The sequence below is a fragment of the Ammodytes marinus genome (assembly GCF_949987685.1).
Source record: "Ammodytes marinus genome assembly, chromosome: 9".
Classification (NCBI taxonomy): Eukaryota; Metazoa; Chordata; class Actinopteri; order Uranoscopiformes; family Ammodytidae; genus Ammodytes; species Ammodytes marinus.
In genome coordinates, this window is record NC_137213.1 from 9,506,133 (window position 1) to 9,571,508 (window position 65,376).

The 65,376-nt window shown below is 41.5% G+C and overlaps 4 protein-coding genes across 4 annotated transcripts; all 4 read right to left on the reverse strand.

Annotated features, from left to right (window-relative positions):
• Positions 1-6,732: 6,732 nt before the first annotated feature.
• ankrd33bb (ankyrin repeat domain 33Bb) lies at positions 6,733-15,246 on the reverse strand (the record flags this gene model as incomplete). Its single annotated transcript, XM_080034011.1, has 5 exons — positions 6,733-7,395; positions 8,127-8,290; positions 8,564-8,704; positions 11,905-12,034; positions 14,752-15,246. 5 exons carry the CDS (start codon positions 15,244-15,246, stop codon positions 6,733-6,735), a joined length of 1,593 nt encoding a protein of 530 aa, XP_079890137.1.
• A 6,682-nt stretch (positions 15,247-21,928) lies between these two features.
• On the reverse strand, positions 21,929-44,236 carry LOC307255104 (E3 ubiquitin-protein ligase MARCHF6-like). Its single transcript, XM_080033722.1, has 26 exons — positions 44,023-44,236; positions 42,205-42,304; positions 41,665-41,738; positions 41,388-41,531; positions 40,879-40,951; positions 40,469-40,649; positions 39,654-39,873; positions 39,224-39,285; positions 38,853-38,885; positions 38,253-38,304; positions 38,009-38,067; positions 37,826-37,906; positions 37,542-37,610; positions 37,290-37,364; positions 36,887-37,021; positions 36,470-36,589; positions 36,002-36,102; positions 35,712-35,849; positions 35,112-35,307; positions 34,909-34,978; positions 31,583-31,764; positions 30,895-31,029; positions 30,396-30,485; positions 30,132-30,264; positions 27,964-28,099; positions 21,929-26,698 (listed from the first exon to the last, which is right to left on the reverse strand). Exons 1-26 carry the CDS (start codon positions 44,039-44,041, stop codon positions 26,614-26,616), a joined length of 2,763 nt encoding a protein of 920 aa, XP_079889848.1. The 5' UTR covers positions 44,042-44,236; the 3' UTR covers positions 21,929-26,613.
• Positions 44,237-44,310: 74 nt separating this feature from the next.
• Positions 44,311-47,215, reverse strand: atpsckmt (fATP synthase c subunit lysine N-methyltransferase). The gene is made up of 4 exons (XM_080034627.1): positions 46,684-47,215; positions 45,864-46,001; positions 45,656-45,706; positions 44,311-45,157 (listed from the first exon to the last, which is right to left on the reverse strand). The coding sequence occupies exons 1-4, from the start codon at positions 46,966-46,968 to the stop codon at positions 44,936-44,938; spliced, it is 696 nt and encodes a 231-aa protein (XP_079890753.1). The 5' UTR covers positions 46,969-47,215; the 3' UTR covers positions 44,311-44,935.
• A 1,134-nt stretch (positions 47,216-48,349) lies between these two features.
• On the reverse strand, positions 48,350-59,686 carry LOC307255222 (neuropilin and tolloid-like protein 1; the record flags this gene model as incomplete). The annotated part of the gene is made up of 10 exons (XM_080033872.1): positions 48,350-48,890; positions 49,523-49,667; positions 49,770-49,883; positions 50,954-51,182; positions 51,735-51,862; positions 52,694-52,735; positions 58,103-58,351; positions 58,444-58,578; positions 59,357-59,422; positions 59,659-59,686. 10 exons carry the CDS (start codon positions 59,684-59,686, stop codon positions 48,350-48,352), a joined length of 1,677 nt encoding a protein of 558 aa, XP_079889998.1.
• Between the last annotated feature and the right edge of the window lie 5,690 nt (positions 59,687-65,376).

Sequence of the window (65,376 nt, forward strand, 5' to 3'; positions counted from 1 at the left end):
TATGTCTCCGCCAGCTTTGCCCATCTAGAGACTGATATTTTTGCCCATTCTTCTTTGCAAAATAGCTCAAGCTTCAGATTCAGCATCAGATTGGATGGAGAGTGTCTGTCAACAGCAATTTTCAAGTCTTTCCAGATATTCTCAATTGAATTGAGGTCTGGACTTTGACTGGGCCATTTTAACACATGACTATGCTTTGATTTGAACCATTCCATAGTAGATCTGGCTGTATGTTTAGGGTATTTAACCTTCTGGAAGGTGAACCTCCACCCCAGTCTCAAGTCTTTTGCAGACTCTAACAGGTTTTCTGCCCTGTATTTGGCTCCATTCTTCTTCCCATCAACTCTGACCAGCTTCCCTATCCCTGCTGAAGAACAGGACCCCAACAGCATGATGCTGCCACCACCATGTTTCACAGTAGGGATGGTGTGTTCAGGGTGATGTGCAGTGTTAGTTTACCGCCACACATTGCACTTTGCGTCAAGGCCAGAAACTTATTTTTTGGTCTCATCTGACCAGAGCACCTTCCTCCAACCCTTGCCACAGCATATTCAGATGAGACCAAACTTGAAGTTTTTGGCCTGAATGCAAAATGCAATGTGTGGCGGAAACTAACAATGCACATCACCCTATACACACCATCCTCACCGTGAAACATGGTGCTGTGGAGATGCTTTTCTTCAGCAGGGAAGAGGGAAGCTGCTCAGAGTTGATGGGAAGATGGATGGAGCCGAATACAGGACCGAAAACCTGTTAGAGTCTGCAAAAGACTTGAGACTGGGGTGGAGGTTCACCTTCCAGAGGGACAACTAGCCTAAAAATACAGCCCGATCTACAATGGAATGGTTTAAATCAAAGCATAGTCATGTGTTAGAATGATCCAGTCAAAGTCCAGACCTCAATACAATTGAGAATCTCTGGAAAGACTGCTTCACAGACGCTCTCCATCCAATCTGATGCTAAACCTGAAGCTCAAGCTATTTTTTAAAGAAGAATGTGCAAAAATGTCAGTCTGTAGATGGGCAAAGCTGGTAGAGACATACCCCAAATAGATTTGCAGCTGTAATTGCAGCGATAGGTGGTTCTACAAAGCATTGACTCAGGGGGCTGAATACTTTTGCACGCCACACTTTTCAGTTTTTTATTTATAAAAAAAATGTAAAACAACGTTTAATTTTCATTCCACTTCTTAATTATGCACCACTTTGTGTTGGTCTATCACATAAAATCCCAATAAAATAAATGTACGTGTGTGGTTATAAAATGACTGAATGTTGAAAATTCCAAGGGGTATGAATACTTTTGCAAGGCAAGAATGGAAGGAGGCCTTAACAGTCTACAGTCCACTTTAAGTACACGGTGGTCCAGTCCAGTCCCAGAGACAAACAGGTAAAAAAGGAAAGAGTGTTACATGGTTTACTAGTACTGCACTAAAGGATTGCATATTAAAATGGCATTAAGTCAGATTTTTCCTGCCTCAAATCACAACATTTACATAAGAAAATGTGTGCTAAAAGGCATACACCGTCACTTGACTTATTTCCCCGTTTTCTGGCTTTGCTCTAATTACTAACTTCTTAAAGCTCCCATATTATACACTTTTCGGTTCTATTATACACCATATTATATGGTCTTAGTGGTCCCTAATACGTTTTTCTTTAACCTCTTAAGCCCTAGGCCTCTGGCTCAGGATTCCACTCGAAAATGACATGGCCATATTGAATAGAGTATATCTCTGCAACTACAAGGTCTATATGAATAATACTGGTATCATAATAAAGGTAACACTTGTTAGATTGCTGAGAAGGTGTAAGCATAAGTATAGATGTTACTGGGTCAGAGTAAATGAAGATGGAACACAGCATAAACAAAATATTTAATTTCCGCCTGACAGAACTGTACACTTTTGTGAGTGAATATCCCCTTTGAAACATGCAGTTGCAGCCCAAATCCTCCAGCAAATAATAGCAAACAATCTGAACATTACCTGTGCCAAGATTGGTGCTAATAAAGTAAAGCAGAGCAAAGTTAGAGAGGTTTTAGTAGAGAAATTTTTCAGGCGGAAATTAGCCACCCATCTAAATACTGTTCTAAAAACAGTTTTGGCTTTGTTTTGAAAAATAAACCAGACCTACATTTTCTCATTCAAAAAAACACCATACAAAGGAACTGAAGTTCATCTCCAACTGGAGCAGATTTAATAATATATAGCCTATAATTAGGTAATCTGATTACTGCTGCTGTCCGGATCCAGTTCTCGCTGCAGTAGGTCCTCCTCCTCCGACGGTGAGTTGACAGGACTAAGCCGGGCGCCGCTGTCAATATGTAGTAGGCTATGTCTAGTAGCTCCGAAACTGTGAACCATTTGGTTTTATTCCTGTCTGCCATTATTCCTTGTGGTGGTGTGCGGAAGAAAATGGCAAGACAACCGACAAAAATTGTCTATTATCTAAATAGTCAAAAAACGCTGTTTTGTTACGGAGCTGTCTATTTTCGCGGGGCTGTCAATCACCCGCAACGTCTTCATTCAATCCATTGGACAATGTAGATGATCGTCAGAGCCAATAGGATCGAGGTACAGTCCCCAGATACACGACAACAACACTTATCCGCCAATCACAAGGAGGCAACACTGTGTTCATATGACTGTTTGTATCGTTAGCATGAAGTAGCATAATCGCTAGCACCGATTTTTCGGACATAAGCCGTTAGCGTCTTTTTTTTCTACCAGCTCATTTAGTTGCTTGGTGTGAGACTTGTGTTTAGATTAGGTCAAAATAGATATCATGAGCTTTTAGCCGAGCTTCTTTCCGTTAAGTGGGTGTGCTTCATGATATGTTGCTACATGGTTAGCATGCCCTTATATGGTGTATGTTGCAAAAAGCGCAGCTGGCCCCGGTACCGGGGGCTCTCGGGCTGAAGAGGTTAATTGTTTGCTGAAAAAAACTTTCAGATAATTTATTGTACTATGCTGATGTTCAGCTAATCTCACAATGGCCTATTTTTTAAAAAGAGCTGCAGCTCCCCTCGTAAATATACAATCTTTGAGCTCCCCCCGCCCCCTGTCCGGAAGCGAAGCCAGATACGCCTCGCCCTCTGTCTGTCAGGGCCGTGGACCAATAAGAAATAGGGGTGTGGGCTGCACAGTGGAAGCTTCTGGCTTTCCAGTTTTTGAGGTCAGAAACGAGGAGAATTCTGACTGGAGTATATTGGGGGGAGGGGTGGGGGTTTCAGAAAGGGGGAGAGTGAGAAAAGGAGATATTGTTATTTTTTTAAATATTTTGGCAGTCTCTAGGCACACCCATGGATATGTTAGAACACATTTGAAAAGTGCATTTAGCATAATATGTGACCTTTAACAATGTTGTTGCAATTCCCAATGGTTACCACTAGAGGGTGTTAAAGGCAATACGACATTAAGTACAAGACCTATGATAGACCCATCTCGTCAGCTTGTATAGAGAGGTACAGACAGTACATGCTCAAAGACCCCATCTGATACTTTTCCCTCATTGTTTTGCAATATATTAAAACATTTAAATGTATATATATATATATATAAATATATATATATATATACACACACATAAATTGTATAAAAGTTTTTTTAAATGGTTTATCATTACTGCCATCCCAATGTAAAATTCAATTAACAATTAATAGTCGATAGCAGAGAGTATCAGTGGATCTCATGCATTTGTTTTAGAAGTTCACATGCCACAGTCTACCACTAAGCTGTTTATTTTTGGCTCTGCCTTTCAAATTCTACACAAAGCTGCCAACGCCTGTGTGAGCAGACTCCTCAGCTCAGCTGCTGATGGGCATGTCCAATTCTTCCATACACCTGTTGTGCTATGTATCAGTGTAAAACAGTCTTCTTGGCTTGTGCCTGTGTGCTAAGCAATCCTTTCCTTTGGCAAGTAACCAATCTTCTTTTGGCCGCATCAGGACTCTTTCCTCTATCCTGTGAAATCCCAAAAACCAGCAGTCACTTTCATGTCTTATCGAGTCCCATTTCACTTCCTTTCCAACTCAGTGTGACATCCTGTTGCCGTCTCTCTGTTTCTTCCTAATTATTATTATTTTTTCAATGGTGTGCACAGGGGAGGGTGCAGAGGGGGCAACCACCCCAGCCCTTTTTGCCCTACACTTGCCTTTAGGTGACATTACACAGGGGCACTTGCGCCACAGGAGAAAAAAATAAAGCTAGTAGCTCATGAGCCCCTACCCTTTTCTGAATCACAAGGTGGGCACCCCGATGAGGCACTTCCTTTCTGAATATTTGTCCTACAGTAACATCAGAGGGGCATTTGAGCAGCTGTGTGTGTGTGTGTGTGTGTGTGTGCGCGCGTGCATGCGTCCGTGTGTGTGTATGTGTGAGAGAGAGAAAGAGAGTGTGGCTCCTGACCCCACTTGGGCCACATGTTTGTTCACATGTACCCCTTTACCACCAAGGAAAACCTGGTTCTAGTTCTGGGCCGGTGCTAATGCAGATTCCCAGTTTGATTCCACTTGCAAAACCTGTTAGAGACCAGTTTGCTTTTCGACAGGTTAGAGAGAGAGCCACATCATTACTTCACTGTATCTGTCCCAGCTAATACGACAATAACAACAGTTACATAGTATTTTATTTCATTTCTTTCAGATATTGCTACTGGCTTTGCTTTGCCTATAGACATCCAAATACCGTTGTGTGCGATTGGTATGGACAGCAATAATGTCTTGATTTCATCTAGTAGCGCTCAATTCAGTGTTTGAGCTGGTCAGGTTGGTCAGGATTATCCGCCATCCGAACAGTTCTGGGTTCTAGACCCGTAAAGAGTTGGTGCACCTTTGGAACCAATTTTCCTGCAGATAGATGCTTCTGCTGTAGAAACGCAACGTACTGGTTCATGATAAGGCAGCGGCTCCAGACATCGGTGGAACAGGGGTATTAGTAATCTTTGCCCCCCCCCCCCCCCCCCCTTGTCCCTGTTTTCTCTTTTTATTTTACTTAATTTTTCCTAATTCTCTTTCCTTTTTTGTGATCTGTTACAGTGTTAATTTTGGCAGCACATTCTGATTTAGTCTTAGTCTTTTGAATATCACACCATTTAGTCTTAGTCCTATTCTAGTCATCTGAAATATTTTAGTCTTAGTCTAGTTTTAGTCTACTAAATATAAGCAGATTTTAGTTGACTAAATCTACAGCGGACTTCTTCGACTAAGTGTTTTTCTTCATTGAATGGTATTACGTTTTGAATATGCAATACAAACACAGATGTAATGGTTGTAATACAAAACATGTATTCTATTTCATTCGTAATAATCTCACATACAATCAGTGTACCTGACTGGATAGGGGGGAGGGGGGGCTTTAAGAGCCTGTGCCCAGGGGTCCATTATCTCATGATCCGTATATGAACCAACTGGATTTCACAATCTTTTTTCTTTTTGCGGGGAGCATGCACAAGCATTATTTATAAAAAATTGAAAATAAAAAAAATAAGTGGGGGGCCCCACACTAGGTCTTGAAACGGGCCCCGAGATCGTTAAGGCCGCCCCTGGGCAGCAGCAGCAGCACGCAGTTTACGTGCTGATAAAAGTGAGCAACAGCGCTTTCCTTTAAGCAACACTGCTGCCGCTGTGTGTTCGGACTTATTCTACATCAAAGCCTTTTTGATAATAAAATGAGAGGTTTTAATTGAACGCTGTCCATGCGTCGGAGTTGATTGTAACTTACTCGGGTGAAAACAGAAACTAACGGAGGGAGGCGGCAGTTTCACAGTGCATTTCCTATATAGTTGCGCAGTCAGTTTGGGGACATGGCTCTGTGTGTTCAAGCTCGAGACACAGCCTACTACAAACAGATCGCGGAACTTAGCCGTTCCCCTAGACAACGTTAACGGGCAGGATATCCCTGACTATCATTTTGTCCATCAAACCACAGAGTTTTTCTGCACAGCGGCTCACTCCACCCGCTCACACTGGCGCGGTCTCCCGTCGATTTTCACCGACACAGGGTTGCATTCGCTGCTTTGCACTGCTTCTTCCCAACTTGTCCCACAGTTCTGATTGGATCTGTTCTCCGTTCGTCCCGCCCTAACAGTTTCGTCTCGTTCCTATTCGTAGACTATAGTGTCAGTTATATTCGTCTCAGTTTTCGTCATCATATCTGCCTTTTTATTTCGTTTTTATTTAGTTTTCGTGCATGAAAAAGGTTTGTTGACGAATATTTTTCGTCATAGTCTTAGTCTACGAAATTAACACTGATCTGTTATCAAAAGTTCAGAGCAGGGAAAATCTGCCTTAGAAAATTTGACAGGAGCTTCTCTTGAAGCATACTGAAACCTTACACCTTGTCTTCTTTTGTTATTTTGCCACGTCTAATTAAACCATACATTTAAACTGCCAACATGAAAAAATATTCTGTCAGCATCCTACAGCAGGAACAGCAGAGCAGAGTATCCTGAGCCCCCATATCAAAATCCTCCCTAATTAGGCCTCACAAATTAAATGTATGCACTCAAGTAGAAACAAGGCAACAAATCCAACAATGTCAGCAATCTCAGCAAACAAAGATGAGGATTAGCACTTAAATTCACATTTACAGAGTCCTCTTCAGGTTAATTACCACTTCAACACTGCGTTGTACAAGCAATGTGAGGCTGTCCAACCAGACAAGCTGAAGTTGCAGCATGTCCTGCTTTCCCAGGTAATGTGAACATTCAGAAGTGTTCCCCTTTCCCCTCATCATCTCCTCTTTGTCATAAGAAATATCATCTTTTGCTTCTCCTCCTCTTCCCTCCTCTCTACTCTTTTCATCTTGTAGTTCCACTTGGGGGGCTGGAGCTGGTTGTAATTGCGGTTACGTCTGTGTTTATCCGGTATGAAGTTCGGAGCCGGGGCTTTGCAGAGCCTCACTTTGGGCACCACGATGCCTGGCCGCACGCTGCTTCTCCTCAGCATGTTCAGAGGCAGGAGACTTGCGCGTCTCATGGCCATGGAGGACGCCACGGCCATGTCACTCAGTATCTGAGGCTGGAGGCTGGACCTCCGATCCATTTTCTTGGGAATGAGGAGGACCCGCGAATTCTGGAAAAATCTCTTGTAATTGTTCAGTCTCTCCGGACCACCCATTTTCTTCAGGTCAGCCAACCGTTGCCTCCTAAGGATCTCCTGCACGGCATGACGACGCTTGCCAAGGCTAGGTGGGCTGCTGGGATTGACCGTGCGGCAAGCTGTGGCAATGATTGGACTGGAGAGACTGGTGGTGACACGGACCATGTGTTCAAAAACGCCATCGTCCACAGGGTCCACCTTGTTTGTGATGTAAAACCTGTAAGGGCAGCAGGAGAAGAGGCTGCTCAAACGACTCCAGCAGGACTTTGGCTGTTGGGACTCGGCCACCAGCTCCTGCACAATAAGATAAAAAGTCATAGTTTAAAACAAGTAACTTTTGGCATTTTTCCACTACATGGTCTCGGCTCTACCCTCCTCTACTCGCCTTTTTTGCTTTCCCGCTAAGAATAAGTACCTGGTCCCTGGTACTTTATTTTATGGTAGCTGCTCCTTGGAGGTTTCAAGCACCATTGACCAGGTACTAACCAATGACGTGAAATGTGTTGGATAGGATCGTCACTGGCTTCAAAGTGCGGCAACCTATCCTGCACAAAACTCAGCCAAATTGTAGCGGTCGCAGTTTTTGAGCTTGCTGTCTCTCCAGTTCTGGTTTTACTTTCTTTAAAGATGGCATTCTGACATCTTGGTCACTTGACAAAGCGACCGCGACAGTCGTTCCTCACGTCAGTGGCCGAAAAAGATCTAGAGCCTACCAGCAGCTATCCAACAAGCCACCGTTAAACATATGAATGTTGGTTAATGTTACATGTTGAAAAGAATAAAACAATGACAGATTGATTTGACACAGCATGTTTCTCTCAGTGGTAAAGGAACGTGTTACTTCATCCAAAAACATAATGTGAACTAATATAATCTTGTTATTGAAAACCACCCGATACCAAAGGCAATTAGAGCAATTAGCACCATTATATAAATTGAAAAATACATTTTCTGTCCTTGTTATGAATTTCTGAGGGACAATAAGCATCCATTAGGAGGACTGGAGTCATGATGATTCTTTTTACCTCCAGCATGGGCCACTCCAGGGAGAAGGAGTCACAGAACTGCTCGGCACAGGGCTTTGACATCAGCTGATCCATCAGGTTGGCCGTCTCATATCGGCCAGTGAAGAGAGCCCATTCCTTGGGTGTTAAGGAACGGCCATTGTCTTTTTTCTGAATATCGCCACCTGGAAACATTATGAGTGGCCGATCATGGATGATCTGTGAGTACCGCTGTACTATAGGCATATATGGATGGATGGATGGATAAATGGATTGGTGGGTGGGTGGGCGGATGGACGGACGGACAGATGGATGGATGGATAGATAGATGGATGGATAGATATGTCTTCCCTCTAATAGGCCCATATACAGCTCTCAGTTGTTGGTCAGAAGAAAACATTTTCATATAAGATGTAATTTTTCTACTAGACGTCAATTGACAAATGTATGTGTTTTACCCGCCAGCATGAGAGACCTGACACACGGACCCCGGCCCTGCATGGCAGCCTTCATCAAAGCTGTGAAACCGTGGCAGTTCCTCCCCTCAATGTCCAGCCCAGGGAAGTAGTTCAGTAGGTAGTTACAGATGAATAAATGACCTGCAGAGAATTGTTACACAGGTTTCTTCAGTTTAGCCCTGGCAAAGCTTCTTCGGCCTATCTCCCATATTGTCTTTGCTTTTCCACATGTCCTTTTGTCAATATTTGTCAGCATAACAATATGCTTTTTCAACCTTGTTTTGATTGAAAATATGTTGAATGTGGATTTAGGGCTTATGTGTAACTTTACAACCTCTTGGAGGCCCACAAAGAATACCACACCATGAAGACTTTTCTATGAAGAGGATTCCACAGAAGATATTTAACTATGCTAATCAGTTGATCGGTCCAATTTTAACAACTAGGCCTATTTCATGGTCGGCCACGGTAAGTGTTACCTGTTTAGTGCTAATTAGGAAGCTTATTAGCAAATAGCATGCTACGCTAGTTGTGTGACGGTGAGATGGTGAAGATTCTAACCAGTACCTGCTAAACATCAGAATGTTGATATTATTTTTGTGAGCAAGTCAGAGTGCTAGTATTTAGCTTAAAGCATTACCGTGGCCGTAGATTCTGACTTTTGGTCATTTATGCTCACCTATTTAGTAGTGATGGGTCGGGCAACACCGATGCGTCGGCGCATGTGTCGAGCTCATAGAGCGAAGCCCCGTGTCGGTGCGCGTATCGCTTTAAGAAAGTCATGTGACGATACAGTTGCAGTATCGCTTGTCGATGCGGCTCGTCGGGCGCGCCAAACTGTGTTTAAAAGGAAGCGCATCTGTGAACGGGATGCTTCTGTGCCAAAACAATCACGCATCATTTCAAACGAAAACCTTGTCTGCAAGCCATAATTGAGCCAGAGAGAAAAATAAAAGTTTCCGCCGTGCGGGACCATTCTGATCTTATATCCGCAAATAAGGTATTTGTTTTTATTTCCTTGTAATTTCATATGGTTCTTCCCAGTTCCCACTTGATCTATCAGAACTCAACACCCCAACTTTCACTACAATATCAAAGATATTCAAACTTTGATTAAGATATGAAATAATACAATATAAAATACAATAAGTTAAATTATATTATTGTATAGCCTATCATGGTCATTAAATCAGTTGAGTCTGTCGTTGGGTTGCCGTTAATGATTTTAAAGATCCAGCAGATGTCAGTATGGAGCAGCACAGTGACACAGTACCGACACAGTTTGGTAATGTTTCGAAACACTTCACGAGGCCTCATCGACCCATCACTACTATTTAGTAACTCGTACCTATCGGCACCTTATCGTCGTGGTTGCTCCAATCAGCCCCAAGACTGTTAGTGGTAGGCTAGCAGCTGTGTTAGACAGTTAATTAGACTAATTATTTCAAATTAATATTATCACATTTATTCCACCTCAAGAAACTTTTTGTAATACAGTTGTGATATGCTACATTTTATCATATTCACAGAAATACTCCTCAAGTTTAGATGTATTTTAAACGTCTTTCCAAATAGTCATCCAATCTTATATAGCACGACAATAAATGGTCAGACCATTACCGCGGTCTGAATGAACAAGTAACTTTACTGTTATTCATGGATGGATTTGAAGTCCATCTGCAGATTTCTAACATTCAACAAAGCTTCTAAACTTTCCTAATTTAGTAGGCCTAAATACAGTCTAAATCCAGGATAATGAACTGACTGGTCCTTCCCAATTATATTGATGAGCACAATACTGAGTTTCCATTAAGGAGATACACCGCCAGAAGCAGAAGCACGTTGATTGGATGGGTAAGGAGGATGGTTAATGATGGTGATTCAAATCTGCGGACCAGGGTTAAATTCCAAACACACATCTAGGCACTTTCTATCTTTAGTGAAGGGGAAACTTGTTCTACCCATATTTGACCACTCTGCTGCAGTACTGTCAAATCACAGTCCTGTGCACCTGTTCCCCAAAGTAGTTTCAAAGAGCTCTGTCATGAGAGGAGTTCGATACTAATTTTAACGAAGCAGAAAATGAAGATAATCTTGCTGCTATTCATCACAAGCAACAGTGAGCTCATTCATCATCGTTAGCAGATGAGTCGCCTGGACACAATGACTGATACATGTGGCTGCATCACTATGAATTTACCTTCCATACTGTCTAATGCCAGCAAATTGCCATCACCATTTAAAGCGATACTATACTTCTGCTTAAAAAACAGCCAGCAGTGACAATTATTATTGGTTCATGGCATGTTTAGTTCCCCTTGAACGTCAAGATTCGGTACATTAACATTAGACTCTCTAAGATTACCATCTAGTGTATTGTCTGTTTACTTCTTGTCTATCAAATAGAGAGTTACAACAATGGGGATTGAGCATATGACCCACTGATGAAAGGTCTTGTATTTGGTGCTTTGCCTTGTAATACTATCGGAGTAGCTATGTCGAATTTCCCGCGCTGCAGCTTTGCGTTCCATTGTACTCTGGACATGGGAGCTTTAATTTCGGGAGTTAGTTTTATCATCTAGTTTTTATCTTTTATATACATTCTATGATTTTTAGGTCAATTATGTTCAGTTTTGAACATAGATAGTAAATAATATGGATGTAGCATCTGGGCTGACCTCAGTTATTCACACGGCATCCAATAATCCTGGTTTGTGCGCGTCGCCATTTTGTGAGATTTTTACTCTGCCTCACGTCGGAGGGAGGGAGTTAGCTGACGTATACCTCCGAGGCAAAGTGAGGGACAACGGGCGGAGAGCTGTCACTCAAGAGATCGCGCCAATACATTTTAATCTCCGATAAAATAAAAACTAGCATGGTCCAAAAAAATTCACCCCCCTCAGTGTTGTCATGGCGATATGACCTAAACATACAGACTAAAATGGTTTTGTGGACCAGGCTGTAAATAGGTTTAATAAGAATTTGAAAACGGCCTGTCCAACAAGTGAGTCAAAGAAAAATTGCTCAGTCTTGTTACCACCCCCCAGTGGCACTTGCGGGTTACTAAAAATAAAATCGCAGAGGTTGGGGCTTGGTTTTGAAAGAAACTCTGGTCCATAAGCGCCTACAATTACATTTACGGCCAAAAGAAACAACAACATAACTCAAATGTTGCAGATTACAACTTTGAAGGAAAACTAGAAAGGGTTACTTTTTGTTTGTCATGGTGGTTAGAAGTTTTTTTTGTTTCGATTGTACACAATAATAATACCAATATGTATAAAAAGTATAAACCATATATTTAAAGGGGCCATTTATTCAAAGTCCATAGTTGTGTTCACCTGCTTGTGCTGCAAAGATAAGAGCAGTGTTGCCCTCGTTGTCCTGCCAGTTGACATCAAGATGCGGGCACTGAGAGAGGGCCATGACCACGTCCACGTAGCCATTGTAACAAGCCAACATCAGGCCCGACTGAAACACAAAAACAACAGCACTTGAGCTTGCAGGCAGTGAAAGTTAGTAATAGACTAAAGATACAGTAGTAATCTCTCTGTCTGTTCCAGGCTCAAAAGCATACAGTATCTCTTACCTAGTGCTTAGGTCAATCTCTTAGTTAGCCTTATTAATGCTGAGCCCTGCTGGCAAGCTGCTTCGTTATACTGCCACATTGCAGTTTACGCCCCCCATCTGTCTCTGGAGGCTTAACCGACTGCTCTGAACCCTTCTCCAGGATTTGACCTTGCATGGCTTGCTTGTGTTCAGAAGCTGCATAAGGCTCAGCTGGCCTCACTGCAAAATCTGACGTGAATGCTAGTGCAAAAGCAAGTTCACTCAGTACTTAACATTATCAATTACAGAATTATTTATATCATAAACACTGACAAGAAACTTACGGTGGCGCTGAGCATTCACCAAATAAAAAAAGTTTCAGTTAATGTAGCCGTAAGCCCACTCAGGATCTCGTACGAGATCCTGAGTGGGCTAACGGCTACATTAGCATTTGGTTAAATTATATGCAGTTTGCTAAGTATGAGCCACCAGAGCCACCGTACTGTGTTGTCTCATCCAATCAGAATGCCCGGTGGGCTAGTTTACTTTTACTTCCTGTTTGTTACTTTATCGGAGCGCAGTTTTATTGAATGCTTTGATTAAATGCAGTCGTTTAAACTCGGTGTGATCCTTGACTCATACAATCACATAAGAACTTCTACAAGGAGGGCATGACAATGAGTAGGCTATAGCCATGTCCACTTTGCATATATGCAGTCACTGGGACTGTTCAGGAGAAAAGCCCAGTCGGACCTCAGCAGCTGATCACGGGCGTAAAGCCGAAAGTCTGTCCCTCGGTATAGGCTACCCGATGCGATCGCTGATTAATGAATGAACAGTCAAAACATATTTAAAATAATTGTATTGATTATGGGGCCCATTGTAGTCCGGAAACCAAGGCAATTGCCTACATTTGCCTATGGCTAGGTTCACCTCGTCTGCACACAAACACACACACAGCCATCGTTATTGATGAATGGGTGGTAAGGATCTCGTAATTATGAGATCCTGAGTGTGCTAACGGCTACATTAGCTGTGAAACTTTTTTTATTTGGTGAATGCTCAGCGCCACCGTAGAAACTCTAGGTATAAAACATTTTTAGACTTGCTTATTGAACTCAAAATCACAAAAATATTGACCATTTGAGAATGCTACTTGTAAACTGTGGACATAACACTTAAAGCTCCCATATTATACACTTTTCGGTTCTATTATACACCATATTATATGGTCTTAGTGGTCCCTAATACGTTTTTCTTTAATTGTTTGCTGAAAAAAACTTTCAGATCATTTATTGTACTATGCTGATGTTCAGCTAATCTCACAATGGCCTATTTTTTAAAAAGAGCTGCAGCTCCCCTCGTAAATATACAATCTTTGAGCTCCCCCTGCCCCCTGTCCGGAAGCGAAGCCAGATACGCCTCGCCCTCTGTCTGTCAGGGCCGTGGACCAATAAGAAATAGGGGTGTGGGCTGCACAGTGGAAGCTTCTGGCTTTCCAGTTTTTGAGGTCAGAAACGAGGAGAATTCTGAACGGAGTATATTGGGGGGGAGGGGTGGGGGTTTCAGAAAGGGGGAGAGTGAGAAAATGAGATTGTTATTTTTCTTAATATTTTGGCAGTCTCTAGGCACACCGTGGACCCATGGATATGTTAGAACACATTTAAAAAGTGCATTTAGCATAATATGTGACCTTTAACAGCTTACAATGAAAATGTAAAAGCCTAAAATGGTGGGTGGTTTACACTATGATAAACTTTGCTGACAATTGTGCAGCTCTGATGCTGCACACACACATTAGCTACACAGGTGTAGATAAACACCATGGAAAATTAACTCTTACCACTGATGCTATCAAAATATATAACATGAAAAAAGTTCAAAGGACCATACCAAAGGCATTGCATGCTTTGCCTGTTGACCTCAAATTGTGGGTAGTTTGCATTTGTACTGACTATTTTGCAAACCAAGTCTGGTTGTTGCCTATCTTTAAATATATCTTTATTGTGGAATAAATATCCTGCCAATCGGTTGGTTTAAATTACCTTAATCAGTTTAAATTATGTTTTGTGATAAAGATCTGAGGACCTACACGTTAGTAAAGTGAAGACAAGAAATGCCCTTTTTTAGTTAAAATGTATGATCCAATGCACCTATCAATAAAACTGTCTGGTGTGCACAAAATTGTAGTAAATGTATTTGTCCTCCCTACGATCCTTAGAAAATACTATTGGTGGTCATTTATTTCCCCACAGCACAACAATCGACTTTGACTCAAAACCTGACTTATGTTATCCATCATATCTGCCTCAATCTAGGTTACCAAAATGAATGAAAACCAATGATTCCCTGTGAAAAAGTAAAATACATCTAAAAAGCTGAAACTCCCAACGCAATGATTGGTAAATATTCATCTAAAGTATACAGGACATGTATAATGACTAAGCGTACGTAAACTCTGGTGCAGTCCTTCAAGATTGATGGTGATAGAATATCATGTATTTCTACCTAAGCTAACCTTTGAAAGCAGTGGAATGACTTTGGAATTATTTTGCTTTTGTACACAAAAAGGTTTCTAGTTAGCACCGAAAACAAAATGATTTGTGCCTGAGAAAAAATACATTGAACCCGAAACCTACTCTTCGGTTCTTATCCGTCTCTGCCACTTCCTCTTCGGTCACTCCTCGTCTGATCATAATCTTGACGATGATGGCGTTGTTGTTGCTGCAGGCCCTAAAGAAGGAAATGGGTTCGGGGGTTTCAGGGCTTGGCACACGATACATTTTGGAGAAATCTGAGTTGTCGGGGGGATAGAAGGAATCATCTGAAAGAGTGCTCTGCGTGTCAGAGTGATCCGGCAGGGCCTCAAAGTCCAACTCCTCAAATTCCTGGTAAACATCATCGTCATCTTCCCAATAGTCTTGAGTGTAATCAACTTCAACCTCCTCCTCGTTATTGTTGCCTGACACCTCACATTCGTCCTCATTTTCATCATTATCTTCGATGTGCGTGACAAGTATATCCATAGACACTTTGTTGGTCCTAAACTCTGTCTTACCCAGACCCAGGCCTCCGGATACTCCATTCTGTCTAACCTTTGACCCGTCATCTTGTTCCTCTGTTATTAACACCATTTAAACCCTTCCCTGCCCTGCCTTCTTTCAATTATTGCGGGGTGCCAGGACTACTCTTGGAGTTCACACCCACCAGCCACTGCAGTGTCTCATCCTACCTGACAAAATATTGACTCCTGCCAGGCTATTGCCTTCTATAGGTTCTCTGGCTGGTTTTCCCAAGATATATGGGTCACCAGAGTTCACAGGAGCACAATGTGATCATTACACATGCTCCCAATCCTCCATCATTGTCAAATAAATCTTCTTAACATGCCATGGAGGTAAGGATGATCCAGAACAGTCTTCAAGAAAGGTTTGTTCATCTGCATGATCCAAGGTAGTCACTCTGGATTGGTGAAGTGTGCACATAAAAAATGCTGTCACAGGTTTTTCTTATCAATTAGTGTGTCAGCATCACACTACCAAATAAATGGAGATTGAAGAAACCCAAAAGTCTCCATGAGTTACAAATTGCTGAAAAGCCACTGTGCATATCCATGTGTCACTTTGCAAAGGCACCAAAATCCGAGTCCAAAACAGCGTTCCACCATGGCATCAGAACCCAGACGGGCCACTTTAATTCCTGAAGACTTGATGAAAAGTTAAAGTTGTCTGGCAATTGTCTTGGTGGTAACCGTAACAGTCACAGATAACCAACGGGAGCAACTAATTCCATGTTTCCCTGCGAAAAAAGCATTGGGCTTCCTTTCATGAAGGCCAGTAATGGAATGAGAGATCCTCTTGGAGTGACGCATGATAATCCTTTAGTGGCTCTCAGCCTGTCTTTAGCTCTGTCGATTCCCCTCCCCAGTGACGAGAGAGTTGAGAGAGAGGAGTTTAAACTGAAGGTGACAAGCTCATAGGGAATGTCTTAACTTTTTAAAATCTTCTCTCTGAATATCAGAAGATTTTTTTCACGTGGAAAACATTAGAAATTAGGCATTCTATAAGCATTGTTAAATATTAAAAGCCACAGAGAATATTTAAAACAAATGAAACATATTAGGAGAAAAACTGTTTACACCAACATTAATTTACTATCTTTGTTATGAAAGACATATCCTTATGAGAGAATCTCATCAATACTAGTGGTGAAGACCCCACCGTCCTTTCTGACCTCTACTGCACTAAACCCTGCCAGCTTAAATTGGATTTCTCAATCACATGGTTTTACTTGCGCATGCGGTAAAGTGGATGGGTCCTTCAAATAAGCACTATTAGTAATGAGAGTTGTAATTCTCGGATCTCTCTTGGAATCTTCTGCCACAGGCTAAAACCACAGGAAATGAGGATGGTAAAAATTTGCATACGGAAAGTATTCACAGCGCTTCACTTTTTCCACATTTCATTATGTTACAGCCTGGAATAACGCTGGATTAAATGTAATTATTTTCCTCAAAATTCTACACATAATACCCCAAAAATACCACTTAAAAAAAGTTTGTTTGAGATCTTTGCAAATTCATAGAACATTGAAAAACTAAGAAATCCCTTGTACATGAGTATTCACAGCCTTTGCGATCAAGCTCAAAATTGAGCTCATCCGTAAATGGAAGAAGTTTGGAACCACCAGGACTCTTCCTAGATCTGGCCGTCCCTTTAAAGCCAGGACACACCGGCCCGATAATCGCCGTCGTAGAGTCGGGAGGGGGCGGGGACACGAATCTGTTTGGTGTGTGCCGTGAAATCGGTCGTCGTAGATGTCGGCGGGCAGTCTTTCAGTTGGAGCAATTTGATTTGTGGAGGGCTAGCGAATCAGTGAAGCCCGGAAGTGAGGTGGGTAGCACAAACAGCTAACAACTGTTAGCCATCGTTTTAATGTGTTTGTTTGTTTCGTTCAGCGAGTACTCACATGCATCAACCCTTGTTGACTGCTCGACACCATGCTCGACACTCTCTGCTAAAAATGGTGCTCTTTATGGTCCATAAATATAAATATGTATTTCTATCTATGTTTATGGTCTAGAGAGCCGTCCCATCATTTCCGGCTTCCGTATTTTTTCGGGCCACAATACAGATTAGCGCCGCCTGTTGTTATGGAGACATTACGTCCCGCGCAAGCGCAGAGTGTACGGAAAGTCAGCAGTCGGTTTGGTGTGTTCTTTGCACTTTTTCGGCCGCGACGGGAAGACTGGAGCTCCATGAATCGGCATTCTCCATTTTCGGGTAGACGGACTGGTGTGTCCTGGCCTGAGTGATTGGGGGAGAAGGGCTTTAGTTAGGGAGGAGGCCTATAACCCGATGGTCACTCTGAAAGAGCTCCAGGGTTCCTTTGTGGAGAGAGGAGAACCTTCAAGAAGGACAACCATTGCTGCCCATATGGTAGAGTGGGCAGACGGAAGCCACAGCCCACTTGGAGTTTGCCAAAAGGTACCTGAAAGACTGTCAGGCCATGAGAAACAACATTTTCTGGTCTGATGAGTCAAAGATCGAACTCTTTGGTGTGAATGCCAAGCGTTATGTTTTGAGGAAACCAGGCACCGCTCATTGCTCTGGGCAATTCCATCCCAACAGTGAAGCATGGTGGTGCACAAGGTTTTAGTTGGTCTGATTGGTAAGGATAATCCCTCCCCCGGCCCCTGACGTAGGCGGTTCGCATTTCCAGACCAGCTCAAACCTGGTGTTGCTCTGCCACCAGTTTTTCAAACCCGAAGCCGGATCTCTGGCGGTGGGAAACCAGTCCGTGATGTAACTTCCGCCTCGGATTGTGGGCCAGAACAGACAAAATGCATGCGTCTTGCTTGCACAAATGTAGTAGGACATCTGACCTTTTTTGCATACTGCATTTGAAATGCATATAAGGACATACTTGATATTTTTTATGGCATGCTAAATTAGTATAGGAGTATAGGTATTGTATCACATGGTCAGTATACTTGGTAGGCTGGATTTTCTAAATTTAAATTATTTTTATTATTTTCAAAAATCCAATTTGAGCAATCCCATTTTTTTTAACCTTACTTGAATTTGTATCTACTACTAATTAAACTGAAACAACCTGGACAGTGAACCCTAAAAAGTATCTTTGCTTTCATCATCACCACTTTGCATTATCAACAAAATTTAAAAATGTAAACCACGTATACCCAGATAGATGGTTTCGAAAAGTAAAATACGGCAATGCTATGAATTCAGAGCTACTGGAGTTTGAGTTGATCTCACAACTATTTCATTGCTAACAACATTGAATTGAACGTATTCTTACATTTGCCTCCATGCATGCTACATTTTCATTGATACAAAACATAATTTGTTGCGGTAGTTCTGGATTCCAGTGACCCATCAGGCTGCGTTTTAAATCAGTCTGGTTCACATGGTCTGACCTGAGGATCTGTGTCAGACAGTTTGGGATTAATTCCAGGTGGACCGACTGCATCGGAGAAGGTAAGATTTGCAGGATGAGGACACAGTGCACCCTGAGCCAATATGTTTTCTGAGAACAGGAACACTAAGCTACGGAAGTGCAACCCTTACTTTTCCAAAACACATTGCATCATTCTGCTTAAGAAACTGGCCTTCACTCGCACTTTCATAGAGGTAAAATAATCATCTGCATATTTTCTTTTCACATTTTATGAAAAGCGTGAAAATATAAAAGTGTGACAATAAAGTGCAAATATGACACTTTTTTTCTTCCTTTCTTCCTAAAGTCTGATTTTCTAATAGAGAAGATAAAGACATCTAACTCCTTCTTACACAGCACTAATCTCTTAAGGGCTCATTAAGAAGGGACACATCACAGGCACTTAGTCCACGATTTAATCGCCATGAAAACGTTGATCCCATTGTGCATGTGAAAAGTGAAAAACAGGTTGGAAAAAATCACCTTTAGCTTTACAGTCAAAAATCTTGTTTCAGCTGCATGCTCCTCCAAGCTCTACTTGGCTTCTAAAACTGTCAAGAATGTGCATCAGCAGAATGTTAATTGGATTCAGCAGAAAACAATGCACACCTTCTGCCTTCTCCCGCAGTATACCAAACATCATCCCTTATCAGATCTGATTTATAAAGTGCTGAATTATGATGAAAGACAAATTAATTTTGACACATGTTGATATTTTTGATTAACAGGCCTGTTTAGCCTATGCTCAGAATGTTTCCCTCACAAGCCAGTGAGGTGCTTCTGCTTAAATAAAGGGGTTACCATGATCTTGTTCGCACAGAACAGTTGAGTATGCACATAGTATGCACCAAAGCTGCACTCAGTATCCAAGTGAAAACATGGGACACAAGTGAAGGCATCAGTATGGTTGAAAAGAAAAAAAAACATTAGTACAATGTTCTCACACCACGTCTGACGAGCGGCAAAGGTGTTAACTTGTGTTCTGAATAGCAAGACAGAGACGTCGTGATTTTAATGAGATTAGCGGTGTACACTTTCTCCTTGAAGTCATTCATAGCGCTAGCCTGGCATTCCCAGACCTGCCACTAGGCGCTGGCAAATTAAATTTGCTGCGCGTGTTGGTCTGGAGACGCTCCGTTGAAGCTTATCAAGACTACCAGAAATCTGGTATAACGTTTCAATTGGTTCTATCTAATATGGGCGCGCCAGAGCCCTTTATATGGTGCTCTGGGGAGGACGTAACCGGATGACGACAGTGACGTGCATGCGACGTCGAAGCTGTGATAGTAAACATCAAAGATGGCTGCGGATATGTTGTGTGAGTTTGAGACTGCTTTGGCCTCGACCCTTAACGAATTGGAAGACGGGACTCATAGCTTTCACTAGCAAGTAAGTGGAATGTTCTGTTTTGCCGACCGACAACGGCAAACGTTTAATTGAACAGTTTAACAGCTGTTCGCTAAACGAACGGGGCTTACGTCACTTGTGCATCGCTCTGATTGGTTGTAGTGCTATCCAACTGCGTGCAGTGGCATTTGAAATGCACGAGTAGGAGCCGCCCCTAGAGTTGGAAATTACTATTGATCGTCGCCAGACCCTCTATCGTTCAAGATATCAGGGTCAGGATTTCCAGGCTATCATAGCGCTGCACTCATTTGGAAACACCAACAGTGACTTAAATAGTTGTCTGAGGAGAGTTCAAACCCGGGATACTTCTCACCTGAATACAGTCGGCCAATCACAGCGTGAAGGGGGCGGGTCAGACGCAGCTCCATGTCAACTCTCTGACATCAGAGAGGTGCATGGGAGGGGGTTTCAGATGAAGATACAGCATCTGAGAAACACTTTTTTTTTTTAAACATACTGATCCCCTTTCTTAAACCAAATGGCCAAAGTATTTGCTCATCATAATAATGGATTATAATGATGAAATATATAGGGGAAGGTGGGGTGATTTGTGCAACTTTTTACTCAAAGTGATTTTAAAGTGAGTCATCTTTCTGGCCATCTGAACTCTCATCAGTGGTGTCGTTAAGTGGAATTGAGATGTCACTCTCTCCTGAGCTACTGTAGACTATCACTTTCTTTTGGTGACCAGCGTATACAGCCATGCCACTGGCACAACTCTCAGAAATGTACTTTGCACTAGTTGCTCCGTGCTTGTGGAACCAACTGCCACCTGACAAATGTGATTCCCCCTACATTTCTGCCTTTAAATCAAGGCTCAAAACCCATATGTACACCCTGGTGTTTCCTCCCCATTAACCTCTGCACTACTTACTTACCTCTGCACTACTATCTGTGTTTATGTGGATGTATGGGCTTTACGTCTTTTATTTTGGTTATTGTTATTTTACCTTCATTGTTTACCTACTGAATGCACTATGTACAGCACTTTGGACAGTGCAAACTGTCATAAATGTGCTTTTATAAATACATTTTACTTACTTACTTACTTATAACTCACCCAGGCCCTTGCGCACAAATCACCCCATCCCCAGAATTTTGGATAATAGGCATGATGCAGCAATTTAGGGTTGACATTGTGCTAACTATATAGACTCAAAGTGTAGCATACCAAAGCACTAAAACATGTGTCAAATGTTTTCAAACGTGTCTATAATTGTTCAGACACAATAATCAAAAAACCTTGATCATGGAAATTTTACTTTGAAAGGCAAAACACAGTTTTTTGAGCTTAAATGTGCTTATATCTTATTCCTTGTGTCTCCCTTCTTTACAGGATGAGTCAAATGGATGGCTCTTCTTAAATATGTGGTCACATTTCCAATTTCTTCCACGGTTTTCTAGAAACAAGGGGTTTTGCAACTTCCAAAATGCACAAATCACCCCACCTTCCCCTATATTTTTGAATAAAACTCCTGTTCTATGCTATAAAGATACTCTTTCCATATTAATTGTAATAGAAATTGAAGGTTCTAAGTGTTCATAAGCAAATGCCAGTCCCATTCATCCCAGGCCCGTGTGTGTGTGTGGTCATTGTTACAATATACGCTCTAACAAGACATAAACTGTGTAGAAAATAATACAAACTCACACATAAACACGTAACATTCCTCAATATTTTTGACAAAAGCCTGGCAATATAAGACATTGTCTAATGCAAAGACTACATTAGATACGCTCAGGTAGAAAGAGATGATAGAGGGAATTTGTAACCTCCCTAGGAGCTTCCCAACAGCATTACTGGGAACCACGGATCTAAACCAGAACAGACCGACATGAGTAACATCAGTAAGATTTGTTTGAGGATTCATGAAGAAACGGCAAACTTTGAAATTATAACTGTTTATTATTGTTTCATATTACTGAACCAACAATTCATAGACCTTAAAGTATAGAACGTTATCTTACAGTGCATGCCACTTCCTTTTTTTGCACATATAAAAATAGAAATCATTTGCTTCTAGAAATTGAAATTAACGACCAAAATGTTGCAGTGTCCAGCTCGGGTTAAAAGGTCACTAAAAAAAGGTCACTTTATAGCATCATCATACATATAATGTGAGCATTCCACACAGCAGCACTACAGCTGTTAATGTAATTCACAATCCATATCCATAGAAAAGCAGTTTATATTTACCAAACTCCGAGTGGAACACCTTTTCACAGAAATGCAAAACGTAAAATGACATCGTTTAAGTGAACACCCATTGTGCAGAGTCACCACACAGTGAAATGTGGACATCTGGTCAGTCTCGGTGAAACCCACTAACCCCGGTGTTACCATGGATTCTGAAATGATTGCAAACTGTGGTATAAAGTGCAACACATTAAATCATTTGCATACAAAAAGATTAATTTCTACTTCATCATTTTTCAACAAATAAAAAAGAACTATAAACATCTCAAATATCCAGTTTTCATTGGCAGCAAGACATTATTTTATAAACTTAAAGAACGACTAGGGCATGTTCCTATCATTGTGAATAATATATTAACATCAGTCTTGTTTTTGAGCAGTCGTAACATCCTCGTAATTCACCAGGTTTTTTTTCTGTAGTTGGTCTAGTAATATATGACTCCTAACTTAAAGTTGCTTAGAAAACAAAGAATGTGACATTTGGGTAGCGGAGCAGAGGAGAGAGAAAGACTTCAAAACCCATACAAAAAGTGACAATGGGAGTATACCTGGTTGTGGGAACTGAAATGTTTGGAACCTTAAAGGTCACATATTATGCTAAATGCACTTTTTAAATGTGTTCTAACATATCCATGGGTCCACGGTGTGCCTAGAGACTGCCAAAATATAAAAAAAATAACAATCTCTCCTTTTCTCATTCTCCCCCTTTCTGAAACCCCCACCCCTCCCCCCCAATATACTCCAGTCAGAATTCTCCTCGTTTCTGACCTCAAAAACCGGAAAGCCAGAAGCTTCCACTGTGCAGCCCACACCCCTATTTCTTATTGGTCCACGGCCCTGACAGACAGAGGGCGAGGCGTATCTGTCTTCGCTTCCGGACAGGGGGCGCTCAAAGATTGTATATTTACGAGGGGAGCTGCAGCTCTTTTTAAAAAATAGGCCATTGTGAGATTAGCTGAACATCAGCATAATACAATAAATTATCTGAAAGTTTTTTTCAGCAAACAATTAAAGAAAAACGTATTAGGGACCACTAAGACCATATAATATGGTGTATAATAGAACCGAAAAGTGTATAATATGGGAGCTTTAAATCAATAGTTTGACAATTTGTAAAATACACTTTTGTTACATATTGACAGAGCAAAGCAAGCGGCTCCCCTCGCCCCTTCCTTTCTAGTCGTGATGCTAAGCTAAACTAAGCTAAGCGAACCTCCTAGCTGTTAAGATTGAGCCTGTCAACTCTCAGATTGTACAATACGATTTACCCACCTCGTCCTACTACACATTCTTGTTTAGTATGATGTTAAATGATTATGATTATAATAATTGTATGATTTTAAAGCACGCCTGTAGTGAGTGTTGTGATTTGAATACAATCATGTAATTGAGATTGTTATACTCTGCTGACTATAGCTTCAGTTGACTGAAAACATAACACCCTGAACTTTAATTTTTCCTATCACCAGTGTGAAAGAGAGCCCTGTTTTAAAGCGAGGTTATATGATTCGTGCTCAACAGCGGCCACTGTGGAAAGAAGTGGTAATTACAGGTTAAACATTCAATTTCTACTTATTCTCTTCAGTCAGATGCTTCAAAGCCTGGGAATGAGAGCAACGGGCAAACAACAAAAGGCTTTGCTGTCTTAGTAATGTCAGTTGGACAGAGATAAAGTCTGCTAACATACATTATAATTAGCATTAAGCTATGTATACAAGACCACGTCAGGGCAGGCTGTTGCTGCTAAAACTAAGCTAGTTTTTTTTATTGCTTTCAAATTGAAGCTGTCATTTGTAAGGGTTACATTGTATATAGTCAGTCCATCTTTAGACTTACTATAGAGGAGACATCTAATCCGTTAAGTGAGATTGAGAGAGGGAAGTGAACAGCCAACACAAACAAACCACGTCATGCTATCAGCTTAGCAGAGCGAGCAGCGTAGCCGCCTAGACAGCAGCAGGTACCATAGTGTACCTAGCTCAACTGCCAAGGTGAATTAACATCCTACTTTGTTTGAGAAAGTCGAAAACAAAAGGCAAAACTGAACTTGACCATTATTGAAGAGATATGTAGATCAAAGTGAATGTGACTAGTTGTGTGTCAACGAACAAAAGAAAGACAGTTTAAGAATTAAAGTGTGCCATCCAACAAACATTACACTGGTGGACATTGCTTGTACATACTACACAGTGATACTGAATATTCTGAGAGGCTATGGTAACTGAAGAGATGAATTTTATTTTAGATTTTTAAAGAAAACTAAGCTGCTGTGACCAACGTGGGACAAGTTTCAGACATCAAGCTATGTCTATTATGTGAAGAAACACCAATGTATCTAAACGGCTGAAGGCAAGGATCCATGTCAGGATGAAGATATGTAAAGTCGATGTACATGCCAACTCGTGCCATTGAGGAAAAAAAAGTTTTACTACAACCTTGCTTGAAAAATGGACAAGGGCATTCTGCTAATTTTACAAGGGAAGCTCACAATTGTCTTATGTCTACTGCGGCTATGAAGGAGCTTCCTCAAGTCTAAAGAGGTCAGAGTGATGTCGTCGCTCTACATTACAAACTCGAGGTGTCCTCCAGCTGCATTATGGGACATGTAGGAAGCAGTATTTTTAAGGACCTTTCACCAATACTGTGTACAAGATATCTCAGCCTGTGCTGCTTGGATTTTGACCACTTTCTTTAGTACGGTACAATCCTAAATCACTGCAGTATCCCTTTAATATCCTTTATTTCTTGCAGGTTGGTAAATATCTGAGAAGTGTATTTAAGAGGAGGCGAAGCAAAGACCACCTCCACTGACATCAAAAGAATACAACTTTGATGAAATTGTATTTGAGTCTTTAGGGAAAAGACGCAGGACTGTGTTGTAACAGCTATTTGTGATTATTTTACTAAGTTTTTTTGTAAAAAATAAAGAAGCTAGTTTCAACCCTGTACTGAAAAAGGTCGCACCATTGAAATGGAAGGAATGTTTTGCAATTCAAAATAAGTGGGACGCATCCAATTAAGCTAATCCAACCAATGCTACATAAATAATCATTCAGTTGTTATTTGGAAGTGTATTGTGTTATTTTTGTTAAATTGTACTTTTCTACATCTAGGTAGGCAACTGTGACACTTTAAATAGAATGTAAAATCTTATTTGAAGATTAAATGTGTCATGATCTGTGAGCTTCAGCTCAGCAGGTGGCTTCGATCTGGTGAATAAATCTCAATACATAAATAAAGAGGGAAAAAAAAGTTTTTTGTAAATGAAATGAACAAAACAAAAACAAGGCAGCTTTCCACCTGTGCAAACCAATTGACTTCATTTATCACACAGTTTGTAATCTGTTATATTGCCTCGAGTGAGATGAGATACTTCTAGTTTTCCAGACTGGTCCGGTATCAAGTAGTCAAGTTTTTTTACTCGTTTCGCACTGCAAGCAACTAATGGCCAGCTACAGTAGCTCATGTTGCTCTGTTTATTCCAACGAGAGTATTTCTATAAAAACAGTGTCAGTGTCAGGATGTGACACAGGCGCATTCTGTAAGGTTATGACGTGGTTTTTCCAGTTATTATTATTAGTTAAACTTCACTTTTTTTGTGCACTGGGTGAAGTTGTTTCATGCTAATAACTTCCCCTTTCCTGAAGGCTCATTTTTCAGGAAGGTAATACACAACCCAAACCTTCTACTAAAATTGACAAGCGAATGTCTTAAGAAATTTAGATAGGCTAAAATTATATTTTCTTTTTTTTTCTCTTGACATCTTTACTTGAAAGGAATCCTCACAGGCGATCTAACGCTCACTTCAGAAATGAAACAATAAAGAAATTAGGAAAACACATCTAAAATAAGGAAGATTTAAAAAAAATTAAAACAATCAAATTGCTACATCATGTATGTCCCTCCTTATCACTGACACCCTTAGAATGATAAGGGGTGTCATTTGAGACGAGTCAACAACTGGAACAGTTCTCGTCTTTCACAGCTCTGAAATGTAAAAAATGTGCCATTAACAGACACTCAGGGTGACCTTAACAATATTTCACAACAGAAAACTCAAAGGGAAACCCAGTCTGAGGTAATGTCTCTGCTCAACTGACCCAACTACAACTCAAACATGTTTTAATTCCATGAAATTACAACTTAACATGTCAGAAAACGGACACATTTAACACGATGCTGACTTTTTTCAGTGAAGAGTTTTTTGAGGCTATTTAGTCTTCAACTTTTCAACGTCTATATGTCTGACGGGCAGTAGTAGTTGTGGTTTGGTGAATCAAAGGGGCAAACTCAAAAAGTGTACAGGCTGTGTTCTGAAGTTGGCATTTGACAGCAAAGCACTGAGGAAACAAAAAGCTTTCACCACAGGAGCAGATGTTATAGCTCTCTCTCTATAGCGCTGGGGCAGAGTGAGTCAGCTCACAGCAGAGTCAGGGCTTTATGAAGAGGGGCTGTGTGTGGTGGTGGACGTGCTCCGGCCCGTCTTACGTTCATAGTTCACCAGTCGCTGTCCGACCAGGTATCTGCAAGAGAAGCAGAGGCAAAATGTTACATTTCTTAATGAATAAATTCACACATACATACAACTCTTTGCTGGCTGAAGGTTGACATTTTTGTTAAGAGTGTCTATTTATCACGCTCAAGTATTATTTTTAAAACATACAGGGCTGTTAGCGTTATTGCATTAATTGCGATTCATTAAAGTCAGAGCACAACGCTTTTTCTCTAGTCAATGTGTGTGCTTCCACCGTAGAATGTGTATAAAAGTATATTATATACTTTTATACACATTCTATGGTACAGATCTACTTCATCTCTACTCCGGAGCCGATACACAAGGCTTCTATTTTTGCCGGATGCCGGAGCATCAATTTAACAAAGAACACAACCAGCGAGACAGGAAGTCAGACATCGAAAACCACATTCAAACATCTGGTTAATTTTCAAAATAAAACACTGTGTGTTGACGCCAGATCTTATTTCACATAACAACATCAACAAAGTGTCATACTGTGTGGTATCAGGCCTGGAGTCAACCAGTGCAATACAACTCATTGCTCAATGAACTCCTTTGGATTTAAATCAAGCTCGTTAAATAACTTTCTTCTTTCTTTCAAAATCCCATAAAGAAGTGAGGTAGGTCTCTCTCCTTATATTGCTTGGCCAACGATGTCCAACGATCCTTATCTCTTCCCTGTATCATGAAACCGGCCCACTATAGCTGGGCTACAGAAACAATATAAACACTTCCAAAGTTTAAAAGAAACATTTCCTCAGTAAGAAAACGGGAAAGTGATGCTGTTCATATGATACATTTTTATGGCAAATTCTCATCACAGAAACAAAGCGATTTCTATCTGAGACGGAAGATACTTCAAGTCTAGATGATCATCCGTACATTCACCGTCTAATAAAAAGCACCAAAACTGAAAACTCAGAATTTCCCAAATCCAGCGATTTGACCCATTCCCTGCTTTGACTGTATTTTTACCGTCTACTTTTTCAAACATTTTACCCTGCAGCCAACCAATCAATGAATTATTTAAAAATGGAAAAAACACTGTTCAGACTGATACCTTTATTAATCCTGATCCTAGGTTATTCTTCAACTTTAGACTCTACTACTAGGCGATTTTGACAGAAAATACTGACTACCCTTATAATGCAATATATTGGGGTCAGAATACAATTATTTGCCTTATGTCAGAGCCTGCTGCTGACCACTGACTGAAATGTCTCTGAAATAGCACAGAGCATAATTGCACAGTGTGTGAGTGGCTGTACTGACTTGTCGTTCTTGATGTGTTCGTAAAGGCGTTTGAACTGTCGGATCTGGAAGGACAGGATGGCTAACAGCGAGACCACCATCAGCAGGAAGGGATAGATCCTCCGGTCCACCAGCGTCTGCATCTCCGGCTGCACACCTGGGAAAAAAAGACAGAAGAAGAAAGAGAGAGTACACATTAGAACATAATCTCCTCTTAACAGGTGCAGTGTGTAATAACGGAATATTTAGTGACATCAAGTGGTGAAAGTTTTAGATTGCGTCACCACCTTTGTAACCCCTCCCGTTCGCATTATAACAGAAGCTTCGGTGGTCTTCAAGGACACAAAGCTATTAACTAAAGATGGCATCGTGCACAACTGCCTCAAGTCTTTCCACGATATCAAGTGATGAAGTGAAGATGTATTTTTTTTTTTTTTATTCTATAGTGTTTCTTCTTTGTCTTCACACCCATTATATATAAAAACACATATGGCTGTTAAGTTTGCCCATGCTGTGCTACTGTAGAAACACGGCGGTGCAGCATGGCTGCATCCATGTAGATATATAAAAGTCTAATTCTAAGAAAAAAAAAAATAATTATTTTCAAGCGATTACACACTAATTAACCCATTGATGACTATGGCAATCTAGGATGCATGTCCTTAAAGGCCTACTTCACCGGTGGGAATATGAAGGTGTATTGAATTCTGAGATCCCATGTAGTATAAATGTGCAAAAGAAAATAAAATTGGTTCATCCTAGCCTGAGAAAAGGCAGAAAGAGTGTTTTTTTTAACCCTATATTAATCTTACTGTGACATCACAGTAAGATAAATATAGGGTTAAAAAAAAATTACTTTGTAAATATTACTGTGATGTCACAGTAGGAGAAATCACAGTAATATTTACAAAGTAAGGTTTTTTTTTAACCCTATATTTATCTTACTGTGATGTCACAGTAAGATTAATATAGGGTTAAAAAAACACTCTTTCTGCCTTTTCTCAGGCTAGGATGAACCAATTTCAATTTTTTTTGCACATTTATACTACATAGGATCTCAGAATTCAATACACCTTCATATTCAAACCGGTGAAGTAGGCCTTTAATGCCTGAGGGGTTTCTGAAAAAATAGTACGAATTGTCAAGTCTACCAAAACCTTAATATCTAAGCCTGTGTAGCACATAGAAACATGAAATAAAATACATTTAAAAGTTAAGGTGCACAGGTTGTATTTAAACATACTCCCTTAGCGCTTATTTTTTTTCTAAAAATCGTCAAAATTAGATGGGGGAGAAACGCCACTAACTGTTCTGTAATACACTCTCGCCGACACAGCCGGCGTATTTAATTTTTTTATTAATTTTTTTATTGACGTGATTTTCGGCAAACCACACAATTTTTAGGTGGTCACGTGGTCTTAAAAAAATCAACAAAATCCACCTCATGTGTATTTGAACCAATGACAGTGCATTCTATGCTGCGCACGCCATGAAAATTAGGTAAAGTAACAATGCTGCGCTACGCAGCATCAGGCAGGAGATACAATGTAGCGTCGCGCAGCAGCGTCATCAATGGGTTAAAATAGTATATTCCATTTCTATCAAGAGTGCAGAGCAGATCAATTGCACTTGGTTTGCACAGTAGCTAATATCCTGATTCCCACAAGGGCTGGGAGTTCTTAATTACTTGTTGTTTTCTTACAAGCGTCTGAGTCAACATCAAAAATACAGACTTTGCGTAAAAAGCAGTTCTCAAATGAGCCCTGTGTCCAATTCAGTAAGGATGTGCTTGTGCTGTGGCCTGATTATGTATGAGCTTGTCTGTGCCTGAACTTTCTCATTTAGTCAGTAACCAAGACAACACTAAAATGAAGCATGCATTGAGTTGTGCTTTCTGACACATCCGTGTGCAGGGTTTTTCCAGTTTATTAACGTTGTTCAAAAGTGAAGCAAAATCCTGTTGCTTATTCCAACTTATTATTCATTATTGAAAATCAATTATTAAATCACATAATTATGGAAGTTAAATGAGATCCACCTTTCTGAAAACCTGTGTTTCAAAAACCCCAGTAGATTTCTCTCCCCCTTATGACTTCATAAAGGGAATTCTCCTCCACCACATTGAGACTATTGCTTGTTAGGTTACCTCATGATCAACCTTATACACATAATCAAAGACAGAGACTCACCCAGCAGTGGGGTAATGCCTTTAGAGATAGTGTAGGGCACGCTGAGAGACAGCAGCAGGACACAGGTGACGGGGGCAGCCAACCCTCGCACGATGAAAAGCAGGTCAATGTTTCGGATACCGTTAGCATACACCTACATGACAGAGAGAGAGACAAAACAGGACAACATGTATTTTAGATATAAAAGACCTTTAAAGATGGACATGTATGTTCGCTAATCTTTAATATTTGACTTGAATGAAGCTAGAAGCATGTGGGACTGACCTGCTCGATGACTGTTTTCAGCCACCACTGAGGTCCCATGAGTGTGATGGCAGCGATGATTTTAGCATGGAGCACACCCAGGGCCCAGTCCTGACACACACACACACACACACACACACACACACACACACACACACACACACACACACACACACACACACACACACACACACACACACACACACACACACACACACACACACACACACACACACACACACACACACACACACACACACACACACACACACAAAAAGAACAATACTTTTACACAAATGAACTAAAGTAGGTATCGACGGTTGATACCCTACTGACAACATATGTGCACACCTGAACAGTCTCATTCCTTAATAAATAACCTTTGATATCTCAGATGGAAACAATGAAATTGTGTGACTTATTTCATTATTCATATTCACACACACACACACACACACACACACACACACACACACACACACACACACACACACACACAGTACAAAGTGCATGTTCCTACCTGCCAGGGGTAGAAGAGAGGCGTCTGGTCCAGTGGGACTCTGAGAGGAGCGACAACTACCAGCTCAAACAGTAGACCGAGCAGCAGAGGAATCACTCCCGCTAACAGCACAGCCACCACTATGGTCTTTAGGATCTGCATCACATCCACACACACCACACACATACATACATGAGCCATTGCAACTCCAATGCGACACAGAATTGCACTATAATCAGGGTACCACCAGGAAGCTCAAAGTTACATTTTCAATAAGTGTTAATGCCACCTAAAGTGAAATTTGAATGCCAACGTCACAGCCATACTGGCAAAAGTAGGAAGGATATAATGGAAATTTGTTTTAAAAGTATTTTTTTTTAAGAAAAAACATGCACTGTAAACTTACATTAATATACTCACATTGATATACTGAAACAATAGCTTTGTGAGGTGTGCGTAGACTCTTAAAAACTAAATCAGAAAGTGCTTGGTAGTCACATAGCGACCCCTCCCCAAGTATTTAAAAGTTTGAAGAGTTCAAAAAATTGAAGATCTTTGTAAAGGACGTTCAATACTTTGCAGAAAAAATGCAATACTTTGAATAAGGGCCTTAGTTAGAGAATATTAAATTCAATGCTTCTAAGACCCCGTGGGTACCCTTGTATAATATGCCACAGGCTGGGAAGGCCTAGAGACACATGCACATTACCGTGAGTGTCCACTCTTGGACTTTGACCAGGATCATGGTGCGTCCGTATGGGATCCAGGAGAGCACCACGGTGGCAGCTCTGATGGACAGCCAGCAGATGTAAAGGCCGCTGGCTGCTGTGTACAGCTCATGAACCATGGCACTGCCCATCCAGAAAGACATGAGGCAGCGACCCGCACACACTGACACAGGGCAAGAGGAGGAGGACAGGGGAGAATTTGATTTGATTGAAATTTATTTGGAACAGGGTCGTAAAGAAAATAATGATATTACACAAAATAGAAAAAGCATAACGACATGTATGAAACATTCCATGATCTGGGTCACATGTCTGAAATGGAGTGGGGTCAACACTTATTAAAAGGCAAACTAAGCGATCTCCAGCGAATGTCTGGCGAACGTTTGTTTATGTTTATACTAACCGCGGAAATATTTATCCACCACGCTCTTGGCGGCTGCTGGCTCTGAGCCAGGCTTTATAGATTGCCGTTAGCGGATGTGCGGCTATGTGTTAACACCAGCGCGCACACACATGACAGGTAGCGGGGATGTTGAGTAGATATTAGCTGATGATTTGACAACAACAAAAAATCCGGATTATATCGCTTAAAATGCCTTTAATGCTACACCTTGTCCATCAGACATTGTTAGCAGTACTCAGTACAGATCATTTGTGCTGATGACAGTGCATGGTGGGAGACCAACGGTGTACCCTTGTGATTATTGTTTAAGCACATATAGAGATAATTATTATATTATATTCAGTGCTTGAAATGGGGGGGGGGGCAGTACTCCCTTATTATCATATTACAATCAGCAGTGTTGGGAACGTTACTTTAAAAAAGTAATTAGTTATAGTTACTCACTACTTCGTTCCAAAAAGTAACTGAGTTAGTAACTGAATTACTTTATAATAGAAGTAACTAGTTACCAGGGAAAGTAACTATTTGCGTTAGCCTACTGTAAAAAAAAAAAGCATGAGACGATGAGAGGAGGAGTAAGGATTTATCCTATGTTTATTGCCTTCTTTATGCACAGCAGCATACAGATCCCAGGAAAAGAACAATAGCAATATTCGGCTCGTGATGACACGCTAAACAGCTGTTGCAACCGGCGAATCGCGTCCGTTTAATAACGTGCATAAATTATAATTTATAGAGATCGGGAAACTCCATGCACTTACTCACAAGGGCAATGCAAACAAACTCAGGGAGAGCACGTTTCAACCGTGGATTGATAGGTGGTTACTGCGGCAACATGCACGTTCACACAACAGAGAGAGAAAGAAAAAGAAACTTCACTAAACAGGCGCTCCGGCTGACTGACATGACGGTGCTAACTGACAGTTATAATGTCATCCACACTGAATAAAACACAACTTAAAACACACCGGTCTCCTCACTAGCAGTTTGTGTAGTATGGAGCCAGGGGTGCGTTCGGATTACACAGTTTATTCAATCAATTCATAGTAACGCACCGCATTTAACGTTCAGTAACGATAACGACGTTGTAACGACGGAAAAAGTAATTTGTTAGATTACCCCGTTACTGAAAAAAGAACGGTGTTACCAAACGCCGTTATTTTAAACGCTGTTATTCCCAACACTGCAAATCAGTAAAGCATTGTAATATTTTGAATCTTTAGAGTGAAGATGCAAAGATTCAACAGCATCTCCATTCAGGTGTTGTGCTGATACAAATAGGCGTAATAGGTTGGCAAAGATAGGCTACCCAAGATGCGAGCACGTGACGCAAGCAGAATTTTTTTTGCCCTTGCAAGATCTTTGCGCTTGCTTTATGCCAGAGTTACTGTATGTAAGGTTTAGACACATCAATGTTGTATGGGGGGTTTACCATTATAGCACTGCTTAGCTTTCCACAGTATAACAACCATCTGCCACCTTCTATGAAAAGGAGAAATATTTTATTTTCAAATCTTCTTAGGAAATAATAGATAATGATGATGACAGTATCTCTCATTTAAAAATCCACTTGTCAGAAACACTGATATTAAGGAATGTTCCAGAAATAAATAGTAAAATTGCAAGAGGGAAAAATCTAATTTATGTAAAAGAAATTTAAAAAATAAAACCTGTAGAACGCAATATGCAATCGACTTTGATTTTTCCTGTGTGAGAGATTTAATTCTTGCTGTTTTGTTTCCAAATGTTTTATTAATTAAAACAAAACGTTTTTATAAACATCACCCTTGGCCTTTAGTTTATTTTTTTTTAATTCGCCCCTTGCATCAACCTGAAAACATATTTATAGTAGGTAGCCTGAGCCGATAGAAGAGAAGGCTTTGGGGGAGCGCTTGCTGAGGGGAAGAGACAGTGACCCCGATGTTGCAGCAGCACAAGGCCATTCAAGGTGCTTTACAGAAGCAAGAACAAAATACATCAAGTATAGAGCACACATTAAAAAAGCGAGTGAAAAACATAATTAAAACATAAAAAAAAATACAGGTTAAAACGGAAATAGAAAGGTCTTGAGACCTGATTTAAAAGAGCCAAGTGTTCAAGCAGACCTCAAGTCCCCTGGAAGTTTATTCCAGAGATTGGGTGCATTAAAACTGAAGGCTGCCTCTCCCTGTCTAGTCCTTACTCTGGGGACTTTCAATAGCCCAGTCCCAGACTACCTGAGAGCTCTGACTGGTTCATAAGGGATCAGCAGGTCAGAGATGTACAAACTACTTAGGGCTTTATAGACCAACATCAATCTTAAAGAAGCGATACGTTACACAAAAAGTTGTGTAAGTCGGTTTGGATAAAGTAGGAAGTGAATATGCGCACCGCATTTACTATCCGAAAGAACAAATTAACGTGTGAGAAAAGTCACCGAGAAGCCTACTAACTGCCTTTGCAAAGGAGAGACTGCGCTCTGTGGACGTGATTGACGGTTGACCACAAGAAAGCAGGCGATGGGTGATTTAGGAGGCGGGCTTTCGCCGTGCCCATCCAATCAGAAGCTAGGAATGGTAATGGTTTATTAAATGCACATTTTTGAATTGGCTGAAAAAATTTAAATACATTTCCCCTGCCCTGGCAAGCGCCGGATTCGAGTGCAGAGTGGAGTACCGGCAGCGTATATGACAACTAAATGTTGAAATAGTGGTAATATTTCTCCATTCATTGATAAAATAACAGGGGATGGAAAGGGGGGATGGCCATTTTAGAAGGGAGATGATTTTGCGATCTTTATTTGCCATGCCCTCATCCCCCCTGAACTCGAGTACTGATTGTTAGTTATGTGTACAAGCTCCCTCAGAGAGCAGGAAAGAGGGAAGGCACAATGTAAAGAATGGCTGCTCGTTGGCCAAAACTTACCCGGCAGTGTGAGGCAGATCAGACTAGCCATCAGCAGCGTCAGACACATGAAGACAACCAGCAGTATGATCTGTACAAACATAAACACACAAAAGAAAAGAAATCAATTCAATTGTGCAGGAAAACTTATAAGCAAGACAGGGCTGTAACAGGAATGGGTCATGTGAGTATATTATATGAATACAATGAAGACTGTCATTCACCTTGAGGGGGAAGTTGATTGGCCGGTGGTAGGACTGGAAGCCGATTGGCCCGCCCTGCTGCAGAATGGCCTGATGGGCGGCGTGAAGCCCCTCCCCCAGGCCAGGAAAGCGGTTGTTGTCGTGCCGATCGGGAGCGTTGTTGTTCGGCTGGTCGTCATCGTCCTCGTGGTCCCCGAGCAGGTAGGAGTGAAGGTCACTGTGGGGGAGTCATTGGTGAGTAAGTCATTCCATGTGTGTCTGTCTGTCTGTCTGTGTGTCTGTCTGTCTGTCTGTCTGTGTGTGAGAGTGTGAGTGTGCAGGTGTAGGTGTGTGTGGGAGTTTGCGCGTGTAGGTGTGTGTGTGTATGTCTGTGTGTGTGTATGTGTGTGTGTATGTGTGTGTGTGTGTGTGTGTGTGTGTGTGTGTGTGTGTGTGTGTGTGTGTGTGTCTATGCCTCTGTCTGGCTGTTTGTCTGTCTGTGTGTGAGAGTGTGTGTGAGAGTGTGAGTGTGCAGGTGTAGGTGTGTGTGGGAGTTTGCGCGTGTGTGTGTGTGTGTGTGTCTATGCCTCTGTCTGGCTGTTTGTCTGTCTGTGTGTGTGTGTGTGTGTGTGTTAGGCCTACAGCATGTATCCAGTTGTGAAGGTCCAGGCGTGCACCAGTCTTTTGAGCCACTGGCGAGTGTGTCCCTGCTCCAGTAACGCCGGCAGAACCACCTGAAGCAACAGCAGCTCCAACGACAGCTCGCTGACCGGGGCGTCGCTACGGAGACGGGGGGACATCACATAAATGTAACATAAAACATTCAGCTCATTTTCACTAGGCCGCTTCCCTATTGTTGGCTATGCCCAACAAGTCATGTAAAATACTGCTCTGTGATACTGAGAGATAACTCATGATAGTTGTGTGTGTACCTGTAAAGCATGACGTTGTAGGGAAGGAAGGTTGGGAAGAGCACTTTAATGATTCGGATAGGGAGCCAGAGCATCAGCAGCACTATGGAGCCAAACACCACCTGTTTACATGTGCACACGTGTAGACTTGGTAAAGTATCCCTTATACTGTCACACACAAGGTTTCCATATGCATTGTAATCCCATCCACTGATAACTGTAACCTCAATTAAATCTCGTGTTTACTTTTTAATTGATCTTACCCTATTGAAATATGATTATATTTATATATGTATTTATAATAATCCCTGATTTGTGCATGTTTCACTCCGCTTTCAGGACATTATTTTCTATAAACCTCTACATGCCCTTGACTTGATATGACAAAAGCCTATTTCTATGTATTTGGCATCAGAGTCAATCCGGACACTGTTATGCCACGGAAGGTTAGTGTTGTTAAAGAATAGAGGAAGAGGAAACTTGACGGACCACAGACAGAATAAATCTGCGCAGGTGTCTGTAGATGGGCAAGTGGATCATCTCTTGGACCGGGTTAAAGTCTGGATCGTTCAGGTTCCTCAGGAACCACAATACACCGGGCCGCAGCACCTGCAATCAAACACAATGGAAATCTTAAAGCCCCTGTAAAACCCAAATCCACAAAATCCTTCTAAATATGTCATTTGGGGAGTTAGTTGCATGATAGTAAGCATGTGAAAAGAGTGGCATATTTATCAATCCAAATGAAAGATATTATCATTAGGGCTTGATAAACTTTACAAAAATTCAGTTAAGAAGAGGCTGTGCTCTGGTTCTTATGACACAGTAAGTATTTTGAACCAATCACGGCTCAGTTCTCTATGGTTTTTGAGTCCCATTGGTTGACTGCTGAAGTCCCCTGCTCACCTCTCTGAGCAGAAGGATGAAGGAGGCGAAGTAGAAGACGTAGACCATGCCCACCAGCCAGTGGAGGAACATGGTGGTGCCGGGGGCCGAGTCAAAACTGGTCTCTCTGTCTTTCAAAGTCGCATCGAACATCTCCTGCAGGGAACAAAGGCAATGCTTTATTGTCTGTTTCTTCTCTACCAATAATTTAAAAAAACTAAAAAAATCAGTGTTTAGGAATTGTTCCAATATAATATTTTGACATTTCTTTTCAAAAATTGAATGTTCGCTTTCTTGATCAAATCGGTGTACTCCTTATGAATACAGCCAATCAGTTTGTCTGGTGAGTCATTACAAAGTGCCAGTACAGTATGTGACTGTATCAACAGGATTAATGAGGTGTATGCTGCATGATTCGTCTTACCAGTGAGCAAATGTCAAGCCACCAACCACAAATCAGTGGGAACAAGCCTATCTCCATGACAACCAGTAAGGACACCTGCAAGCGAAAAAATAAATAAAAAATACAAATGCAATTAAGTTTCCGTTTCTCATAATTGTGTTTCTTTAACTGCAATTATAACTTTCCTAATTACGGTTTCAAATAAAGGCTTTGCTGGTATGATCAAAACTAAATACACTTTGGAAACAGTCTAAACTTTCATCTCTAATTCACCTTGACAACAATGTAGCAGACACCTAGAAGGCGTCTGGATCGCTGGAACCTTACTAATGAAGCAAACCCCTGAAGAAGGAAATGTTAAGGACCAGCACCAAACATTCAGACGGTATTTTATACATCGACAATGAGTCCTTCTCGGAACACATTTCATTTCATGCAGACAGACCACAGACTTCACCTATTGGGTTCCTGTGGCACTACACAGCTAAATAGCCAATAGCTGCTGCCTTGATTACTCAATTTCATACACACAGCTATTTGTTGTATAAAGAGGATACGTGGCAGACTATGAGAGCTCCAGCCAGGAGGATGTACCCCACTATGGTGGTGATGAGGCCGTCAAAGTGTGAAGCTTTCACCTGCAAAAAATATATATATTATCATCAAAAAAGTTTCATCACTGATTAAAAAAGTAATTCATTTTGTACAAGAGTTCCCATCATGCATCACTGTGCACTTACTTGGTCTTCATATCCCAGTCCAACCACGGTGAAATGGCCAATGTGATACGGGCAAAATGCTAGGGAAGAAATACACAGGTAAGTATAACATCATTAGTTTAATAGTTTGTATGAATCTACATACAGTTTGTGTTTTATGTCACTGGATTATGCTGAACTACCTACTTGAAAAAGAGGAAACTCCCCTCTCATAGTACACCAAACAACTGTACATGTACAGTACATCACTACAGGTTTAACTTACCGAAGACCAGGATGAAGAGTGTGTTTAGAGATACCACCCAGAACACATGCTCCTGAAGAAGACACACAATAAGGGTCTATGTCAATGTTAAAAATGTAAAAAAAAAAAAATTTGCTAATGCGCAATAGACATTTTGCATGCATCATATTAACATACTGAGGTTTAAAGGAAGTTCCAGTGTGTAGTCTTTCAACCTGGCACATTTCCCATAAATGTGGTGACTGCGACTCTATGGGTTATGCTAATTCTACGCTCACCACCTCTGTTGCAAAGATTCACAAAAACTAGGACTAAAAATGACGTAGATCCACTGGAAAGACGCAAAGCCAAGGTAGATCCTCCAACGTGCTACTTCCTGTTTTTAGTTGGTCAGACTAAAAACCGAGACAGAGCAGATTGCACCAAATGCGTTCTAATACAAAAATCCTTGTTTCCTTTAAACTCTACATGGGGGCTTTGCAAGTGCAAATATAGCATCTGTGGAGTAACAATGGCTGCATTACTATGCCTAATACGCTAGGTTGAAATATATGGGAATTTTCCTTTAAGACAGACATCAAACTGAGGGTTCAAGAGTAGAAAGAGAGTGTGTGCACTTACCAAGAACACCAGGGAGCCATCCAGACCCAGCATCTGGAAAGGAAACAGAAAACAAAGTCAAAATTATCCTTACAGTATATGATACCAATACTATTACTTTACTACACCGGTTGCTAAAACAACCAAAGCTTCAACTAAAACAACACAGAGGATATGTATTGAGCCCAGCTCCAAACAGCATCCCTGGAAGTAACAACAATTTAGAGCAAGAAGCTGGCGCAAGATGGATATTTCCATTTTAGGCCCAAATTCATCTGCCAAATAACTGCTGCCTTGTTGGCACTTTTCACACTTTTATATCAAGTTCTGTCAACATCCGGCCTCTTTATGGAGGTAGAGACAGAGGTAAGAAAAAAGAAATAGATTCCCACCCTTTCCCAGGTCAGCTCCTCTGCTGCACGGTCCCACTCCAGAGCGTTCCAGTTCAGATCCTCTGCAAAGGACAACAAGAAGCAAATGAAACACTTGAGAACTACAATGTGCAGTGAACATATGCTGTAAGTGGCTGTGTTACCAAGTAGGTTGCTTTTCCTTGCCATTGTTTACAGTAGGTCTATTCATTCCTTAGTATAGGAGTTAAAACACAGATCCACACAAAGCTATCTGCTAGTAAATCTTTAAACCATGTTTGGAGCTTGAGTGTGCATGTTGATCTATTAATCTATCTCAGCATACTCATCATCATCAAAACTTTCATATCATAATGCAATAACTTCTTTTGACCGAGAAAAGATAAGTGCCAGTCCAGGAATGTGAGGTTTGTGCAAGGTCAGGCTGGCCTCTGGTCATGCTCACACTGACCCTGTCCTCCATTGTTGGCGTCAGCAGCATCTTCCTCCCTGCCTTCCTCATCTTCGTCCTCCTCCTCTTCGTCTTCCTCCCCGTCTTCATCTGGTTCTCCATGGTCGTGCTCGGCCTGGTCTCCGTGGTTACCAGCTTCATGTGGGTTGGCAGGTGCCTCTGCGTCCGGAGCAGCCTCTGCAGCGGCCTGCTCGTTAGCACCCATGTTAGCGCCCGGAACCTGTACAGTCGTGAAATAATAAAAATACATATTACCATTTCTTAACAATTTCTGGGGCTGCAGTCCTAAACTTAACACTTCGGAAATGAACTCATGAGCAACTGCTTTGAAGCTTGTAACTAAGATATTTCAGTCTGGAATTGCATTGCTGATTACCAGAAAAAACACCAAAGGATTGAAACAATCTGCCAGCCATACTCATTTGGTTATGTGTGAAACACAAACAACTACCAGGGCTAGCTTGCCAAGCACTTTCTCTAACAGAAAAGAAAACTTTCCTGAAGTTGATTCCGACCATGAAGGCAGAAAAAAGATGTGAGGAAACACAGAAACCTGGCAAAGTGTAGAGAAAGTTCAACTTGCATTCATTATTTTTCCCACTTAATCAAAAAAGGGGAAAAACACCAAACTTAGAATCAATGGTTTAGGTAAGCAAAAACTCCACTGGCTTACCGTTAGCATAAATACACCTGTTATTATGCCAACTATTTCAGAAGACATAAGTGATGGGAATACTCTTGAGTAGGACACTGTTTGACCGGCTCTGTGTGCAGGTACAAAGCAGATCCTAGTCAGCAACATAAAGCGACCTCACCTCATTGGCCGGTGCAGGAGCGTTTGGCTGGTTGGGCACCAGAGGCTGTGGGTTCTGCTCTAACCACTGGGGGGGGCCACCGTGCACAATCTGTTCTCTGAGCCACACCAGGCTGATGAAGGCGCACAGGGTGCAGGTCACCACAAAGCAGCCCTGGAGGCAGTCTGCCAGCAGGTTTTGTCTGTGAGAAAAGAGATGAGATATAAGAGTTTGATCCTGTATTGTATAAGAGCCATTCGCATCATTAAGCTAACAAGGAACTTTCATGTATAACTAACCACAATTTGTTAACCATTGAGATCACGACTATCTTCATGAAACTCCAGTGTACAAAATATGGAGAACAAATAGTCAGAAAATACACAGGAGCAGGACAGTGTGTGAGGGACCAGAGAGTCGTTCAAACTTACGTTGAAAGCATGTCTAATGGCAGGGTCAGGAGAGAGCTCACAGAGCCGGTAAATAAACATTTGTAGATACGACCTGTAAAGAGAAGCAAAACAGAAATAAAATAAAATTTAGTCATTTCTTCTGTGTGTGAATACTTGACACCATACATCAATTAATAAGTAGTACCTCATCCCAGATTAAGTTGATGTACTGTATTTAAAGTAGCTACAAGGAACTTTGGCAGTGAATGAAAGAGAGACCGCAAAATGCACTGCAATGAGGTGTCGTATTTATATGTGACTGTCAGACAAATAATGGTAATACAAGATGGTGAAGCAAAGTAAACTTTGATTAAGCAATGTTTGGGTTTGCAGTACTTCTAAAATATACACATTTGCTTAAGACTCATTTTCTCTTCAACTTTGTTCACCCCAAACCTGGATAGGAGTCAGGGAATGCATCAGATATGCTGAAATGATATTCTAACAGTGGATAAAATCTTTTTTTACAGTGTAATGAGGTGACGTACATGCTGTGAGAGGCACCACGCCCAGCCAGGCAAACGCCACCAGTGTGTAGTGGAACCAGTATCTGATGGCTGTCCCCACACTAGTGACCAGCCCTGCAAAGATGTCCTGGACAGGCAGGCGCGATGGCATGTCTGGAGAGTAGACTGCAGAGAAGAGAGAATGAGGAAGTGAGGGGATATACATGGACATAAATAGGTACTTACATGAGCTAATAAAAAAAGAAACACATTTTTAATGCACTGATCCAACTTAATGGGGAACAAAAATAAAACTTACTTGGTGTAAATGCAAACCTGTGTTTGCATAATTCACAGTATTCCTTTCTGCTGTGCTTCAACCACTGCAGTAAGCTGTGAAAACAGAAGGACACCTGGTGAGTTTATCCTATGGAAACTTGACATCATTGAACTCATCACTTGAACCATCCATGTCTAGGCCACCCGCAATAAAATCCCATAACTGTTCCACGATTCTTCCAAACTGAAAGCTGAGCACTCCATAGCCCAAGAACGTTTTCCTTTTCAGTTTAGTCATTAACAGTTTTGCTCAGGTGTGTGTCACTATTTACGAACTATATTCAGGCACCTTTCTGTAAAATAATTAGTTTGTTATAATCCCTGCTATATATTTGACTTCCCCAGGGGCCAAATTTCAAACAAAGCTAATAACGTCAGTGAAAAGCAAACAGATGACTGTAAGAAGATAGCAGCCTACCTTTGGCCTTAAAAGGTACAGTTTAAGACGAGGACAGACAAGAGAAAATAATGGAACCGTACAAGTTTTTTGAAAATCAAAACTCTTGGTCATTGAACACACCATTCCTGATGGATAAACTTGATGCTGCCAGTGCAGACACAGGGGTGGTAGAGCGGCTTGTCATGGCTCCCCTCCGACCGACACACACGACAGATGTCCCCTGCAAAGTAGGCACATGTTAACATTAATCAAATTCATTTTATCTATAACAGACATAGGCGCATGACATTTTTAAAGGTCACATATCTATTATGATCATTTTCAGGTTCAAAATAGCCGTGCCTGCCAAAAAGCCATGCCTGCTCTGATAGGGATTGTGCTTATCACAGGTGGAGGTAAGTTTGGTTGGTAATGGGGCTTCTCCCTTTGTGACGTCATATGGGGAGAACACTGACTGGGGTTTTTGAACACCGGTTTTTCCCGAAAGATAGAGGTGGAGAAAAAGAGAGAGGGTTATTTTTCTAATTGTTTTGGAATATCTTGTCACACAGGGAGCTATAATAATGTTAAAAACCATGAAAAATTGCATTTTGCAAAAATAGGTGACCTTTACATTACATTTCATGTAGCTGACGTTATCCAAAGTGACTTCCAATAAGTGAATTTAACCATGAAGCTACAATTTCAGAACAGCAAGAATCAGGCCTGTACATTAGCTTTAAATGAACCAAACTACAAAGTGCTACATGTAGGTGAAAATGTACTTTTTATTTTTTCCTATGTTATCTAAGGCTCCCTCCAACAATGCAATATACAAACAAATTGAGTAAACAAGATAATCGATATAGAAAAGAGGCAAACAACTTTCCATTGCATGAGATGCCAATCCTGCAGTATTTCATTTCACTCATGGCACACCTTAGATATGAAAAATGCGTGCACCCTTCCTGCAGAACACAAACACGTTCAGTACTAGCTTTAGGCTTTTGAAATTAGTCAAAGGTGTGGGATAGCATATGACACGTGTCTTCAGTGAGTAAACAGGTCATACACAATGCAACTGTAATCCTTGGATTACATGTGTCACTGACTGCATGACCTAAATAAAGTGACTATAAATAGCCCTGGATGCAAATAAAAGCATAAAGCCTGTCAGTCAGGATACCTCGAGTAGGCTACATTTGGATAACTTTACTCCATATATCAAAATCAAGCTCTATTTATAACAAAAACAAACAAAATCAGTTGTGACAGCTAAACACCGAGACAATGGCCACCATTGACTTCACGCAGAATAAATAACGCTAAGAAGAAACGTGCTGGGATATTTTTTTTAAACAAGATTAAATAATATGTTGAAGAAGTTATTCCTAACTTAGAAATGTTCTCTTTGATATACAAGTGTGAGGTATTAAAAATTAGCTTGGTCGGGTTGCTCGGCTGGACTGTCTGTTAAAGTGACGTTATATTAGCTTGTATTGGTTATTATCATAACGTTCCAGAAAGTGTGTGATGTGATGTTATGTTATGATAGCTGCTGCGTTAAATGACCGTTAGCTTTTAAGGAAAGTAGACAATAAGCCAAGTAACGAATGACTTTGACGTGCAATATTAGGATTTCTACCACCACATCCCACTTGTGATCGATGTAAAGTGCATTAAAGCAAGCAAGAGACGCCTTACGTTGCTGATATTAACTACAGCTGACGGCTAACGGGCGTGAGCTAGTGCAAGGTAGCCGGTTAGCTAAAATGTAATTGGCTAGCGTTAGCGGTTTCTCTTTATTATAGTGACTGGTTGTCAAAGTTTAAGAACATGAAGAACCGTTCACTGTTATTGACGGTAGTTATAATTTGTAAGAGCACAGTACAGACATAAATGTGCGCCTTTACCGGTTAACGCTAACACTTGGGGCAATGAAGTTTTAACATGAGCTACCTTCCTCGGCGGTGTCCATCTTGACTTGCTACCAATGAAGGCAGCCCTGGTCCACAGTAGTCAGGACAAGTCAGTATACGGGCGATGACCGCTGCCTATCTATATGCAGACATTTCACGTTACTATTTAGTTCAAGCTCCGTCGTGACCATACGTTTGGAAATGAGAGAAATGAGTATCACTTCATGATACATCAGCGAGCGGTTTGCAGCGTATACTCAATGCAAGCAACATTTGATTGTGTGGTATTTTTACCACTAGATGGCACCAGAGAACAAACAGCCAGCTGGACAGTTCCACGTTGCTTTTATTGAATACACAAGCCTAAAACAGGACACAGTGCAGGAGCTTCATGTAGGGAGAGACCCTACGGGGGAGACCATACAAAAATAATATTGACCATCTTCTCTTAGGCTGGTTGTTATATTTGCCAAACCACAGTCAACACTTTTGCCTGTCTGGAAAACATGATGGGATATAATGTCGCCTATTCAACAATTATGCAACTTTTTAAACAAGTTATGCAGGCCTAATAAATAATGGCCAGTACGTATTAGGAATCTACCTTTCATCACCATTTACATTCCATTTGATCTCTTTCATGGTTCTGGGAATCACGTGCATCAGATATGAAATGTTTCTTTAATCATTTCAGTCGGCTTCATAAGAGTGTGCAGGTACGCAGACATGGAGAAGACTCATTATCCTGCTGATAACAAACTGACTTTTAGGCTTTCAAGTCAAGCAGTTACTTTTTCACACTCAAACTCAGACACTTATCTATAAATACTTCACATTTATAAGTGCATTTAAAAAAAGGGAACATCAGTCTCTCACATCCATTTCAAGTCCAACCCAGGGAAGAAATTGATTGTATAAAGACAACATCCCAGGACTGCAAGGTGTGATTTGCATTATGTGTGTGGATCTTGCGAGTCCTCGCATTCTGGTGTTGTCTTCCTCATGGTTCCATTTTGCAGTTGTGATTTAAATGTCTTGGCGTCGTACACCCATACAGTGTCTATGCCCTCGCCGGCGGTGTGTTCAGGGACCCACGTGGGGAAGGGGAAGCGGCAGGCCACCACCTTGGCTGTGCTCGGTAACTCGCTCGCCAGCTTTAGCTCCAACTGGTCCATCTGTACATACAGACAGAGCAGATTGGGGACATAAGCAGTAATACTTTGGGAGTGTGAAAACTTACTTGGCAAGATCAAATATACAGATGTCAGGCAATGTGTTGATACTACAGTAGAAGCCTTCAGCTACTGACCGATCAGATGCCTCAAACAGAGGATTATATGCCATGTTTTAATGTAAATTGAGTTGTGCCATTTCTCATTAAGAATGGCTCATTTTCATCACTCACACATGTATTTACTGTACAATATGATACGATTTGAAAAATAATTATTCCAATGTTAGAAATCAACTGGCAAAGGTTTACAATGAAATCTATAAATTAAATGCTTTACCTATAACCTGCAGTGTCTCACATTCGAGGTCGAAATAATCTTACTTTACTGTTTTTAGTGACTTAAATTGCCACGTGTCATAGGCTACAACATATTCTTCTCAGGAAAATACAACAAATTAAAGTGTTGATAAGTTGCTGTAGGACAAAGAAAGGAACTCACCATTTGAGGGACTCCAAAAATGACGACATTGGAGTACTGCGCAAAGCTGACCTAGAGAAAGTCACAGAAAAAATGTCGCAATGACATAGTGGAAAGACATTTAATGATTGCATTCTTCTCACACTTAAGTAACACCTGGTGTGTGTAACAAGAAGAAGGGAGTAACCGATTATTACACACTTTGCTGTACTAATCAGGTTTGACTGACCTTCCACAGGTCAGAGATTTGGAAGGAGGTGGCGCGGTGGACTCCCTCTCTCCAGGCCTTGTAGCGAGAGTACAACACCAGCCAGGGGTTCAGCTCAAAGCCCGATGCCTGGAACCCGTGCTTGGCTGCTGCTATCACCTGCAAGAGGAAGGAAAAGAGACCATCAACAGCAGTTAGATAAAGTAAAGCACGGAAGAGCAGGTAGGATATTTTATACACATGTTCTGGCCCTGTAAAGAACTATCTATTTTCTGGTTTAAAAATATATAATAATGCGTAGGATCTTTCTTGGATTGTGAAGTACCACACTAACTACTATTTTGCTCCTGAACATATCACAGCAACAAGAATGTATATTTACTGTCCGGCATAATAGCAGCAAAGCAAATGCTGGCAAATACGCTGGAGTCCAACACGTAATCTTGCAATATCATATTGGCTTCACCCTTACATCAATGTTGTCAATATGGAACTCTCCTTGGCTAGAATATCACAGTGATCAAGATAATCTATTTAATCATGGACATCATTTACCAATGTTTTTCAACCCTACTATAATTAAACCTCTATTATTTTTTCCCTGATACAACAACAGTTGGATGTAAAGCACCTCTGGTAACAGTTTTGATCCTGCAGAACATTTCACGTTATGTGTAGATTGAGTACAGGGAGATAGGTGAGTGAGTGCGAGGACATGTGAAAGATCATTTACATACCATAGCTCAACTGAGATGACCAACAACATCGTTACCTGTATTGTAGGTGTAGAGAGCAACACTAATTTGAAGTCATGCAGTAAGACAGACACCACAACACTTACTATCCTTCCATCACCGCTCCCAATGTCCACCAGCGTGCCTGACCTGGCCCGAAGCACCGTGAGGACGTTCTCCACCTGAGCGCTGGTCGCAGGGACGAACGGGAGGCAGACTTTCCTCAGGGCGGGGGTGACAAACGGAGCGGCCACCGCGTACAGGGCGACCAGCGAGCCCCCCAGCACCCCCGTGACAACCAGACCCAGTCTACTCCTGCTCTTCCCCTGCCCGACATCGCCCTCCAACTGCCCCGCTGGTGCCGAGTCCAGGTAAAGCTCGTTTTGAGACATGGCTAGCAGCTGAACAACAGCGTTATTAACGGACCGTGACTTTACAAGCTAAACGTGAACAACAGCATGGGTGACTGACAGGTGCTCAAAGTTAGCTACCCGTGCTAAATGTCACCGGTAAAGTCAGACATTTTATAGAAAACGGCACCTGCTAATGGTGCCAAGTCAAAATCATAATGCAAGCTACTTCAACACACCGAAAACGCTTTAAAAAGTTTGAGGGTCCCTGTATTCATTCATGGACCTATCATGTGTTATTCAAAGATGACCTGTGCAGCGCCCTTACGAGTCCGGGTGGATCACAAGGACAAGCTAACAAAAGTTCCGCTCCGCCTTCGTTGCCAATTGATAAGCTAAAATATGAATTGAAATCATGTAAATAAACAAAGCGCAAAGAAAATACACCCACACATTAAATGACGATGCCATGCTGCCATGCAAAGCAAAGGGGAAACAATATATATTTAATGAAATAAATTAACAAAGACGAAGTCTTATAATTAAAGAGAAAAAAAGCCAGAGAAAAAAAAAGCCAGACAAACCAAATAAAAAAATGGATTCACATAAATCCACATTAATAAATACTCACAAACAAACAACACAAGAAAAATTAAATAATGTGAATAGACACAGAGCAAGAATATATAAGTTTAAATTCCACTGGCCATCATTTTCACAAGGTGTTTCTTTGTGTCCTGAATACAGGTATGATTAATGTGTTTTCTTATAAGCAGCTGTCCTTGCTTACTATCTGGTTCAATGTTTTTTTTCCTATTTGGTTGGGGACCAATGCTCACCACCAACAACAAAAAAACATCTTGTCTGTTGGAGGAAAGATTGGGACACTTTTCTTGTTTTAGTGTTGCCATTATATCCCACTCTATAGAATACACTTCAACACATAATCTCAGATACAAAACATCATAAATGTCATAAATATATTGCAAACCAGAGCCAAACAAGGAAAAGCAAATAAAAAAAATATCAATTGATAGCAGTCCACATATTTCAGTACCTGTGATTATAAATCCATTCCTGTAAAAATCATGATCTTTTATTTCTTCCTACTAGCGGATCGTGAGGAGATATTCACTGATTTCGCCAAAAAGTGACATTGAACAACTTTTCTCCAGAATCGCTGACTCCACCTTTAGCTCCTGACGCATACAGTGTAAAACCTTTATTTCATTTGAAACGTGAGAGACCAAGAAACACTCACAAGAGCTGGGATGAGCAGCATTTCATTTTTCATACATCAAACCTTATTTTAAAAAAGCAGTTTAAAAACCCAGATGTTTTTAATAACCTCAACAGCTGGAGAAGTGAGGATATTAACTCTTTATCCACCATATTCCCATAAATCCATAATAATAATCCCATATTAAAAGTCATTGGACAGTGTGCGGTGGACTGCGTGGTTCAGCGTTGAGTTGCCGTAGGGGATTTGATGGTGTTGCGTGTGGTTGTACTGGCTGCTGTTGGTGGGCCCGTAGTGCACCATCAATTCATCATCGTCCTCCTCCTCCTCCTCGTCCTCGGCTGGCCTGTAGCCCTCGGCCCCGTCCTGAGAATAGCTGTGCTTCATCACCAGGATGCTCCTCCGGCCGGCTGGAATGGTGGCTGTGTTGTTGCTGTGGTGCTGGTTAGCCATCAGTAGCGGCAGGGACGGCCCTCCACCGTCGGCGCTATCGGGGTCCCTGGCGTTGAGGTTGGTGCGGCTGCCGTGCACACTCCCGTGCTGGGAGCCGCAGTGGTGTTCTCGGATGCACTTGGAGGAGGAGCGCCGGAGCTTGTGGAACTTCTCATAGTCCTCGGCCATGGCGGCGTCGGTCAGGTCGCCGGACGGGTCTCGCCGCAGCGTGCACAGCTCGTAGTGAGGGGGGTCGAACCCGGGGTGCAGCAGGGCCGGGTCAAAGTCGTCCCTGTGGAGGAGGAGTTAAGGAGACGCAAGAATGATTCTGCTCATATGTTAAACACGACTCTATGCTATTCAAGTTTAAAAGTAATTGTTTAAATTTGACCAAATCACCAAATATCAGCTAAAGAAATTGTATCTTTTTCTGTGTAGCACCATGTTGTAATGAACCACATATGAACTGGTTACACCAGCCTCAGAAGGCTGATGTCGAGCCTTTCCCTGGATGTTTTTATCAAAGAAACTTTAAGAACACTTTTGAAGCTTTGAAGGATTATGCTATTTTTCAGTTTCAAATATTTTTATTTGGGTTTCTACTATAAACTGTTTTCATGGTGTAGGGTACAACACACCCTTTATATTTATCACAGTGTCATTGCTGAATCTCCGCTTCTCATCCTCTGTCTGAAACGCTCCGCTTTAGACCCTGTCTCTTTAAACCCCGCATAACCCCGTAATCATCGTCTATCTAACTGCCAGGTCATTGGCAGTAAAATAGAGGACGATCGGATGTTGGATTATGGGCCCACCACCACCAGCCATATTAAAGTTGAAAACCATAAAAAAAGTGCATTTTGCATTATAGGTGACCTGAATTGCAGCATATTCTCTGTCTCAAGTTAACTGAAAGAGCTTCACCTGCGGATGATGTATTTCTTGCGAGGCTGTTTGACCTGGATAACGCAGGAGATGGCGAGCAGGATGACGACCGTGCCACACGTGACTCCGATGATGGCGAGGTTGGTGCTATCCAGCGAGTCCAGGATACTGGCTTTCCTCTTCTCTGGTTGGGGTGACAACATGGAAAAAGAATGATACATGGGCCCCATATATGGCCGGTGGTGAGTTTCATTTCAGCCTGCGTTTCAGTGTGCCTACAGTATACCTTTGCAGTGGTTCTCGTCCCATGGGAAGGCGCAGTTCTGGATCCCGTTGCAGACTAGGGTGGTGTTGATGCACATGTTGCTGTGGCAGAAGAAGGTGTCTGCCTCACACGGAGCTGAACAAACAAAAAGGCAAAGAGTCATGGCGTGCTTCCACAGTAAGGCTTGAAAACAAACAAACAAACATTCAATATTTAGAAAAAATCTATAAAAAGGCACTGACTTTCGGGTGACATTTTTGCATCCATCAACACAATTAATAAATCCCTTTCCTTAACTCTGCTAGCTCTTTTCAAGAACATTGTGAGTGATAAATATAAATAGGTAACCAAAACACACTTTGGAGAAGCAGTATTTCAATTTTCTGACGTGATAGCACCCTCTCACATGAGCCTCGTTTCCACTGAGTGGTGCGGTTTGGTGTGGTGCAGCTCTGCAGACATTTATTTATTCCCATTGTAAAAAGTTGGAAAGGGTACCAAAATAAGCGAACAAAATAAGCATACCTATCTTTGTCACCCGTTCGTTAGGGTTCCATGCCAGGGAGGTGTAACTACACACCACCCGTTTATTGTGTGGCGTCTTTCCGCTTCATTGAATTAATCAGCGGGCTACACTGTGGCACCGCTGCTATGATGTCACCATAGTAACATAGCGCCGTTCAGTGGCTCTGATCCCTAGTCTGTATTTACACTGACACAACCCAAGTAGCCTACAAGTAATGGATCTGTGTGCAGTGGAAACACAAGCCAGATGTAGGTTTACCATTCCGTACCAAACCTTGCAGCGCTATACCAACTGCTTCTCAGTGGAAACGATAGTTGACCAAAACGTCCACGTCCTCTCTCTCCAGAATTCAGATGAATGCCTCCAGGCCGGGCGCTTTGTAGCACCACTACTAGGAAAACAAACCGCTACTCAAAGTCTTTTTAATTCCGTCCGCTGTCAAGGCTTTTAAACCTCGACAGTAGCCTTTGGAAATGAACATTTGTGACAGTTTGTATCGCTTGTATATCATTGTCTCAACCATATTTATTTATTTGGATCATTGTTTTTTTAAATGTTGAACTGCCCATTGTGTTCTCTCTGACATACTCCTGTGGGTCCTGTCTGTTGTCTATGTGTACATTGTAGTTTATAAATAAAGTTGTTTTTGAACTCGAACTTGAGAGAGCCATTGACCTACGTGGAGCGAAGATGGTGAAGAGCATCCTGACCCTGCTCTTCCTGCTCCCTTCGTCGGCCCACAGCCTCACCACGCCCACGTTGGACGTTAGCATGGCGTCGTTAGCCACCGTGGAGCAGTACTTGTTCTTCAGGTGCTCCACCGAACTGCTGCCGTCGTAGATGGCCACGAAGTTGCGCTTGCACTCGTTGGAGTGGTGCATCTCATACTCCAGAAAACGCAGGTAGATCTGTAGGGTTAGGGTCAAAGCTTGAGTCTCTATACAGATTATTTCATCTGCAGATTCATATGGCTGACAGCGCTAACACTAACTGTGGTGCAATGGGACTAAGAACAGTACATTCACTCAACCGCTGTTCCTTAGTACATTAATGAGGTACTTTTACTTTACTTTAATATACAGATTGCATCATGCTCTATAGTTCTACTCTACTACACCTCAGAAGGGAATTACTGTAGGCTACTTTTCAGTGAATGTAACAAGGTTTATTTATAAAATATGCACATGATAAAGCACATACAGAATTATTCAGTTTTTTTTATAAATTCCTAACGCTGTAGAAAAGATAGCTAAGTGTATGTGAGAAGGGCAAAAACGTCTGGCAATTATTCTGGCAGAGTTCTCTAAATAATGGTTGTATTGGAAGTCCTCAGATGATATGGTAGATTTTGGTCAAATCCCCTGAAAATCAAATTCATTTTATACAGAAACACTGTATGTGCCACAACCACTACTGACAGACAAATAGGGCCTACATGTAACGCATTGACATATACAGACCGTAGATTTTGGTGGAGCCTTGATGTACCACCTGCAGTCCACAGCCTCAGTCGGCAGCGCCCGGTTCTCTGAGGTAATCTGAGCTGATTCTACATAGCCGTCCGGACCGCTTAGCTCAAAATCACAATCTGCACATGACAACATGTTTGTGTTAAGGTGATGCTAGCTGGAAATGTAACTAGCAGTGAAATTGTATAAAGATGATTTTTCATTTTTTTTTTTTCATTTAACTTTTATTTATCCTCGAGAGACCAATTGAGGGGTGACCCTCATTTTCAATGACGTCGAGTTCAAACAAATTCAAAGGAAAAACAACAATACATTAACAATATTCAACGCAAATACATCAAATACACAACAACAGGTGAAGAGAAAAACAATTGAAACATTTACACAGTGGTGAAATTAAGTGGTAGCAATTAAAATTAAATGGGTGAGAGTACAATATAGCCTAATTAAAACAGTTACAGGTAGAGTTTGGCAGATTTAAAATAGTTTGTTTAAATTGGTTAAAGGATATGAAGTTATTTAGTTTAATTTGTTGCTGTAAGTTGTTCCAGGAGTCAGGGGCACTGAAGCTAAAAGCTGTCTTTCCTAGCTCAGACCGGGCTTGTGGGACATAAAGCATAAGCATGTCAGTGGAGCGGGTCTGATAAAGCCCATCTGAGATTTGCAGCAATTCAGTTAAGTAACGAGGAAGCTTCCCGGTCAAGGCTTTGTAAATTAAAATATGCCAATGTGCGTCACGTCTCTCTTTAAGGGAGGACCACCCAACCTTTTCATATAAAAGACAATGGTGTGTGTCATAAGCATCTCCTGTGATGAACCTTAAAGCAGAGTGAAAAACAGAGTCCAGGAGTTTTGATAAGGCAATATTAGACCTTCGGGTAATCATCTACGAATATGTTTTTCATAGTGAGCAATGATGCAGCAGGTCTTACATCATGCTAAATACTCACATGGTAGAAGTGGCAGCTCCCCAAGTCCTTTGAACGCAGGATCTTAAAGGATAAGATGATATTTTTAGAAAAAAAACATTTGCAACATTTACTCAAATCTGTGAAGAAATGTTTCAAGTTTTTCAAAATGGGCTTCAGGATGGAGTATGGGTCCCGCATTGAAACGATTGCAAACTTTTAAAGTTCCAAGTGTGTTCTTTTTTTTTTAAAACAGATCCGAACCCCGGATGTTGTTTAAAACTGCTAATGGTACAAAAGTGGATGTTGTTGAAATGTGTTCACATAGAGACATTGAATTGTGTTGAAAGATGGTAAGAACAAGACTGGAGTTTTTGACTATGACAAACCTGAAATTTACATTTGCTATGTTGTCCTAATTGGTCCCTGTGACATAAATAAACAACAGATCAGCCTCACACAAATATGTAAAAATGCTCGTTACGCCTACATTATACTAGCCTGGTCCTACCAGACCATCGTACTTCATTTCATTTGTACAGAAGGTCTGGAACTGCTCAATTGACTGAATAGCTTCTCTTGTACCCTTATCCATTGTCTTCCTGGTCCTCCTCTGACTACAACTGAAACTGCTGCACGACCTCGAAGTCATCTTTCTCAGCCACTCCCTCTGTTCGCTGATTGGACCGCCAAAAATCTGGCTTAGCAGCAACACATGAATATACCGCAGCCCCAGACTGACTACTGAAGTGAAATTAAAATTGAGCGGAAGTAGGTAGGTGGGCGGTGCCAGGCTAACATAATACTGTGGTGCAGCATCAATCCGCCTTGGCATTAATCTCTGGAATTTAGAGTGGATGAACACCATTCTTCCAAGAGATGGTGGTGGAGAGAGTGCTGTCTCACACGTCAGTCCGTAATCTACTATAGTTATTCAATAGTCCGCAGCATGTAACTGAAGTGTTTCCCATAGATCTAAATGCATGTCACACTTGTTACTATTGAAAGCCTAACCAGTGTTTGTTACTTATACACTCTTGTCATCTGTGCACCATCAATGAACCCTCTTTAAAGTCACTGAGATATTTTCCAGTTGGCATCTTGATGCAAATTTAGAATCAACCGGGCCTGCTTACCATTATGAAATGCCAAAAAACGTGATGAGATGTTACTCAATCTGCCCTAGCAATTTAGTAAAGTGTGACTCCTTCTTCTTAACTGCTTACTTGTACCGTGGAAGCGTCTATATATATATATATATATATATATATATTTTTTTTTTAATCAAATCATACTTATTTTTCGACAGAATCTTTCCCTGCAACCCCAGTTCACCTAAGTTCAAATGTGTGCGTGCCATATTCGCTTCAAACTATTCTGTCTGGGAAGAGGGTAGAGATTAAAAACAAAATCCGGTACAAAGAGAAAGAAAAATTAAATTAAATTCCAGAGCATGAATAATGACAACATTAAAGATACTGTATTGTAAAAAAAACAAAAACAAAAAAACTGAATAAAAACACAGCTGGACAAAGCTTAGATAATCCATGTACCAGCACATTGCGTCTGGCCTCATTTAACTTCTCCTAAACACTTAGAACGAAAAAGAAAGGGAAGAGAAATTGTGATTTAAACCTTTGTGCTGATGATTCTACTTGCTAGGTGGATTATTAATCCAGATATACAGGCTTAGTTCGAGACAGATTAGTTTTTACCATATACAGGAAAAATGTGTTTGAATTGAAGCAGTGAGTGGGGACCTTGTTGTATAAAGTATTTTTTTGAAACCATAATTACACCTTAAATTATTTGTATCATTGCTAACGGGACTCATTGGTTAGCTGCTGTGATGTAAGGAGAGCAGGTGATGGACTCAAATCAACAAGATCTCATTATTTATTAATCCTCTCATGTTTCTTAGCCCTGCCTCAACTCGCCAGATTATTTACATTCATTCGTATGCCTTTGAGTTTATGTGAGTGTGTGTGTGTGTGTGTGTGTGTGTGTGTGTGTGTGTGTGTGTGTGTGTGTGTGTGTGTGTGTGATGCAACAGTGCATTTCCAAAGGCTTTATACCTATAATGCGAGAAAAAAAATTTAAAGGAGGGATGATAAAGCAAGATATAGAGTGGTTCATGTGAATCCTCTCCTATTATTATTACATTTTAAATTGTGTGTTACACACAATATAATCTAGTCCAAAATACTGCTGTTTTTTTAATAAATGTCTGTAGGAGCCTGTGCATGTGGACAAATGAATGATGTCCTGCCATCAGTGATGAGTGGAATTAGACAGGAGTTTAGCATTTGGCATGGAAGACTCATTCATTATGTTTGTTGTAAACGAGACCAAAATCAGATTATCCTGATCTGCCTATAATCAACTTCTGGTAGGCATAGCTATTTTTTTCTTTTTTTTTTAAGGAAAAAGCGCTGTGCAAACAACCTCAGCCGCCCAGCAACTTTAAAACTATAGTGTGGGACAGACTCACAGGACTGTAGTCTAAAACTGAAACATCCCTCGCAGAATATAAGTATACAATACAGAGGCTCATTCGTGTCAAGAATGGAAGAAAGAAAGAAAGAAAGGACAAAGAAAGGAAGAAAAGAAGAGCGAGATTTCTGGCTGGACAGAAGGATGCAGCTTAATCTTTGCCCCATGTCCGTGTAGGTGCCCTATAAAATCTGATGGTAATAAAGCCTCTGCTTTGGACTCCCTTAAGCTGCTACTGCGGCTCAGAGCTGACAAGCAGTATTCCCCTGAAGACATGCTTTCATTAACTGGTGTGTGTGCGACTCAGTGAACAAGTGTGTGTGTGTGTGTGTGTGTGTGTGTGTGTGTGTGTGTGTGTGTGTGTGTGTGTGTGTGTGTGTGTGTGTCTGTGTGTCTGTGTGTCTGTGTGTCTGTGTGTGTGCATGTCTGAATAAATGCTCCCCTCCTCTTTCCGTGTCAGCTGCAGTTGGTGTGCCTGCACTACAAATGGAAATGAGGGTACATTCCCAGAAGCATGCTGCCAGGCTACTATTAAAGATGCAATATATAACTTTCAGGCATCACTTGCACAGATAAAACATCAGCATGCACCACATTCTTTAATGTGGTTTAAGGCTTAGGGGGTTTCTTGGTGCCATTGATCTTATTCAAAGCGCGTGTAACATTGTGGCACTGTATATACGAGTGTCCAGTGTACAGCGTGAAAATTTGTGTTTCAATTGGACTTATATGACCAGGCAAAAGGAAGAGACTGTGTAAAGGAGGTATAGCCAGTTTTGGCATGCGGCAGGGAACAATGTCAAACTCACAGCAGGCTGGGGGATTTGGAGACAGTGCCAAGGAAAGGAGTAGAAGGCTTAGTGCCGAAGTAATACCCTGAACATCATCCCTCCCCAGCCAGACAGAGCTGCAGCTGGTATGATACAAGGACAACAATATGGCAGAAATCCTAAACCATGTAAAGTCGTTATAGCATCGTTATAGCATATACCGATATGACAGGTGTATGTGACTTTGTTGCAGAGCAACGTAGAGGGGAAGTCAGGTCAGGGTTTTACAAGAACTACCGCTGTTTGTTTCCAACCACACTTCCCTTTCCCCGGCCACATCAACCAGCTCTGACTGGGGGATCCCAAGGTGTTCCCAGGTCAGTATGGAGATATAATCTCTCCACCTGGTCCTGGGTCTTCCCTGGTGCCTCCCCCCAGCTGAAAGGTGTCCAATAGGCCTTTCACACCAAAATGAACCAAGAGTCAGTTCCAGGCTGGTGTTGGGGTCAGTTCAAAACTGGTTACAGCCTTATCCCAGTTATGAACCGGTTGGTTTCACATCGACCGGAGACAGCCATGGAGCCGGCAAGAGAGCAACGTCATGACGTCACTGTAAACGTGTGTGTACGTCACCCGACGCCGCTGCTCTTGTGGCTAACGCTAAAGCTACCGCTAGCTTTAAGCACAACAACAGCGGCGAATACGTCTTATTTTTACACTTGTTGGCTCTCGCTTTGCTTTCTTAAGCAAACAGGACCCATACAGCGTATTCTCGCCGGTCAATTTGATCGCTACGTTCGGTAATTATGTTATGTTTACGTCTCGTAGTAGCGGTGTTTTTAAATATGGCGGGCATGAGGTTTGAGTTGCTCTGGTTGGTCAGGATAATCCCTCCCCCAACCGTTCGCGCAAGCAGTTCTTATCAAACCCTGCTCAATCCTGGGGTATGAGTTCCCCCGGTTTTTACGGCCCGGAGCAGGCTCTCTGGCGGTGTGAAACCAAAACACTGGCTCTAACTCCGAACAAGCCCAGAACTAGCTCCGATTTTGCGGCGGTGTGAAAGGCCTACAAGGGGCATCCGTACCAGATGCCTAAACCACCTCAACTGACTCCTTTCTACATACGGGTAGCAGCTCTACTCGTAGTTCCTCAAAAATTACTGAACTTCTCACCCTATCTCTAAGGGAGACCACATCCTAAGAAAACCCTATTTCCTGCTGAGAACCACCATCATGTAGAGGTGCTGATCCTCATCCCAACCGCTTAGCACTCGGCTGTGAACCGATCCAGTGAGAGCTGAGGGTCACAGACCGATGGTGTGTTCAGGACCACATCATCTGCCCAGAGCAGCGATGATGTTCTCAGCCCAACTGAACTGCAACCCTTCCCCGCTATGCCTACACCTCAATATCCCCCATGAATATCAGGAATCCCGAGCTCCTCCTTACCATAACACAATCATTTTAACCTCAAACATGTTCCATCCCTAATCCTTACCAGGTAATGGTGTGTTATTTCTAAACCTGACCAAACTTTAACCATAGCATTGCCCGAGAAAATAATTTTTTTCATCAGTAACTTGTAGCGGTTTCGTTAAGATACAGACTAAATACATTTCACTCCTTGAGCCTAATCCTAAACATGCCTATCATATTCCCCATGCCTATCATGAGCCAATCATGGCATTGCTGTTATCATTTTAAAACAGTCATCTCTTCTCTGTCAGATGTCATTCTAATTTGATTGATGGAAACTCCACCCCATTCCCCTCTAACCCTACATTGATCATAATCCTTCTCCACAGCATCCATTCAGTACACTCCTCTTCACTACCACCATATTTCTAGACTTTAGATATTCTAAACAACCCAAGGCCTCACTACTACACCCTTGATGACATCTCAATGGGGTTGTTTCAAACATGTGTGGTTGTAGAAGACATGTACCAGTGTACCATCTAACAGTGTATTTAGCTCAGTGCAGTGTGAGTGCAGGCCAGCGGGGGACTGGGGAGGGGGGACATTCCTGCCTGGCAAGGTATGGGGCAACTGGTCCTAGTGTGTGAGTGTGCTCTAAGAAGCTAACATTCTTCTTAGAACTGAGGAGACCTTCGCAGCCGGGTGATACTTCAGTTAGATCATTTGGTTAGTGCAGCTTTAAGTCTGGTCTTACTTTGTAAACGACTCACCTTTTGTGAAGTTATAGCGGGCGGAGAAACCTGTGGCCTCCAGTTCACCGTCGGCCATGAACTTGATGTACAGGTACCTGCCGCTGGAGCGGATATATTCCGGGCTCTCCTGCCCACAATAGCGACCGATGATGTGCGAAAAAGCAAAGGGCCCGTCGCGCACCTCGATATGGTCAAACTTACACTCCCAGGACGGCTCTAAGGAGAAATTGTCATCGAAGAACAGCTCGATGCACTGTCGGGGGGCCGCTGGAAAGGAGGAAGAGGAGGTAAAGAAAGGTGAGATTTGGGCAGAAGAGGGGGTGAGAGAGGCTACTAAAAGAAAAGGTAGAAAGCCTCACCTTCTATGATATAGGCACATTCCCTCTCAGGCGGGTATCTCTCAGGGTAGTTGGGTGAGGTGAAAGAACCCCCGTCAGGCTCTTTGACCCAGGTCCCACACTGCCCAGCTGGTTTCACGCCTGAATTGTTCTTGACTGGAAGACAAGATGGACCGACAAGAGGAATGAAGTCAAACTCCTCCGCGAGTTTGTATTGTCACTTATTGCTTTTCAAAATGTCCCAAACAAGCAATTTAAAGTGGAAGGTGGCTTGTTTACTCTCACTGTTTGTTTAGAGACAGTGAATCAAACCTCTCTGGGAAGTTTGAATTCCAATCAAACAGTTAAAGGAGCAGACAGTGATTCTGGAGAATGCTACATTTTCAGAATCACTTTTTTGTCAAAATTAGTGAATATCCCCTTACGATCAACTGCCAGTACTGTGTGTGTGTGTGTGTGTGTGTGTGTGTGTGTGTGTGTGTGTGTGTGTGTGTGCATGCGTGCGTGTGTGTGTGCTGAAAAAAATCCAGTGTCAATACACACAGCTGAGGCTCTGTACACAGGCATGCTATTTAAAATAAACACAGTAAACCTACCGATTTGGGAAGTCTAAAATAAAAAAACAGTTCCTCTTAATGCATTATTTCATAGTTTGATTTATTTGAAAAAAGAAACACAGCTGCCAGTTTATTTTCTGTTGGTCAAACTAAAACATTAATCAACGACAATATTGTCTTGAAGCACATTTGATTTTAGTCATCTTGGTTTTCAAAGTCAGCCCTGCCACAAGCTGTGTTAGATAAAAATCCAAATGACCTATCTATAAAAGCCATCCATTTGACTTTTTTAGCACTGTTCTCTATTGATGGGTTATTGGAGGTAACACAACAAACTGTTGATAGAATATGGTGAAGAATGAACAGTGATGTGATACCTTGAGCTCTTTTCTTGGTAACTGAGGCACCTGACAGCCCAGGTGAGATGAGGCTTGCTGCTAAAGCTGAGAGAGAAGATTGAAAATAATCAATAAAAGAAAAAGGGGGGGAAAAAATCGGTCTTTTCACAGGAATTAGATCAACTTTAAAGAAAAAGGAGAAGAAAGAGAATGCTTTTTGAAACCATTAACTGATGATGAAAACCCCCAAAACACCACACAGAATATTGTTAGAATATCTGCCAGATGCACACACCATATATAGGCTCCATTCCGCAACATGTCTAAAGCTGCAAACTTACCGATGGGCAGCAGAAGTTTGTGCACCATCGTTGTGTTTTCCTGAGGATGGGCAGCTCTGTTTCCAGTATTTCCATCAAATTGTCTGGACAAAACGTCCCATTGCTGTGGGGGGAAATGCTCTTCAGCCCGTCGGCTCCTGCGCTGCAAAATTCGCCAAATCCCAGAGCAAAGAGTTGCACATTGCGATATCCCTCCCGCTCTGTCTTCCCGAGAGCTCAAAGGATTACACTCCCAACAAACCTTCACAATTTTTTTGCTCCACCTTTAGGCGGCAATAATAATCCTGTCAGATATACGGTCATTGGAAGCTCCACCGAGGCATTTGTTCACTGCCCTGCGCGCGCGTGTGTTTATGTGCGTGTCGTGTGTGTGTGTGTGTGTGTGTGTGTGTGTGTGTGTGTGTGTGTGTGTGTGTGTGTGTGTGTGTGTGTGCCTGCATCATTCAATCAATGAATTTGTGCTCTCCCATCCAGTAACGCAGTTAGCCCCATTAACAAAGTTGCAATGCAATACAATAAAATAGGTAGGCTATAATAAAAAAATATATAATAAAAATACATTTTAACACGCTTTTTTGCTTAATTTTTTAAAATTATTCTTAGAGTTTTAGGTACATTTTTAATCCTTTATTTTGGTGAAGAGATATTTGTAATTTAGGCACATACGTAAACAAAAGTATTTAAAAAAAATCATGATAATAATATAAGAAATAATAAAAAGAAGAAGAAGAAGAAAATAAATAATTAAAAAGGCTTCTTTATTGCGAATAAAAGTCCTGTATTAGAATGTGCAAAATATATTTTCAAAAGTTAAAGTTCCTATTGTGCTGCAGAGCTTCACCCTTCAGCTTTCCGAAGATGTCGACGTATGGGTTGCAGTAAACTTTTGGTAACACTTTATAATAACTATCCGTTGTAACTCGTTAATAGATCATTAGTAAACTCTTAATTAATGATTATTAATGATTTGTTAAGTGTTTGTTAGCAGTTTGTTAAGGATTTATAACAATGGTAGATATAGTTAATAGCTTAATAATTGAATCAGTTCATCTGGGAGGTAATCCGAGATACCGACGAGGCTGAAATAGGCTATAGACTATACACAGTGCATGGGCAACTGAGGGCAGCCCCATTTTCAAATATTTTTAAATAAACTCAATACACACTGTGCATGCCATGGACTTGAACGTGACGTGATCAGTTAATCTCGGATTACCTCCCAGATGAACTGATTCAATTATTAAGCTATTAACTATCTACCATTGTTATAAATCCTTAACAAACTGCTAACAAACACTTAACAAATCATTAATAATCATTAATTAAGAGTTTACTAATGGATCTATTAACGAGTTACAACGGATAGTTATTATAAAGTGTTACCAAACTTTTTCTTACTTGATTTCCATTATTTAACTTTTCTGTGCACGTCAGAGTTTTTTTCCCTTCTGTACAGGTCCACATTAGTATCAGATTGCACAACCGGGAATGAGCAAAGGTGACACTGGAGCATGTGATCCAGCCCAACAACATTGAGGACTGTTTACTTTTTGGTTTGACTCCAGGGCAAATGACTGGAAAGGTAAATAAAAAATCCCGGTATTTTCAATTCTTACCTCACAAGTGATCGATTTTGTCTTAGCTTTTGAAACAAAAACAGCAACATGTGTCAAAACTTGTCTATTTAATCCAAATATGAACATAGTGTATCGGTTTCTTGTTGAAGAATGTTTTTTTCTTTGTATCTGTCCAGCATCTCTGCCGGTTGCCTGTCATTACATGTTGACAACAACAGCTCTGGAAGTCACTCCGGCCACTGGACAGTTAAAGTGTGAATGTATTCAATTTGGACTCCTGTTGCTGACCACCAAGAATGTAAGGCCCCTACTGCTCTCCTTTTAACTCTGTTTTGGTCTCCAACATCTATTAAGAAAAAGCTGCCAGATGTTTGACTTAGTTCACCAGCTTCTGAGGACTTATTTTGGGCTTAAAAAAAGATACAATCACACAAGTTAGTGAAACACTAAACGTGAATTTAAACATAATAGCTTAATAAAACCACTACAAGTAACTTCATGCATGGAGCACATATTTTGATCAGGTACTAATAAAACATTTACTGTCTGCACACCTTATCAGACATACAAATGTCTCTGCTGGTAATCTCTTACCTTACCTTATCTGATTTAATTGTTGGCTGGAAGTTTGCAACTTTCAGCCAATGTTAGTAAGCCAATGTGCATGTCAACAAGCTTTTGCAAGATGGGGCAAATATAGGGACATATTGGAAGAACCAACTAAATAATAATTAATTGCAGACTTGACGTCATGATCCCACTGTGACTATACATATGATGTCCATGGACAACCTGTCAGACACACACAGGCACTGTTGTGAAGTTGAACCTCATTTTTGCAGAAACCATCAACTGACAAATTCACACCACGATGGGGAACATGCACTGTCCTGCTGAGGACGCAGCCCTACTGGCCTCTGTCGCTCGAGACATCTGCCCTTTCCCAGACTACAACCCCAGCCCTCTTGTCTTCAACATGCTCTCTGTCAACTCTTCACTTCACCTGAGGAACCACTACGCAGCAGTACAGTCCTCCCTGACCCCCAAGCAGCTGGAGGACTTCAACCAGGGCCTGAGGAGCACCTTTGGCAGGGGAGGCAAGGTGACTCTTGGCGGGGTGGGGGTGGTGGCCTTGTCCCTGGCTTTGCTGTTTGACACTATAGCAAAACAGGTCAAGGGAGAATGGGTGTCAGACTCAGGGCCCATTCCAGGTTTATTTCTCAAGGATGTGAGAGGGCAATACCAACCGCATGTCCACACAGTCAGCGAGTATCTGAGGCTCGTACCATACATTGCCAACAATCCCACCATGATGAGAGAGGAGTCGGAGAGGTACGTACTGCATATGTGTTGGTGTGCTGCTGTCACTTTAAACAGAACTAATTTAACATGTTCTCTGTTTTTGAACTGACCCATGTGGCCTATCTTGAAATGTTTTGTGCCATGCTCCTCGTGTATTTCTTAGGGAATCTTTGATTCCGGCTGTGAATTTACCCCGCCATGTTTGCTTGGCCCAGAGTTGAATCAGATCAAACTTTTTTTTTTTTTAAGATTTTTTTTTGGCATTTTTATGCTTTATTGATAGTGTAGAGACAGAGTTGAAATGGGGCAGAGAGGGGAGTGACATGCAGAGAACGACCGCGGGCTGGAATCGAACCCGGGTCCGCTGCTGGCCGAGGCCCATGGGGGGGACGCCCTACCAACTGAGCTAAGGGCGCCCCAAATCAGATCAAACTTTGACATGTCTACAGAGGCTGCTATGAGAGCCGTATGTTCAGTCATCCCTTAGTCTGGCTTATCGACAACTAGTATAGAGCTGCCTCCCGCTCTAGATAACAGCGTCAAACTCCTCCCCTTCCTCTTCCCCACTTAAGTCTACTGTTTATGCTCCACTCAGAACGGGAGACAACAGAAAGTGCGCATGTTTGTTTGATACAGTTTGATAGTATCCAGCTCATAATATGTCTGCACACACTAACAGTGTTGACCTGCACCGGATTGCACTATTTTGAAAGGACACGTTGCGGCTTCCTGGGCCTATCACCACCCAAGACGATTGTGATTGGTCCCCCCTCCCCCCCTATACTCAAAATGATATAACTTGGTTCCAGGGGACCGTGTCTATGTTCCCAAAGCCCGTCTGTCCCACATTTCGAAGTAATCTAACTATATAATAGATAATAGTATGTATGTGTGTGTGATTGGGTGTGTGTCACTCCTATTCTAACCTCTCCCTGTCCCCTCACCCTTACCTAAACAACAATTAAGGAACATAGGGCTGTGGGACCAACGGGCTGTGGGGACATAGGGATGAACCTAGTTCCAGACCATAGGTGTAGTTTGGTCAGGCTGTGCAGGACTAGTCCCACTCCCTTGACTACACAGGGTGGGTTCAGGCACGGTAGCTTGCATCACCTGTGTTTTGCAGTGCTCAAAGCTAGAGAAAGAAACCAAAAAAATTGTTTCATTTATTTATACTCTTGTTTGTGTGTGTGTGTGTTTTGTGTGTGTGTGTGTGTTTGTGTGTGTTTATCTTACCAAGGTACTTCAAGCAGACGATGATTGACATTCGAACTGTGGATCGAAGCATGGGCAGCAAGGCTGATGACATCAAAGGCCTCAACTTCTTGCTTGGGGAGTTTTTTCAAGAAAAGTTAGAGCAACACCTACTCCGTATTACCAATTCTACAGTCATAGCTGAGATAGTCAAGTCTGTTAGGGCGCTGAAGAATAGAACCACTGAAACTGGAGGTGATGCAGCTCGTGCCAGCAAAACCAGAAAGAGACGCATGCCTCCCTATGAAGACTCTATTGACTTCAAACTCAACTGTGATCCAGAGGCAGCTAGCAACGATTTCTTGGCTGAAGTGCAGAAATCCAATGCCACGCAAGAAGCTTTCAAACGATGTGAACCACGCCGTTACATACCAAAGACATGGTTGCATTTCACTGCCGGACTAGTCTTCATGGATACCGCCCTCACTCCCAACTTTGATAATGAAAATAACAAGGAATCACTGATTGCACAAAGAGAAGATTTTGACCTGAAGGCCCATGCGCTCAGAAAATGGGCGTAGTAGTTCACTGGTCAGCAACCCATACGTATAGGCTACATTTGAAAAAATTAGGCTGGTACCTGCTTAAAACATATACAAATATAAGTTTATTTAAATTACACGGACACATTTTTCATGCTATTTGACGATGAGTGAAGTCACAATTTTCCAATGCCTATACGACCGTACTTAAAGTAAATGTTCATTTTATTCGATAGGGACACTGCTATTTAAAATTGCTCCGGTACAAATCATGAAACTGATGTGCTCCACAGTGAGTTTAAATCTATTGCTAATTTTCAACTGTTTGGTTTTTGCATGTAAAAATAAATATTTTAAATGAATCTAGAGCTTTGATTATTATGAAACAACAACACACTACAGACATGGAAGTACAACAATACACACGACACATACACTTTCAAGTCTATTCAAGTCTAGGCATAAAAACTTAAAGCAGTATGTATTTGCTTGTTGGTTCATGCTCATTGGTGCATTGTGTGTCTGTATGGATCTTTTGTGTCTTTACCTCATTTAAGATGGACAACACTACTGGCTTACATGGCTCAGCTCAAACATCACAGATGCATTGAGCTGTTTGCTTGAGGCTCAGGTTTATTCTGACTGAAAGTCTCTTCTTTAACCAAGAGGGGGCAGCAGATGCTTGTAGATGAGATCAAACAGATATTGTTTTGCCATTATCAGTAATTGAATACACCTTTGAATCACACTATATGATCATAGAAGCATCTAAATGATATCTGACTTTGAAGTATCATTTAAAAGGTTTGACATGACCTGATTTTTTAACTAAAAAGGATTAAAGAATGGTTAATGTCTGTCTACAAGTCTGTCCTGTCTAAACTTGTAATTATATATACAATTGACTATACCATATTCAGCAATATATACTGTACTAATAGTAAAATACAATAAAATAAATAAATAAAACTCAGTTGACCAGATTATGGCCAAAGAGGAGAGCCCTCTCACCCTATAGGCTTTCTGTCATCAGGCTGAACCTGCCTATACTGTTAACTCGCCCATGAAAATATATAGGGGAGAACGGGGGAATCTGAGGCATC

Bases quoted from the DNA above. Each gene is read 5' to 3' on its own strand.
- LOC307255104 (XM_080033722.1), bottom strand. The intron at 36,590-36,886 runs GTGAGCAGGGGA...GTTTGATTGCAG, and splicing joins TCATCCTTCTGCTCAGAGAG to GTGCTGCGGCCCGGTGTATT. The intron at 31,030-31,582 runs GTAATGTGCATG...GATGTGATGCAG, and splicing joins TCCAAGAGTGGACACTCACG to ATCCTAAAGACCATAGTGGT.
- atpsckmt (XM_080034627.1), bottom strand. From the start codon at position 46,968: ATGTCTCAAAACGAGCTTTACCTGGACTCGGCACCAGCGGGGCAGTTG. The intron at 45,707-45,863 runs GTCAGTCAAACC...GACTTTCTCTAG, and splicing joins AAATCTCTGACCTGTGGAAG to GTCAGCTTTGCGCAGTACTC. The intron at 45,158-45,655 runs GTGAGTTCCTTT...CTGTATGTACAG, and splicing joins TTTTTGGAGTCCCTCAAATG to ATGGACCAGTTGGAGCTAAA.